Source organism: Ostrea edulis, chromosome 2 (assembly GCF_947568905.1).
Source record: "Ostrea edulis chromosome 2, xbOstEdul1.1, whole genome shotgun sequence".
NCBI classification, from domain to species: Eukaryota; Metazoa; Mollusca; class Bivalvia; order Ostreida; family Ostreidae; genus Ostrea; species Ostrea edulis.
In genome coordinates, this window is record NC_079165.1 from 60,583,516 (window position 1) to 60,655,604 (window position 72,089).

Below are 72,089 nucleotides of genomic sequence, written 5' to 3' on the forward strand. Positions count from 1 at the left end.
CTCGCAAGCATTTACGGTATGAAACAGTCTAACATTATAAGTGACATAACAGAGTTTTACATGGTCATGAATAGTTTAAAAGTTAATTAGATTTTAATTTAAAATACCGATTAGATAGGTATGAAAAGTATGATTGGTTCTATCATGATACAATTAACTAGTTTTACCAACCTCATACGTAATTTCTTTTATAAATGCTTATTGGTTCATTTATTTCAACATATCCAATCAAAATGCGGGATAGATATAAACTAGGTAATCTAAATGCATAAACCAATGCACATTGTAAAGTTTTATTTCTGGCAACTGCATCGGCCCAAAATAATCAGAAGGACCCATTTAGTCGTACCATTCGCGAGTCCTTCGATGTGTACGTCGGTGCAGTGCCGACGCTAATTTCGAACACTGTATGTTAAGCTTGGTTACCAATAAATATGCCAATTTCTAATTATATAGACATTTGATTTGATGAACTGAGATAAAAAAAAAATTAAGCTTTCAATATTTAATGCAAAGACAAAGATCAGATTTCCACTCCAGGGCTTGTAAGACTAGTGAGGGCATAATGTTTCATAAGAAAACATTTTGGCAGTAATGTAGCCCTTCCAAATTTTTTATCAATCAGACATTTCTGGAGGAGGGCTACAATTAAATATTCTTAGAAGTTCTTGTCTTTGCATCATGGTTTCTTGGCTAAAATGAAATTTAAAAAAATGTTTTTCTTAAAAAGTGAAATAAAATAAGATAAAAATAAAATATGAAAATAAAGACAAGGAAATACATCTAGATACAACAGAAGAAATGTGTCGCCCCAGAGCCTCTAGCTGACTTCTTGACCATGACATAAAGATAGAAAGTTTGAACATGTGTAAGATTAGGGATAATTTTGTTGTGTTTAATGATAGGCACAATGACGAACACAAAGGGATACAGGCGTGGAACACGTTACATGTTCAGCAGGCCATTCAAGAAGCATGGAGTCATCCCCCTGTCTACTTATATGGTCAACTACAAAAGAGGAGATATCGTAGATGTCAAGGTAAAACACTATATATTTCATGCCAAGTAAATATTTATCATTGGAGGCATAAGGGATATTTTAATAAACACAGATAGTATATTTTTGCCATTTCTACATCAGTCAACTCTTGTGTGGCAAGTCTGCTTGATATGCACATGGTTGACTTGCTATGCATTTGGTCATGGTTAGAGTTTCATAGACGAATCGATTGTAATTATTTTAAAAAGATGGATAATTTCTATAAATTTTGTCTTATTTCGAATCCTGATATATAATTCTCTAAAGCAATTTTTCAAAAAACTTGGAAATCAGCTAAGTTTTCTCCTATTTGGCTGATGGTTTTATTACAAAGGCTTTAAATTGATTTGGTAATATTTACTGATAGAATTGAAAGTTTATCTGTGAATGAACAAAGAATGCTAATGAGAAACCATACATTTAAAGGGTCATGGAGCTGTACAAAAGGGTATGCCTCACAAGTTTTACCATGGCAAGACTGGAAGAATTTTCAATGTTACAAAGCATGCTGTTGGAGTTGTAATCAACAAGAGAGTAAGGTGAGGTTTTTGAATTGAAATTTACTGACTTTATTTACAGGAAGATGGAAGAAAGCTAATTATTTTTACTTATCTAGCTGTACTATATAACTTGATTTTGGACAGTTTACAATTATGAACTTGTCTTTAAAAATGCAAACTGTTCCAAACGAACCTTTATCATATGAATTTTAAAGAATTTTTGGAATAGGTCTTGAAGATTTCATTATAAATTCTTTTCATAAAATTAAAATAATTTTCATCAACATAGGAAAGGGAAGCAACATCGTTTATAGAGTATCACAAAATAAACTGTCATATGGCATGGCTGAAAAAGGAACTAATTTTTTACAATACAAATTATGCAATTTGATGAATATCAATGAACTAATCCAGTTGTTACAAATTAAATCAAATTATGATTAAAGAAACCCACTGCAATGTTTTCTTGACAGTTCAGTGAACTTTATGATAAGAATTATTCTTGACAAGGATTTGACTTGAGTTTCAACTTACAGGGAACGAATAATCCCCAAGAGAATCAATGTAAGAATTGAGCATGTGAAACACTCCAACTGCCGTCTGGAGTTTTTGAAAAGAGTTGCTTTCAATGAGCAGATGAAGAAGGATGCCAAGGAAGGAGGAGAGAGGAAAAACCTTAAAAGATTCGTGAGTTATTTCCCCCCCCCCCCCCCCCCCCCCCCCATTACACTGGTGTATACTTGTTATGCTGACATGTAACATGTAGTTGTCAGATGTATATTTCTGTCACAATTAATATTGAGAATGTTGAGCTTTAAAGAAAAGGTCAAGTAGACATGATGACTACAGATAGAATGGCAAGGAATGCCTGGGTAATTATAAATAAAATTGTGTACTGTTGAATGAATGCAGTGAAGATCAAGCTTTAGTGCAAGTTGATAAAAAATCTGCTGTAAATTTTGTGTGATAGAACATGCACGTGCACAGACACATACCCACACATCGTTTTGTGTGATCGATTTCACTGTATAGATAAAAATGTAAAATTAGCATGTTAGACTGCATAAAAGTAATTCTTTGGATTTTGAGCCAATTTTCTCAAAAACAGATGAGGGAGGGAGGCAGGCATTTTTTAAATCTCAAACTTGAAGAGTACCAGATGTAATGGCCAAATATACAGGGATTGTTACTGTAACTTTATTATTGATTATCAATGAGTTGCTATCAATTTTTGTTTTTCTGATCAAATCAAAACAGAAACCTTTACATTTCATAGTTTTTCGGGGAATGTCCAATCTCCTAAATAGAATTTTTTTTCGATTTTACACCCTTGAAGAGATCACAAAATGTACAACCATCTGAATATCCTTCTATAGTCTATGGCAATATTATGTTCACTCCATATCAAATAATTATTGACACTACAGACGCTCGAACACTCGATCAACCCACATGGTTTCAAAAAGAAGAAAAAACACCATTGAGAGCTTCAAAAACATTAGTAATAAATATGATAAATGTATGTACAAACATTTGACTGACCATAACTGATTCAATCGGAAGTCACAAGATGCATTTCGAATGCAAATTAGCAGGAAATTAAAAATGAATGCAAATTTTTTCCCCTGGGTATTTAAGCACATTACCAACTTTTTATTTAATTAAAAATTTGATAAAATTGGCAATGCAGCAACCTTAAAACGGATGTGAGTGGGCCAGAGAACTTAATGTCAATTTTATTGTGCCTTATAATAATATTAGTGCTAACAATTTTTTCACATCATTTTGAGGGTGGGGGTAATTTTTTGGTTTTAACTTGAAGGTATTCCACTCTCATTTTGTCAATTGAAGATGAATATAACTCACTTGTTATAATGCATTAAAGGATGAGGGAAGGTTGGTGTTAGATATTGGATTATTCATAGAGAAATCGCTTGCATGGTATTGTGAAGAATGTAGGCCATTCTGCTATTTATATTTTGCCCAAGATAAATTAGCATACTTGAGACAATGCCAAAAGCATCAAAATAGAAAGACCATTTACATTATTCTGTGATAAAGTCAGTGATGAACTCCATTTGCTGTTCACATTCTGAGTTGATATGGAGAATTTTAATTCTGAGACTTTAAAAGCTCTATTTGTAAGATTTAGGTGTGAAGGCATTCCACTCTATTTTACCATTTGAGGATGAATATAACTCACTTGATATAAAGGATGAAAGAAGTTGCCATGTGATATTATATTTACTCTGTTACATGTACAGTAGACTTGAAATTGCTTACAAAAATTTACACAAGAGACATTTAAATAAAGTCATGGACTAAAATTATCTAAGAATCCTTTTCACTCAATTCTTTGAAATATTCCTTAATTGACATTAATTATTGTCAGGTATAGAAAATTTTCTGTGCATTTCTAGTATTGAGATGTACTGTTATCGACACCCACCACCCCCACCCCCCATTAATAGGGAAATCGCTTGTGTATTTGGAAACTGTAGGTCATTCTGATATATATTGCACAAGATACTTTAGCATAAGATAAGTTTATTCCAATTTTGGGCCCAGAGGGCATAACAGCTTATAAAGAAGGAAATTTCAAAAAAGAAAGTTTACAACATTAACTACAGATTACATGAACTGCAAACTACATGTGTATGTAGCATGTTGGGGAATTTAGCATACTTGCTACAATGTCAAAGTCATAAAAATAGAAAGGCCACTAATTTGAGGATACATTATTGGATATCCTATTATTATTACTATATTATTCTGTGATGAAGTCAGTGATGAACTCCATTTGCTGTTCACATTCTGAGTTGATATGGAGAATTTCAATTCTGAGACTTTAAAAGCTCTATTTGTAAGATTTAAAGAGTACTCCTGTGCTGAAATTCAATCTATAAGATTTTTGTTTTTCAGCCTGAACTGCCAAGGAAGAAGCATTTTGTCAGCACGAAGTTCAACAAACCCCAAGTGTTGGAACCAATACCTTATGAATTCATTGCATAAATTAAAGTGTTGACATATTCTGGTGTTTGATGATTTTTGCTCCAGAGTTATAGCCTATAAAGGATTACAAAATGCAGCCTATAAAGGATTACAGAATTATAGCCTATAAAGGATTACAGAGTTATAGCCTATAAAGGATTACAGAATTATAGCCTATAAAGGATTACAAAATGCAGCCTATAAAGGATTACAGAATTATAGCCTATAAAGGATTACAGAGTTATAGCCTATAAAGGATTACAGAGTTATAGCCTATAAAGGATTACAAAATGCAGCCACTGCTAGGACTCCACAAAAGTTGCAAGTGCATTGAAGTGTGATGATTAATTCACAAATTCGGTCACTCTCATGATTCTTAACATGATCTTCATACTGCAGCCAGAGGCTTTCTGGGCTCCCATAAAACTTTAAAGGAGGACAAAATCTGTATTTCAGGGGGGAAAGTTGTTCAGTATAGTTTCACATAATTTGTCTCTGATGTTTGCTGTCAAAGTTTTTCTATATGTGAATCTATGTGTGAATGTAAAGTCTGAGCTGAGTGTTTTCTAGAAGAAAAACTGAAAATAGCAATATCAAAAGTGTCATGTTTGTGATATCAGAAATCCATATTTATGCCGTCTTTTTTTTTTTTTTTTTATCATACGGAGAATAACATTCGAGTTGTATTGGGATTCTTGCACAAAAAGCATGAATGTCAACTCTGATGAGTAAAATAGAATCATCATTTGTAGTCCTATAGGAAGTTGTTATTAATGCCTTGCATCATCAAGTTGACACCCCATAGTAAAATGGTGCACAATGAAAGGAGTTTGTTTTCCTAACTTTAGTATGGTAGGTTTAGTGCCGGTGTGAATAATGTGTTTACAGCTATTTCGTAGTTCTGGATTTGAAATATTTGGGTTGAAATGTGCATTCACTGAAAGATTGGAGGCACATCATTTTTGGTCTGTCTTTGTCTATAACTTGATGGTCATACCATTTAAAATCTGGTATTGTTTAACATCCCTCTCAAGAATATTTCACTCATGGAGACGTCACCATTACAGGTGAAGGGCTGTAAAATTTAGGTTGATGCTCATTGCCTACGGCCTTTGAGCAGAGAGGGATCTTTATCGTGACACGGGACCTTGGTTTTTACGGTCTCATCTGAAGGACCGCCCCATATAGTCAACTCTTGCAACAAACAAGGGGTACTGAGGACCTATTCTAACCCAGATCCCCACGGGACAAGTGAACTATGTACAAGACTGGCTAACTAAGGAATAGCGTTGAGCATTCACCATGAAATTTATTCTTGCATAGCTTGTATTCAAACTGATCCCTTGCAATGGGAATGAAAGAAACTACTAATAAACAGTTTCTCATTTATGTAGGGGGGTGGGGGGACTTCCCTGCTATATATATGGAATACTACACCCCCATTTCTGTATTGGTCCTTTAGAATTGATTAATAGAATTCAATTTAAAGTGAAATTTAAATCTGCATTTAACTCTTCAAATAAATCAATGCTCACATAGTGGAATTGGAGTGTCCCATTCATTTTGAGAAGATCTTTAGAGGACTTAATTCATTCAGAGAGCATGAATTAAGGAGGAATGACACCAGAGAAATTTGATATGGATGATTGAGTAGAAAGTAATCTGATGGCAGAAAAAAATTTGAAACCCCTGCTGGACCCTAACCCGTGATCTACAGATCCGTAGTCAACACATTAACTGTCATATAAACCCAGCCAGGCAGTAAATACAAACATTGCTGATATAAATTTATGTTATTAACTGTCATATAAACCCAACCAGGCAGTAAATACAAACATTGCTGATATTTATAACCAGCTAGGCAGTAAATACAAACATTGCTGATATTTATAACCAGCTAGGCATTAAATACAAACATTGCTGATATTTATATTATTAACTGTCATATAAACCCAGCCAGGCAGTAAATACAAACATTGCTGATATTTATAACCAGCTAGGCAGTAGATACAAACCTTGCTGATATTTATATTTTCATTCATGTTTTAAATGGAAGTGAGATCGACCATTATGACGATGTAGTATACATTCTTAAAAACATCAATGGAGAGCTCTTTAAAAATGGAATAGATTATACATGTGCATCTTGGTTGAAGGTGTAAAAACTGCAGTTATCTGTTTTGGTAAGACTTGGTGTTCTCTTCCATTGAATTGGAAAGCAGCTCTAATCCGAGTGAAGTGCATTCTAATATTCAATCAAAGATATCTCAAATGAATTGAAATAGTTACATTAACTCTAAAAGAAAGACGAAGATATGAACAGTGACCAATCTCATAACTCCCACAAGGTATGCAATATGAGTTGGGCAAACACGGACCCCTGGACATTTTAACAGGTGGGATTTTATACAATTGAGTTGTATGAATGTTGATTGGATTTGCACCACTCTCTTAATTGCACAAAGTTGGAGCTCTCTGGAAAAAGACTAGGGCAGACGAACTGCAGCTAAATAGCACACTTTTCATTTACATGTAATTAACTTGGCAATAATGTGATTGATTAGATCTCCAATGAATGCAAACCAGTTTGGCATTCTGGAATTTTGGTTTACCAGAGTTGCCTGGCATTTTACATTTGGGAGAAAAATTGCTTCACATTCTTACAGTTTCATTAGATATAATTATTATGTAATTTAATGAATGTGATCTCTATTGTGACGTATTGGCCATAGCTAAGGGAACTATAATCTAGCCATTGTCTGATTTACATAAAGACCTCAACAGATTTTATAAATGAATATTTGATAAGTTGACTTTCATGTTCAGAATTGTAACCCTGCCTTTAAGTTTTATTTTGTCTTCAATCTTGAGGCCAAATGATGCAGTAAGTACTTGGTACTTATTCCGTTCTACAGATGTACTCAATGGCTTAAACCAAATTGGTCTAATTTTTTCTCTCCATTTTCCTGCTCGGTTTCCATTCACCCTCTGATGTTTCGGCATTATATGACAATTTTGGAAGATGTGGGGTTGATGACCTGCTAAGCCTGGTTAGCTCAGTTGTTAAATCGACTATTAACATTGCTACACGTAGCCATGCACATGTTCCTTGTTAGAGAAAAAAAAGTTGAAGCACAAATGTCCCACAATTCATGTAAAATTTTAAAATCAAAATTGTGGTGGAATATGAACAACTATACATATTGTGATTATCAATTAATCTTGCAAATTTGAACAAAAGCCGTAGTGGTCTCTGAGGAGTTGTGTCGATAAAGTGTTCCTATGGTGTAGCACATACAAATTCAACTTAGTCCCATAACTCCTGTAAAATTTGTAGAATCAAAATGGTGGAGCAACATGATCAACTACATATGGTGGCTAACAATCTTAAAAAATTTGAACAAAGTCTGTTGAGCGGTTTCTTAGGAGTTGTGTCCACAAATGTATGTCCATCCTCCATTTTTGGTCACACGATTCTTTTCACATGGTTATACTCACTATAGTATATTTTGTTACTTATACTTATGTAATAGTGTGGGTTGTATATAGGTATATAAAGTAAACAACACAACACCAATGGTAGGGTTCTATCAGAGTTTGTATTCTTTTCTAATTAACTCTGAAATATATAACAAGAATATCACATATAATATATATCATGAATTAAAACATATAGTATAAAAATATCAACAAAGAAAACTCATTTGCTCAGCACAGTTTACAACCAAGAGTTATTCCCCTTAATAGTGCTTATAAAGATATATTTGACTATTGATTACTATATGGTATGAAATAATAAATAGATTTATCTTACTCGACTATTGCACTTAATTAATCATAGACTAAATAATCAACTTGATAAGAATATCATAATGCAAAGAATATACAAAAAATGCAATGTCATACCTATGTGTGACACAGAGCCAAATTTCTGGTCAGGTCCAGAATATTCTATATGCTGGTAATAAATCTATATAGAAATAATGAAATATCAAATACTTGTGTGAAACTAATGTTACATTACTTATTCACACAAGGAAATCATAAAAAGTAAAAATAGCTGAATACTACTCGAACACTCTGACATTCACACACAACATATTTAAACTACTACATTTGATTCAATCATGATTTATAGTTTTAATATACATTCATACTGATATACATTTTACTCTTTAGTTGTAATTGATAACTTAAAGATAATGTAGAAATGCATATGATCACTCTTACTCAATTACCATCATAGAAAGTGCATAAAATCTAACTATTCAGCAAATGTATTAATTCAAAGTAAGCACATGTACTTTGAATTATATATGATCATAAAAACTCAAAAGAAAGTCATATTTACTTACAGTCAAATTGTACTAGGAAAATCTTCTGGAAAACACTTCTATATTCTTAGAAGACAATTCAAAATGTGAACAATAGTAAAGAGAGGGAACTTAGACAACCAATGAAATTGGAGAGTTCTATATTCTATAAATATTTACATGGTGCTATTACTGACCATTATGATCTCATAATCTATAAATAACTTTAGAGATATTTGCATATACTATGAAGTTGTACATAAAATAAATTAAAAGTAAAGACAACTTTTGTCATGTACTAATCTTCATAATCTAAATAATGAAATAATATATTTACTTTAGAAAAATATCACCCTGTCACACTTACATATATTGTTATTATATAACTGTACCATACCAATGAGATGTTTCTCAAGGTTTCAATAAAATAAACTAAACAGTGTTCCAATAGTGCATGTAGCATATGTTCAAATTCAACTAAGTCCCATAACTCCTGTAAAAATTGTCAATCAAAATGGTGATACGATATGAACTCTATATGTATATAGTTTATGGGGAGTTTCTTCCACAGTGTTCCTATCGTGCAGCATGTACAAATTCAACGAAGTCTCATAACTCTTGTAAAATTTGTCGAATCAAAATGGCGGTACAGAGAACTCCTTCCTATCCTCACAAACAAGCAACTCCCTGCTACAATCAGAGATCAAGTTTACTCCAGTTGTGTGAGGAGTGTCATGCTCTATGGTTCAGAAACGTGGGCAACATCAGCGAGCACCGTTAAGCGCCTTCAGCGTAACAGAACCATGAAAAGATGGACCTGCCTGAAGAAGACATCCACTTTGAGACTCTTCCATCTAGGCTCAAAATAAGAGACATTGCTGAAGTTCTTCAATAGGGCAGGCTGAGATGGCTTGGTCACATTGAGCGCAGCACAAGCTGTATTTCGCAGGATAGATGCATGAACATTGTAGCACAGCGGGGCCAAGGCAGACCAAAGCTTTCTTGGGATGAACTCGTGAAGCTTGATCGTGTAGCCCCGGACATGGACTCCACCAACCCACTGGATCGCCATGCGTGGAGAGAAGACTTCGCTCTCGACAGACAGACAGGCCCCACTCTTGACATGAGGATTAATACATGGCCTGTATAATCAAAACCAGTTGATGAATGATGAAATGATCAACTACATATTGTGACTAAGAATTTGAACAAATTCCGTTAAGGAGTTGCGTCAGAGTCATGTGGGACGGAAGGACACCGGTATTTCTCTGTCCCCTTCCGTGTTGCAGTGGAGAACAATTAATGTAAGGGTCCTGGGTTCAATCTCTGATCTGAAGATTGTCCTCGGCCCTTTGGTACAATAAATTTCATGTACAACAAACAATAAAAAGTTACATGTATCAAATTTATTGCAAATTAATTGCACATTCATCTATCATTTTTAATACAAATTATACACATAATGGATGCACATCGTGTAGTTGATAATCTCAATTCATTGCAATCTCTTCATTACAAATTTACTGCTATAATAAAACATCACTGTTAAAATAGAGTTTTACATGTATATTGCATAATTTCTAATAATCTGACTACTTTAATTTTTGTTCATTCATTTTTAAAAAAAAAAAAAAAAAAGGTACCATGTGCTGACTAATGCAACTATCATTGACTGCAAAATATGATAGGTCACTAAAAATCTCACTTCCAAAAAAATTCACTGTTTATAGCCATCATCCAACAGTAAATCATTATGCATAATATTGTAAATCATTTACCATAATATTGTAAATAATCTAAACATAGTACAGTATGTACATGCATAAACTAAAACATAAATTAAAAAAAGAATGTAAAAGCGTTTATTACAATGTTAAGATCAGGAAATTATATAGTCTACAACCTATGTTTAAAACCTGTCTAAAATACTGCAGCGGATCTTGTTGAAAGAGTTAAAAAGAGATTGCAGCCCCATTTGCAAGGCAGATTAACCAAAACAAGGATATCAGTAAAACTAATGGATGCTTCCTGAAGTGCATGTAACCAATGGACTTCTTCAAATGATGAATGACTTAATAAAGAGATATTTCTACTTGTAAAGTTATTCGCACAACGATGAATAATTGTTGAAATGAGTTTTTTCATATATTAGGTATATGTTCTGTGTGACCTTGAAAAAATGTCCTTCAGTGACCTTTGCCCAAGAGTCATTTGCACAACGACGAATAACTGTCGAAATATTGTTGGAATGAAGTTTTTTTCCCCATATACATATGGCATATGTTCCGAGTGATCTTGACCTTTGCAAAATGACCTTAAGTGGACTTTGTCAGAAAGTCATTTGCCTATATTACTTATTCATGTGATATATGATCAATGCATGTTCAAAAACTGTTGAAATAAGGAACTTCTATATCAAAAACTATTGAAATATGTTCTGAGTGACCTTTCCCTTTCCAAAATTACCTTGAGAGACCTAGGTCTAAAAGTCCTTGTCTCGAGGAACATTTATAATCAATTATATAAATTTCTGATGAAAGTTCAGGAGAGATGAGCTCAGACGGATGGACAAACATGCCAGCGACTATATATGCTCCCTTGAAATTTTTCAGGGAACATAAAAATTCCTTATTTAGTGCAATTTTAGGGGCAGCAATCTCCCTCCCTTTGAATAGAAAAAGTGTCATCTGTTGAATATTGTAACACCTCCCCAATAAAGCACCTACATGGAGACCTGTTCAATATATAGTGATACATGTACATATCAAAACTTGTCCGTAACAAATCATTTCTGAGGGAAGTGTAAAGCGATGACTTAAAAACACAACTACTTTCCAAAAATACAATATTGAAATCATTGGCAACAGCTTAGTACACCTACAAATTTACCACTGTAACTACTGACGACAGTTTTAATGAGTTGTGTACTTTTGATCCGTCTATCACTGTGCTATCCCATTACTGATCTAGAAGTAAATATCCTAAAATCTATCTGGTGATCATTCAGAACAAGTGACTCTATATTGACAACTTATTATTTGATTCAGTCAACTGTTACAAGCATGATGTGGGAATATACTACATGTAATCTGTCTGCATGCACCTTTTTTAAAAGGAAACAAATGAGACAAATGCATTATCTAAGATGTATTTTGATAGCCATCAATTTCAGTCATTCACTAGTTCAGAGCCATCATGGTGATCCAAAATTCATTTTATTTCATAGTTTATAATGCAGACAAACAATTTAAATACAAGTCTAAATAAATTGTCCATCTGTATAACAATTATTCTCCTTAGAGAAGTGGACAGGCATAGCCTGCATCCATGTACTAGGATGTAGACTTCATCTATCCACTTCTCTACAGAGAATATATATAACAATCACATTAGTATATATATAACAATCACATTTAGTATATATATAACAATCACATTTAGTACTACATAACCATGTGAGGACTATCACTTACACTCCATTACTGACCAAGTAGTAAAATTCCTAAAATCTATCCATCATTACGACGATCACTCAGAAGGTGATGCTCTGAATGCAGGATCATTTACATTCATATAAAGCATGAATATGCCAACTTTGACAAATAATAGCCAAATTTGAGAGTTCAACCCTTCAATTCCACCAATTTGATATCTCATTGAAATGAATGCCATGTTAAAAAAAAATCATGGCACTCAGGAATGCGTAATTTTGCATCAATGTCCTAGAACTTTCTTGGAGAGTTCCCACTAATTCCAATCTTACAGAGCCAGATGTTTACTTCTTGCTTTAGTTAAATTGCTCGGAATCTCCCATTTAGGCAGGAAATATCCCATTCCATATTCCCTTCTCCTCCTGAAACATTTCTGTACCATCACAATTTTTGTGACTCCAACATGAACAAACAGGTTATTGAGTGAGAAGACCATAAAATCATCCTTGTACATTGCCATAGGTCCCATTTGGTGGTCTGTATAGTTTTGGAACATACAAAAGCTGGAAACTGTTGAAGGCATATTTTCTGGAACCAATGTTTTTAAATGTATTTTCTCTTCTCACTCCCTCACTGCAAAAGAAAAGAAAAGAACCATTTACTATAAATGTAGAGTTGGCAACATTCCAGTGAACAGCCTCAAAACGTTCTGTACTGAAGACTTGTGAAAAGATTAAAAGACACTATATTGATATTCTGACCAAGCTTTTATGTACATAACATTTTTGCTTAAAACCTGATAGAGACTACCAAAACAGAAATCATATTCCTCCTACATAATGACATAATTCAAATAAAGGGGCATAACTGATGCAAAATTAGATGAACCTCTACATATGATGTGTGGATTTTCAAAAAGGTCTCAGCAAGTTTGAATTCAATATGTAAAAGCATAAGGGACACATTGTAGAAAACCTGGATAACAGGCAGATAGAGCTGCCCCATAGCATATTCCATCCAAAGAGAGAGGTACATGTATATGAAATTAGTTACTTCACCACTGTAGAAGGTATTTGAGAACAAGAGGTCCTGTGGTTCTGAAGAAGACAAAATTTTCTAAAACCTCTGAATGCATTTTACCTCCTAAAGCAGTCCAGGGCCTGTGTGAACACATGTGATGCCAAGTCGTGTTCCTGCTGGAGTATATACACTTGTTCTAATGTTACACTCATAGAAGTTCTGTCTTTGGCACTTTTACAGCTAGTAATTCTAATACCATGAATTTTTCGGCAAATCTGGAAAGGCAAAGAAATATTAAATTAATATTACCGATTTGTAATCTATTCTTGATAATCTGAGAGGATGAAGGCTGAGAAATATACACATAAAATTCTACCTCTGAAGCCAGTTTCAAGACGTCTGTATTTTTGCTCTTCTTGGTCGTTGTGTTGTAGTGCAGTTTGTTTTTCAGGTCATTAATTGTACCTTGACCTGATTTTCCCTTATCTGAAAAGTTTAAACAGTTTGTTCAAGACTTATATGAAATGGAAGTATTGAAATTTCAGCAATTTAAGAGAATGAACCTTATTCCTTTCTTTGATTGAGATTTCATTAAAACTTTGTTGTTTGATATAATAAACTTTGATAAATCTGTAAGAAATATAAGGATACTGGGACAGGTCTTCATAAGGAGCATGTCAGTTACTATTGAAATGTACTGGAAAATTTCAATGGAAGTTCTCATTGAAGGACAAAAATGTCTTCTCCAGCTACAATGTTTGTCGGGTCTCTTGCAAAGCAGATTTTGCACTATAAAGAATCTGATGCATCTGTGAAAACTGTTTTACATGTTCCAGGGTGTTGAAAAAGTTTGAAAACACTGTAAATTACAAGAAAATGACTGTGTGTTTGCGATTTTGGATTGATTTAAATTCTAGTTTGTGGTTGTGAGTTCAAGGAGCAACACGTCAATTTCTTCCAATGTTACATGATATCAAACATTTTGTCAAAGATAATTCACTGTATTTAAAAAGACGCACCACTCAATGTCATACACTTCTAACATCATCTCACTTATTTATCCACTATATCTCTATAACAAAGATATTCACTGTATTTAAAAAGACGCATCTCTATAACAAAGATATTCACTGTATTTAAAAAGACGCATCTCTATAACAAAGATATTCACTGTATTTAAAAAGACACACCACTCAATGTCATACACTTCTAATATCATCTCACTTCTTTATCCACTATATCTCTATAACAAAGATATTCACTGTATTTAAAAAGACGCATCTCTATAACAAAGATATTCACTGTATTTAAAAAGACGCATCTCTATAACAAAGATATTCACTGTATTTAAAAAGACGCACCAATCAATGTCATACACTTCTAATATCATCTCACTTCTTTATCCACTATATCTCTATAACAAAGATATTCACTGTATTTAAAAAGACGCACCAATCAATGTCATACACTTCTAATATCATCTCACTTATTTATCCACTATATCTCTATAACAAAGATATTCACTGTATTTAAAAAGACGCATCTCTATAACAAAGATATTCACTGTATTTAAAAAGACGCATCTCTATAACAAAGATATTCACTGTATTTAGAAAGACGTACCACTCAATGTCATACACTTCTAACATCATCTCACTTATTTATCCACTATATCTCTATAACATGACTTGTTAGTGTTTTTAATTAGGTTTTTGCTGTTATTTTAGCTCAGTCAGACCCCAGAATCACTGACCGCACAGTGCAGATTTCACATGGGGAGATAGGGCAAAATTCAAAGGAGTGATATCAGGACTTCCACACCCAGTAAAAATATCCTTTCATCCTTAAAATGGCGATGTCATTATACACCATGGAGACATGTAGTCCATCTCCAGCAGCATCCAAAACAATATTTGTCTCAATTGCTGATTTCCCAGCATCATGCACACAAAATTTTATAACAGCCCAATGCTGCAAGACATTGCGTGACGTTGCCATTTTTGGTCATGTTATAAAGTGGTAATGTTTCTGATATAATTCAAATTTTTACAAAATGATGTTTAATTACTGTTGTGACGTGATATTAGGTATGTTTTTTTATGCACCGAAAAATGTTCAGTGCATCAAATACTTTTTAAAAACAAAAATGTGCAAAAATCACCAAGCTCCATGAATTTTAATTTTCATAAGCAGCATAATTCTTAAAAGTTGGAAAACATCAAATATTTGCATATACATCGGAATCTACCAATCTAAGTTCAAATAACAGAATTTGATTGGCCTTGGACATACAATGTGATCTCAAAGGAATTTTTCCATGGACTTTTCGAACAGTTCTTGTTTACTAAAATATACAATATTTACTTTAAAATATACCTACCAATATTTACATTTTAAATAACTCAAACAAAAATTCATTATGCAGGCAAGTTATAGTTAATCAAGAATGACAGTAAATTGCCACAACAACCACTTTTTTAATACAAGCATATCTTTCTGTGCAGAGCAAATAAAATTTTGTTTAAGCTCTTTATCTAAAATAAATGAATGGAAAATTAAATTTGTCTGTAATTAATATTATCATGTTAAGAGATTTGAAATATAGACTAGTACCTAAACTTCCAAGTTTCTGTTCATAGTTGTCTAAATAAGTAAACACCTTAGCCACATTTTCAGCATTGATTCTCTCTTGCAGTGAGGTGTCTCCAATTCTGAAATAAAGCCACAAAATATCAGGCTTTATCATATACTTTCAATATCATCTCTTCTTTTTTCTTTAAAAGTTTGCGGGCATATATCACACGATATGTGCCTGGAAACATTCCAGCCCGCAAACATTACGTCACAATCAATACATCAGCCGGAACTACGCCGTTAATTTTAACATTTTTAGTGTTTTCCATCTTTTACTCTTGTTAAAATTAAATTATTGTTAGTTTCTAAATAAAATTGAAAGTATATAATAAAAAGATTATAGACTTTGCATGGGAAAATATGACGACCTCGATTTTTGTCGCGGACGGACCTCGCTTAAACTCGGTCGTCATATTTTCCCATACAAAGTCTATAACCTATAAATATTAATATAAAGTCGTGCAGTAAAACATAGATATTCAAACACACATACATGTATCATGAATTCACACTTACAACACAGATATTTAAACTTATGTACATGCATCATGAATTCACACTTACAGCACAGATATTCAAATACATGCACAGTGATTTTCATTCCCTGTAGTTTTAAAACATGTTATGAATTCATATAATGATTTACGTTTATTATTACTATTATTTTATTTATTATTGTAAATTTATATAGCACTTTATCAAATCAACACAATTACCCTGAAGCACTTTACATGTAAAACAAACTAAAACAAAGAACAATAAATATATAAAAAGGACAAAATGATATTAAACTGAAATAACTATTAAGAAGAGGAAAAACTATACAATTTAAAAAAAAAAATAACAAATCAAAATTGCTTGTCTCCAGCACTTGGCTATAAGAGTCAGTGTTTTACTGTATGTGCAATGTAAGGCCATATTACTGTAAAGTAGTGATCTGAGATACATGCAGTACCTTCCTGACAGGAACGTGTATATACAGCGAGTCCTTACTTGTCTGCTAACGAGGCCTGTTCATTAATGCCAATGTTGAACAGCACTGGTGTGACAGGAACCTTCCCTCCTCTCTGTAACTTGGTCGGCAATTTGCTGAACATCTCCTCTTCAAGAGGAACATTGACACTGACACAATGTCTGGAAAGAAAAGTTCAGTAACTTGCACCAGTATGTAGAACTTTTATACAGAAGTAAAAACAATACTTAAAAATAGAATTGGTGTAATGAGTGCAGTAAAACTTGCTTTAGTAGTACAAACTTGTTCCAACTGATACTTAGATTAATTCAATTCAAAGAATACATTATAGTTCTAATAACCAGTTAACATTGAATAATCTTCACGACTTCCTTGCGTTATAAAGCAATTTCAAATCAAAACCAGAAAAATCTGTGTCTCTGCTCCATTTGCATGATGATATACATAACAACACAAGACAAAGTGGAATTCAAATCACTTCTTTCACTTTTAGAAATTTACATGTAATGATATAAACAAGTAGTATAGTGTTACAGCCACAGTATGTGTACAAGATGTTTCAGTTTTGAGTACTCTTAAGTAAGTATATAAATCATGACAAGATTTATGATTCAGTTCCAAGTAAAAATGTATTTTCATGTATATTCATCATGGCAGACTCAAGATTCAGTTTGGAGTACTCTCAAGTAAATTTATCTCAACAGACTGATGATTTGCAGATAAAACCCAAGGATACCCCGGTCCACCATGTGAACATGAAAAAAGGCAAAGTATGTGATTGAAAATTAGTTTCAGCATTGTATAAATATTACAAAAGCACCCAGAACAAATCTTGATACCTTGAATTTTTCTCCTAATGGAAAATTTAAACATACTGTACCAAATTTAAGTTCAAAACTGATTTCATAAAATATGGAGCAAGCATACTTCAAAAATAAAAACAAGAAAATCATTTTTAAATTGAATTTCATTGCCAAAAAGGTATTTTGGCTTGATATTGCAAGTGCAATGAACTCTGTGCCCTAATGTACTTGAACCTATTGCACACAGAAAATTGAATATTCTAAACTCTGTCTTGCCATTTGATACCTATGCTGCATTATTGTTAGAGAAAATTTATCTCTGTAATAAAATCAGACATTAGCTACAAAGAACAACCACTAGTATATACAGTTTCAATGTTTTACATTTAAAGTTACATGCTGGTTACCTGTGAAAATCTCCAAAAGCTCCACTCTTGAAATGACTAGAAAAATGCAAAAAAAAAAAAAAAAAAATACTACAAATTGAGAATTTTATATACAAAAAGCTCATTTAAAATCCATATCATATAATTCTTCAGATTTTAACTGCAATTTAAAAAAACAAAGAAGAAAAATAAGTACCCATCCTGGAAAACTGTGGGTGAAGCATCAAGCTCCTCAGTTTTAACAAACTGGAAAGAGACGAACTTCAAATCATCTATTGCTACACAATAATCCTCAATCATACCCATCTCATCACCATGGCAACTGAGTAATCCTTCGAACTGACAAAATAGCCCTATTTCCTGTAACTGCTTAAGGAAATCCTCACTGCTTATAGAAGTGGTTAACTTTGTGACAAAGCCACTTACAAGAGTTGTCAGCTGGAAGGGAAACCAAAGCCATGTTACCATGTGAAACTTGACAATAGTTTAAAACATTTTCAGCATAAAAACAAAGATAAGCAAAGATGAAAATGATTTAACGTACAGCATGAGAGAAGCACACGTCTCTTCTATATCTCACTATGTGCATCAACCTGGAATTGCCTCGGCTTTCCTAAAAATTACAATTTTAATACCATTCCAATAAAATTAATAATCAAGTACACATGTACTGTCATAAAAAATATAATTCTCTGATCTATTCCAATTTTTGAGAGATGCAGTTCTGCAGATAATATGTCTATGAATTATTGTTATGAAAACACTAAACATTCATACCTTTATGTTTAAGAACATAACAATTAATAAAATTTTCTGATAGACAATTTCCAGAAAGCTCTTCATTTTTGAGACGGCAGGACTGATCTCATCAAGCCAACTTGTTCTGTCCAAAGACCCATTTTTATTGAGCACCAAGTCATCAACTAAAGAGATGAGACACATGGCAGCTGCCTCTGTATTCAGTCGAGTCATTTCCTACAGAGAGAGATGAAAGACTAGAAGATACTAGTAAAATATGTATCTACACACAATCATAATTACAAATCTTACAGCAATGATTCGTTTCCTAATCATTTTAAATGTCAGTACATATATGTACTATTAAACATTAAGAAGGACACTGGAATCAATAAAATTCATGGGGGACCCATTTTCACCAAGATTTAACAGTTTCATTGGGATAAACATGTAATTTCAAGGACAATGTCTATGTACATCAGAACATTATATTAAATGGTGATTTTATTGACATGAGGTTTTACATGAACTCCATAAAAATTGAGCTACATAGAAAGTCTTGACTGTACAGGACATGTATGTACATCTAGCAGTCACACACTAAATCACTTATGTCTCATGAAACATTATTCTTTGGATTTAATGGTGAAACACAAAAGCAAACATTCAAACTCTTAAAACAAATTTATTACCATCATGGTAAAATAAGATGTATACAGGTATTAAAAAGGAAACTTTAGAATAAAGAAGAAATAGTTGTACAATGTACAGTGTGTATCAACAATTACCCAGGGTTCAGTACTGGAGCTCTTGACAAAGTCCGTCCCTGACCACTTCCAATTGTTGCCTGGTTTAACGTCTCCATTAGGCACACCGTCATTTGTATTGTCTCCAGAATCGGAATCCGGACTTAACTTCTTTGAACTCCGTGTCATCTCTTCTTTTATTCTGTTGAATTCATCTGCTGTGTTCTGAACTAATGGGGTCTCACATTTCTCAACCAGTTTTCTTACCTAATATCATAATTAACACATAACTGATCCACAATAAAATAATTCAGTTGATTAACAGTCTAAACAGACCCTCAACCTGGTCTTAATTTTAAAATGCGAAAAATAACAGAAACTTTCACATAATTTTTTGCTAGAAGGTGAGATACATAAAGTAAATTATGATTTTAGACAGAAATCATAAACTTGCTGTGTACAATATCACAAATATGAGCATTTTCTGCAATTCCTTTAAAATTACCATAGATCACCAATATTTTAAGATTTTTGCTTAAGAAGTGTGGGTTGCTTAATAATGAAAAAAATTATAATATTAATTATTATATCTCATTGTTCAAAACATACATAAAAGTTGGTTTGGTCAACAGTTTTTATTAAGGAATATGTAAAATTCGGGGAAGGGGGAGATCACAGAAATATTTAAAATTCTGGAACAAATATGTTCTAAAAGATATATCAAATGTGTATAAATCATCGGTATTTAATTTTCATTGGTTGTTATTTAGTAATGTTACATATAACAACAAAACAGGCAAGCTTAGCAAAACAAAACATGCTGGGGTTTCTATCAAGGGAAAGGTACAGTAGTTATCTACCCTTTTCTGTAGAGAATCTGCCATAGCGGTCAATTCCTCCCCTGTTCCATTGACTGCCACTTTACACAGGCTATCACAGTCTTTAGATATGCTCATTTTAAGGTCATATATAGAGTTCACAAGGTCACATGCCACAGAGAGGTTAGTCACTGTGTTGTTCTCTGTCGAGTACGAATCCTGTAGCTGGGACAGCAGACGACTTAAGCCTCCATGTTTATATTTCTGGGCGTAAGCAGTGAAAGCCCCAACAGTGATCATATCATACCAGCCAGCTGTCCATTATAAGAAATGAAAAAATAGTTAAAAATAAAAACAAGTTATCATATTTGCAGTTTGTAAGCTGTTCCGAACTTTGATCTACGTATTCAATTATTATTGTTTCATCTGCTGAACTCCCATGTCATTTTTATGACAAAGCATTGAGAAAACTGAAGGATGATGATGAAACTCTTACTGGTATTCTTCTCCTCATTTATCACAGTCATTCTTTGGAGATGCAAATTCAAGGGAACAAACTCTAGGTCTTTGTCCGCTTTCTTGACACTGGCTTTAAAGCATGGACCTATACAGAATTCATAAGTTTTTAAATACTCATACCGTAAAATTGAGTTGAAAAATGTGTTTATTTTATGTTAACTAAATTAATGCATGTTAACCGTACTTTTACTGAAAAGATGAGACTCCGTAATGTCTACTGTTCAATAATATGGATATCAGAAACAAAGCCAACAGAAATCAACTCAGTTTATTTAATAAATAATTCAAATAGAAGGAACCTATTAAAAATTTCATTTTAATATTTCATGTTTTAAAAACCAAATACTATCTGCAAATAATTGTTTTGACAGACTTAAATATTAATCACTTTGTTCTAGATGTACTAAAAAGCTATTAACCTTTCCAAAGACAATGGATTCAACTGATGTTTATTGGTAGCATTAGCTATTTTCTCAGTTCAATTTCCTTACACTTGCATGAAAAATAAATGAGTTGGTTTTTAAATTTCATCCAACAATGCTCTCCATTTTATGAAAATGAGACTTTTAATGAGTTCTGTATTGAATTTCATATGATATTGTTTTTCTATGTCAATGTTTTTTTGTTTAATTACGTAGCTCTTGAATATGAACATCTACAGCCTAACACTATGCTATTAAAAGGAAGGTATAATTAACAGCTACATAAATGCAGTTAATTTATAAAATTGGTTAGCAGTGGAAGAACGTCACCTTTGAAGGAGTTAAGAAAGGTTTGATGCTGTTGGTACATAGTGATCATGCTCATACAATAGTCTGATCTGTCTTGTAAGGCTCGTAATTGAATGTTTCCCAACATCTATACAAAACAGATAATACACAGTGCACAAACAGGATTATACATCAATTGAAGGTCCTTAATATTGCTATATGTATAACATGTACAGGCATACATGTGTGTGTTTATATACATATGATATCATTTTCTAAGTACAGTGTATATTTCAAAGGAAAGGACTAAAAATTCTATGGGTTAATTCCATTTGTCTAATAAAATCAACAGGTGTGCTTTTGTTCCAAAATTAAGTTTAATTTGTGCAATAATCCAACTGCTTCTCAGATGTTATTCCCAAATTAATCACAATGCTATGCTACCAGAAATATGTTCAAATAATAAACGTATGACAATTTTGCTGCCATTTTTAGTATTTCACAATGTATGGCTATATTCTTGCAGTTTTTCTTCTAGAAAACCTCAAATACTGGCTATGACAAACTTTAAATTAATACTGAACCATATATCTTTCTAGTACATATATGCGATATAAAAAAAATTGTTCATCCCAAACTGTGCATCATGTTTTCTGAATAAAAAACACTCACAAGAATGAGCATTTTAATTAAGGAATAGAAGAAATTGCATCATTTTTTTCATGTTAACTGTGAATATTAGAGAAAAATTATGTGACACTGTTTTGGATGTTTTCTTTCATGAAAAAAGATAAGATTGTGTCTATCTTTAAAGCTTGAAATTTTTCAGTTTTACGGAGACCCAGAAAAGGTTTTATCATACACAGTCCTTTTTTAAATAATTGAAAAACATCACATAGCAGGTACCGTAATCTAAATTTTTCTGTAATTTTCTCAAATCTTGTTCGGTAAAATGATTCTTTGTTTTCTCAAGATTTGTGGAGTAACGATTCTTTGGACTGTTTTGCTAATGAAGGAAAAGAGTTTCTTTGTGCTTATCACCAGTTACTGAAGAGTCTGCTCCAAAACATGTCATCAGTAATGCTACTTGCTCTAAAAAAATCCAAAGATTTTAACTAATAGATCATTAATACTTTGAATGCATGTTATATATGAAAAAAAAACCCATTCTGGTTAATATTCAGAATTACGAGCAAGTACTGTATACAGCCTTATTTTCAATGCAGTTTAATTTTTTGCTATCATCACTCTAAACGACAAAAACCATGAAATGAAAACTGCAGCAAATCTAACCTAGTCATAATATTTACATGTATAAAGGATGGACCAAAATATCTTAAGAATTTAACACAGCAAGAAAATGGAATTAGACATGAGACTATAAAATTCACCAGGAGCAAGTTTAGTACTGTATACAATCTGAAAGCCAACTATACTGATTAGTAAACAGTGACAGCCAACATTCTGAGGAAGGTTACACTGTTACTTTGTAGGGCACACCTTGGTGACTGCTCAGTTTGTTAAGCAAGTCAGTGTATTTGGAGACTATGGAGGCTGATACTGTTATCATGGAGATCTGGTCACTCTCGTATTCCAGCGGGAGCTACAAACAAGGATCAGTTTTACGTCTTGTATCACTGGAGAAAATCTGTGTAGTGATCACAAAATCCTCTAGTCATATCATCAAGTGCTTGCTTGATGCTTTATTAGACAATTACTGAGATAATATGAGATATTCGCTTGCTTCTAATCTTACCCAAGTTATACAATAAATGCTCTACATTAACAAGAATGTCATATACATGTACTTTTTTTTAACATATAGCCTTCGAGTTCAGAGTATATGAAATAAGACTTAATTTTTTTCATTGAATGAAATGCATTAATAGTACAGTTTTTGTGTATGTTACATATAACTGAGTTGTATACATCAAGTATTAAACCCTGCATTGTCTCATTGACATGTCTGAATCATTACAATAGCTGTAATGATCATTTCTCTATAGAATCCGTCACACACACGAAGTACACACCTGACCAATATCCTGCAACTGGGATAAGACATGTTTCTCTTCTTCAATCCACAACTTCCTGTCCAAATATAACAAAGGTAATTACGATATCATAAATAGAGCCCAATATCCACACAGTGAATGAAGGATGAAATAGGTTTAGCACATGCTTTCTAATCTTATAAGAAGGAAATATCATTTAAAACAAAAGAAAAGTTCAAAGATATAAATTAGACTGAACTTGTACCTGGCCTTCTGATTGACTCTTTGTTTACAGTAAAAATAGTAAATGTATCTATTAGGGATGTCAATTTTACTCAGATAGCTTGGTCAAATACTCGGAAGCTTTAGTTGAGTACTCGCTAACAATGATTCTGACGGATATCGACCTTTAATATGATGCAACATGTTTGTAGTCCCTCCACAAAATGTAAGTTCGGTTAACACATAATGTACATTTCACTGTTTTTCCATCATGAGATCTTTTAAAGTATGTCCAAACAGTGGATGTCGGAGGCATGTTTACAGACCGACATCCAAATTCAAATGATTTATTTGAACATGAGCGGTTTGACCCTTACATGATTTTACTCACAAAACAAATTTAAAGTGTTTTGAATTTATGAACATTACTAAAAACGCCATTTTTAACGAGTACTCGACTATGGAAAAAATTTAGTCGATGATCGGTATGACCGAGCGATAGTCGAGCACTCAAGTACTCATTGACATCCCTAGTATCTATCCATGAGTCCAGGTGAACTTACAGAAGTTGCATTGGGATATCAAAAGTGAGTATGCTTTCCCCCATGTACTCGTGAACCAAAAGTTTCACATCACCATTGGTTGTGTCAAATCGGAATGTGCGGGTGATAATATTCTTGTAATGTGGACGAAGGGTATCAACCCGTTTTGAGCGATGTCGTACAATAGCAGGCTTCTTCGGACTTGTGCCAGATTCCGCCTATATAACAAATCATAATCTATCATTTGAAAGTCACATTAATGGTAAAACATCAAGAGGTGGACAGAATAATCTCTCTATACTAAAGGAAAATTGATGAAGAAATCAGCCTTTGCTTGAATGGATTGACTTTTCTGGTTATATGATAAAATGTCAGTATGTGACAGTGATGAAATGTCAGATGTCATTCAAGGTCCCCGGTCTCCATGATGAGACATTAACGAAAAAGAGGTGATGAATTCAATTAGGTCGGTTCGGCACACAGATATTTTAATACCTCCGAGGTGGTCATAATGCTCATTGTTTAGTGTAACAGATGCTATTAAAACAAATCTTTGTGGGATTAATACCAATATGTCTGCAATGGTGTGAATTCTGGTGAAGCTGTTTTATGCTTACTACCATGAAACATTTCATTGCTGATGTCCAATCACTTCTCTTATGGAAAGTAGCTTTAACAGGGTGTTATTACAAGATAAAATTGTCTCAAAACCATAGGTCTATGACTCTAGAACCATTTATCTTTTGTAAGAGACTTGACCTCAAAAGTCAACGTTCCTAATGAGAGAGGTCATTATCCTTATAAGCTTAATCAACACGAATATATCTAAACTCAAGACATATTTCCTTTTCAAAATACTAACACAGACAACACAATATTGACTTATAATAATTTAAAGTTGTATACTGGTAAGTACATTGAACTAACTTCCTTAGTTTACAAGGTGTGCATAATACATCCGTACTTATCACCAATAAACTATGATGCATTTAACTCATTTTGATAAAGCTTAATGTGAATAATTTTGTGTTAATTGATACTCACGTGAGATAGGGATAGATTTGTATCATTGACCCAAGCCATAATGGTCACCGTCCCACAATCTAAAGGATCTGGGCCCCTGTAAAATAAAAGTACATGTTAACATATAGAAATATTTTCCTTATGTAAACAATTCAAACAGTTGAAAGTTTTAATGACAATAAGGAAGATGCTTATAAAATAATTTTTCAATTGATTGGAAAGAAAATAAGTATTAGTAATAATAATAAAGTACCATTTCATTAGAAAAGATATCATTTTCCTGGAGGAAAAATTAACCTACTGAAATAATATTTACCTGATACAAATGAGAAAATCTTACGCTAAAAAAAAATCCATAAATAATAAACAATATGCCCATAGGCACTTAGCTTGCCTGAGCATGCAGGTACATGTTTTAGTCTAAAAATTTAAAACCATTAGTATTCCAGCTATTTCCCTGAGAATCATGGCATCCAAGCTGAATCAAGTGCAGTACATAAAGATGTTTGCATATCAATTTGACACATTGTGTCCTTGTGGCTTTGGGGGAGGAGTTTGAAGAATTTCCATACATGTATATATATATATATATATATATATATATACATGTATGTATTGCTAGTACATGTATGTAAAACCTTTAATGCCAACTGTGGCCCTGCCCTTGGCTTGGGTTCAGGGTGTCTACAGACTTTAATCTACACTACTGTGGCCCTGCCCTTGGCATGGGTTCAGGGTGTCTACAGACTTTAATCTACACTACTGTGGCCCTGCCCTTGGCTTGGGTTCAGGGTGTCTACAGACTTTAATCTACACTACTGTGGCCCTGCCCTTGGCTTGGGTTCAGGGTGTCTACAGACTTTAATCTACACTACTGTGGCCCTGCCCGTGGCTTAATTGGGTTCAGGGTGTCTACAGACTTTAATCTACACTACTGTGGCCCTGCCCGTGGCTTGGGTTCAGGGTGTCTACAGACTTTAATCTACACTACTGTGGCCCTGCCCTTGGCTTGGGTTCAGGGTGTCTACAGACTTTAATCTACACTACTGTGGCCCTGTCCTTGGCTTGGGTTCAGGGTGTCTACAGACTTTAATCTACACTACTGTGGCCCTGCCCTTGGCTTGGGTTCAGGGTGTCTACAGACTTTAATCTACACTGCTTGAGACTACTTGCATGTCAATTTTGAAATACTGTACCCCAGTGTAGTTCTCGAAAACAAAACTTTTAAAGAATTTTCATATATATTCCTAGTATGTAAACCTTTAAACCCCTGTGTGGCCTCAGTCATGGCCAAAGGATCAGAGTGTGAAAAAACTTATAATATATTACAATACGGTGCTTTCATATGAGGTTTTGGCTTTTCTGGTTTTATAGTTTTTGAGAAGATTTTTTTATTCAAAAACATTTTAAATTAAAAATAAATGATTTAAAACATCTTGAATTTTAAAAGAGGTTTGCAACTGAGTTTTGTAGTATTGTCAATTTTTTGGGAAGCATGTTATTGATTTTTACATTGAAGAAGAATTGTGAAATCAAAAAGAACAAGAGGCCCATGGGCCAAATTGATCACCTGGGTCACCTTAGCCCATATTTAAAGATTTTTCTTACATATTCACATGTAAACCTTTGATCTCCATTGTGGCCAACCTACCCCCAGGGGCCATGATTTTTACAAACTTGAATCTGCACTATGTCAGGAAGCTTTCATGTAAATGTAAATTTTTTCTGGCCAAGTGGTTCTTGAGAAGATTTTAAAGATTTTCCCTATATATTTCTATGTAAAACTTTGTCCCCTACAATTGCCTCACCCTACCCCAGGGGCCATCATCGGAACAAACTTGAATCTACTTTATACCAGGAAGCTTTCAGGAAAATCTCCACTCTTATGGCTCAGTGGTTCTTGAGAAGACTTTTATAAGATTTTCCCTATATATTCGCATGTACGATTTTCCCTATATATTCGCACGTACAAATTTAATCCCTTATTGTGGCCCCATGGGTCATGATTTTAACAAACTTAAATCTCTACTTTGTCAAGAAGCTTTTCTGGCCCAGTGGTTCTTGAGAATATTTTTAAATGACCCCTGCACCCTATTTTTGCATTTTTGTGATTATCTCCCCTTTGAAGGGGGCATAGTCCTTTATTTGAAGAAACTTAAAACCCCTTCACCCAAGGATGATTTGTACCAAGTTTGGTTGAAATTGGCCCAGTGGTTCTGGAGAAGAAGTCGAAAGTATGAAAAGTTTACGGAAAGACAGACTACAGGTGATCAGAAAAGCTTACTTCAGCTTTCAGCTCAGGTGAGCTAAAAACTGGGGTCATAGTACTCATTATTGAGCTACAGTGTGTTGAACTTGACCTTTTGGCACTTAAAATCCACACATGATTTATTCCCACAAAATTGATTTGTTAACATAACATATGCAACACAAATTAATCATGATATCAAATATGCACTTATATCTTCTACCAATATAGATATAAAAATGTTTGATGCAAGTAGATTGATTATAAATGACCTTTTTGCACTTCATATACAAAAAAAATTATCAAATGGAATTTGAGGGTTTGAAAGAACATATTAAGGTAGTACTCTACATCGTCATTTTAATGGCTGACTTCCTTTAAAAACATGGATGAAAAAATCGATATCAGCAATATTTGACTTTTCCTTTTCCATTTAAATACCTAGCTGAGTAGCTCAGTAGGTTAGAATACCGACTGCTGAACTGTAGGTCTCGGGTTCGAGTCCAGCAGGGGGTTTTAAATTTTTTTCACAGTACCTTCTACTAAAACTGTATTTTTTGACAAAATAAAGTCAATTTGAAATTTTTCAACTTCAAAATATTGTTCAACATATCCTCCACTTTTCATCTACATCAAATTTCTCTGGTGAAGCATATACCTCCTTAAGAGCATGGGTACCTGTAAAGTGCGAAACGAAACGAAATCGAAACGAAACTAAATCTACCGAAACGAAATCTACCGAAACGAAACGAAACCCACCGAAACGAAACCCACCGAAACGAAACGAAACCTACCGAAACAGATTGTATAATCGAACTCTTTTAATTATAAAAATGGTATCTCAGGCCCCTGTTAAAGTTTACACATATAAATAAAATTTGCCTCCCCTTTGATGTAGGCTTTCGGCTTGACTGATACAAAGTTTTAAAAGTTGGAAAGGGGGGGGGGGGGGGGGGGGGGTAAGCACAAAGCACATAAATACCATGTGCAATTAGCTTCGGATCCATAAATTTCAGAACGGGAGGTTACACTCTCACAGGTCAGAGGTCTGGGGAAACACTAAACGAGGGATGGGGTCGTCGGCGTTGGATCCGCTTTTGGGCATAAATACATGTTTCAGTACTTTTGTTCTAAAGACAATTTGAAATATATGTATACATGTGGATATTGTGTATTTGTATGTGGTATATCAAACGGTGGATTCTGAATATGTCTTCCCGTTCTCTTTGTGATTTCTGCTTAAAATTCCCTTGTTCATAAGCCTTTTCAGTTTACAAAATGCCGACCTCCTCCTAATATTATTGCATTAAAAAAATTCCGTTTTCCGTCCCGTTTTCAATTCCCCGTCTTAGCAACACCCCAAATGTCAATCTCTCACCAGAGGGCGTATTACGCTACGCTACAACGATAACTCTGGGCAGAGATTGCCCAAATGTATAGAGTTTTTCCATTATTGAAAGTACTCGCACCTCAGCAGTTAGAGATAAAATAAGAGCTAGGTTAAGAGCTCTTCCTGCTTTCAATTTTCTCAGACACCAGCTTCTTCAAACAATGTATCTATGCCCAAAGGCGGATCCAACGTCGGCGACCCTACCCCTCGTATAGTGTGTTTCCCCAGATCTCTGAGACTGTAACCCTCGGTTCTGAAATTTATGGATCCGAAACTAATTATACATGTCATTTAATCAACTACGGATATGTACTTTGTGCTTACTCCCCTCCCCCCTTTCCAACTTTTAAAACTTTGTAACAGTCAAGCCGAAAGCCTACATCAAAGGGGAGGCGAATTTTATTTATATGTTGTAACTTTCATAGGGGCCTAGGATACCACTTTTAATTCTTATAATTGAAAGAGTTCGGTTATACAATCTGTTTCGTTTCGTTAGGTTTCATTTCGTTTCGGTGGGTTTCGTTTCGGTGGGTTTCGTTTCGGTAGGTTTCGTTTCGTTTCGGTAGGTTTCGTTTCGGTAGATTTCGTTTCGTTTCGATTTCGTTTCGCACTTTACAGGTACCCTTAAGAACATTGTCAATTTTTAAAATTGCATATAAATCAGTCTTAATTGTCTTAAAATTTAAAATGGAACTAAAGAAAGTGGGGGTTAAGATCAAATTATTTTCATACAAAATTTCGGGTGAATCAATATTATAAGTTTTTAAGAATTGGTGATTTGTTTACTAAAACATATCTATCAAATCAATGAATTTACAACATTTAGATTAGCTCAAAGTCTCGATCTACTACATGTATCATTTTGAAAACTGAAATTCAAGCCTGGGTGTATAATTATTGACGATATGTTGAATGAGACAAAACCTGTAAAATCATGCATATCTTTATGATTAAAGAAAACTTGTTCCAAAATGTAGTCCTTTCTACACCTTTTCAAAATTGGAATCGACATACAAATTTTCAACTGGATAGGTCTATGTAGTAAATATATGCAATGTAATATATTTGGACCAATAGAATATCATTTAACGTCTCTCTCAAGAATTTTTCACTCATATGGAGACGTCACCATTGCAGCAATCTAATTAAAATCAGACTTCTTAGATCCGTGCCGTATACTCTGCATAAGTAGATCTGACATAACCCGATTAGGGGTCATGTTCAGATGAACTTTATGTCAGCCAATCAGCGCCTCGGCTTTGAAATCGTCGGTGTTCACAATTCAAGGAAAATTACTGTGATTGTTTGGTTTGAAAGAATACATATCGCAGCTAGATGCGACGTCACAATGCACCATTTACGTTGACTGGCGTTATATTCCTCGCGTTATTTAAGTAAACCATCTTGAAAACTATTCAAATCGTACCCATCCCTATTCATACATAAATCACAATTCACAATTAATTTGATTTGGGTGTATTTTATTTCGTACGTTCTGTTGTTTGTATGAACGGAATAGATTAGGCATTATTGCGAAAATTTAAAATTCCTTATGTGAGAATATACAATTTTATAGTGTGCAATAAACTTTGTGGGAAAGCGATTACTGCAACTTGTTTACGAATTGCTGGGAACCGCCTGAATAGCCATCATTGTCTGTATTGCACAATCTGACTGGCTGATAGTTCTCATGAATATTCCATGCAAAAGTTCATGTGAACATGACCCCCAATGGGGTTATGTCAGATCCTATTATAGCGAATGTGAGCGTATTCTAGGATCTGATTTTAATTAGATTGCCATTGTAGGTGAAGGGCTGCAAAATTTAGGCCTATGCTTGGCACTAATGGCCTTTGAGCACGGAGGGATCTTTATTGTGCCACATCTGCTGTAACACGGGGCTTCGGTTTTTGCGGTCTCATCTAAAAGACTGCGCCCCATTTAGTTGCCTCTTATGACAAGCAAGGGGTACTGAGGACCTATTCTAACCCAGATCCCCACGGGATCAATAGAATAAGTATTCATCCATTATCAACAGTCTGCAGTTATATTCAGCAGCTAACTTCCTTAAACATTTTTAAAACATCCCACCTTATTTCCACTTGTTCTTGATTATGTCCCCTTGGAAGAAGGGCACTAAATTTTTCAAGCAAACTTGATTGTTTGATCTCTTAATTAACCCAAAAATTAAACATCTTTCACAAAGTCTGGTTCATAGCTCAGTGGTTCTGCATGGAGACAAAGAAGAAAAGTTGATAGCTGACGTGAGACAGATGGTCAGAAAATCTCACTGAGCTAAAACTATAAATAATCATAACTACAATAACAATCATTTAATGAGATCTATATATCTACACAATTCCAAAAAGACACAAGCTACCATGTTCTCTGTTAAAATTTTAAATTGTTGAGAGCATCTATAAGGTCAGCCTATAACCCCCACAATGAAATATTATGGACACAAAAAATTCCATATTTTTAAAAATTGCATATCTCTGTAAAATTGCTTCTGCTGTTATAAATAAATCATCAAGATGTAAATCATCAATGACCCAGCACTTGTCAATTACTGTAATTGCATGTGTTTGTACCCACAAATATGTATTAATCATTCCTTTTTTTATAAATAATTAGAGCCACACAAAATTAATGATATTTGGATATATAGGTAAATGGAGTGCAAAATAGCTATAGACAAAAAAAGATATTCATAAAAAAAACTTGAATTGGTATCAAGAATCAATTTGTATAATTTCAATCATGGTAATAGCCATGAATTTTATGTCCATCATAAACTCTCTCTGAATTAGTTCACAGATACTAATGGAACAGTCTGATCAATTGTGAGTGGTTTCATGTGCCATTGGGTTATTTAGCCACATAAAAGGCAGACCTAATGAATTCTGCTGTTCTAATCTTGACTACTCTTTAGTCTTTCCCACAAATCAAACCTATCTATATCAAAACTAGCACATGCAAAATCACACTTAGAATACATTAAAAAGAGCAAGCAAATGCAAAGAATGCTGTGGTATCCTATTTTCAGTTATCAGTTCATTTTAGCAGTCATTAAATGAAAAGTACTGACACAAGTACCTGGTATTCTAAAATATACATGTATGCCATAGAAATATAATGTGTGAAAATATATCAGGAGAGAACATTCATAGTCATAGCTATTGTGTTCAGATATATTGAATTATATAATAATATACAGTCAAACCTCATTATCTCAAACTCAATGGGATCAAGAAAAAATTTTGAGATATACAATGATTTGAGGGTAAAATACTTGAAGAATAAGTGGTTGGGACTTCTGAATCACTACGACATACTACCGAAGTTCAGCTGTACTGTATACATGATGATTGAATGAGGTATTTCTTCAACTGAAGTATTACATTTCTAACTGTTTTCTCTGTGATAACCCTTTGAAGCTCCGATGTGTTAATTTCCCCATATACACAACTGGATGTAAATTTCTCACTTGCATGCAAATGAATGATGTCAGTGGGCATGACTATGGAAATTAAGATGGAATGACATGTGTATTTCAATTTCTATTAGGAAGTATTTATGAAATATTAATTTTATATTTTCATTTTTATTTCAAATACATGTTTGTGAGGTGACTGACTACAATGTGATTGATTGTATATTGTTTAACGCCCCTCTCAAGAATTTTTCACTCATATAGAGACGCCACTATTGTCGGTGAAGGGCTGCAAAACTTAGGCCTATGCTCGGCGCTTACAGTCATTGAGCAGGGAGGGGTCTTTCTTGTGCCACACCTGCTGTGACACGAGGCCTAGGTTTATATACTGTCCCATCCGAAGGACTGCCCCATTTAATTGCCTCTTATGACAAAAAGGGCTACTGAGGACCTATTCTAACCCGGATCCTCATAATGGCCGGGAAACATTATCAATTAATTTCTTATAATGGCTTTATAGTTAATCACCTCACATACCTAACAAATTATACAGTGGTTCCCTAATTAAATTATAAATTACAAAAATATAATGCCATACTTTTAGCAAAAGCAGGAGATAAATAAGCATGCACATATTCTGAAAAAATTTCTCAAATGGAAATAGTACATGTAATACACATGTATTTAAACATTTTCTATACACTCAAGATTTGAATAACACTGCATTAAGTGCATAAAGTGCATGTGTGTGTGTGTGAAGTGCGTAAAATGGTTACAATAATTTTTATATGCAGATTTAGACCCTGTGAGCATCCTAAATAGTTGGTAGTTAGACTAGTTGGACAGATAATCAATATTCAGACAGTGATGACTCAGAATGAGATTTGTGAGGAGTTAGGCATTAGCTAGGGATCTTCAGACCGACTAGCTCACATTGCATTCACACACCCATCTGTATTGTTATTGTCCACTTCAAAGCTTTGTCATCAGTGAAAAAAAACCACACATGTAAAACTATACCTTTTGGATGAGACTGGAATACCCATGGTAGATATTTCACTTTCACTGTGTTAGATATGAATATAGGTATTTAGAGTATAAAACCAAAACCATATCAAATGTACAGTCACTGACCATGTACACTGTACACCCACTATGTCCCACAATCAATGTACACAATGTATGTCAAGGTAAATGACTTAGTAAATTCTACATGTACACTGTGCACCCACTATGTCCCACAATCAATGACTTAGTAAATTCTACATGTATACTACTCCAAAGCAAAATAATTATCGTTTGTCAAATGGTCTTTTGTATGACCTATAAAAAATAACCTTGCATACTGTGTTTTGGAGATTTAAATGTCACAATGTGAATGCCTGCCATTTTTTACCATTTAAACTTCTTATTGTAAATGAATGCTATTAATAGTTTATATTTTACATGCACCTGTAATGACTATCAATCACAACTACCTCTTAATTCAAAACACAAGTCAATTTTTCTTGGTCTTGAAATCTTCAGAGATATCATTATAATGTAAGTCTTCAGACATCATTATAGTGTAAGTCTTCAGACATCATTATAGTGCAAGTCTTCAGAGACATGATTATAATGTAAGTCTTCAGAGACATCATTATAGTGTAAGTATTCAGCCATTATTATAGTGCAAGTCTTCAGACATCATTATAATGTAAGTCTTCAGACATCATTATAGTGCAAGTCTTCAGAGACATGATTATAGTGTAAGTCTTCAGAGACATGATTATAGTGTAAGTCTTCAGAGACATGATTATAGTGTAAGTCTTCAGAGACATCATTATAGTGTAAGTCTTCAGACATCATTATAGTGTAAGTCTTCAGACATCATTATAGTGTAAGTCTTCAGACATCATTATAGTGTAAGTCTTCAGACATCATTGTAGTGTAAGTCTTCAGACATCATTATAATGTAAGTCTTCAGACATCACTATAGTGTAAGTCTTCAGAGACATCATTATAGTGTAAGTCTTCAGACATCATTATAGTGTAAGTCTTCAGAGACATCATTATAGTGTAAGTCTTCAGAGATATCATTATAATATAAGTCTTCAGACATCATTATAATGTAAGTCTTCAGACATCATTATAGTGCAAGTCTTCAGAGACATCATTATAGTGTAAGTCTTCAGAGATATCATTATAATGTAAGTTTTCAGACATCATTGTAGTGTAAGTCTTCAGACATCATTGTAGTGTAAGTCTTCAGAGACATCATTATAGTGTAAGTCTTCAGAGACATCATTATAATGTAAGTCTTCAGACATCATTATAATGTAAGTCTTCAGACATCATTGTAGTGTAAGTCTTCAGAGACATCATTATAGTGTAAGTCTTCAGAGACATCATTATAATGTAAGTCTTCAGACATCATTATAGTGTAAGTCTTCAGAGACATCATTATAGTGTAAGTCTTCAGACATCATTATAGTGTAAGTCTTCAGAAACATCATTATAGTGTAAGTCTTCAGACATCATTATAGTGTAAGTCTTCAGAGACATCATTATAGTGCAAGTCTTCAGACATCATTATAGTGCAAGTCTTCAGACATCATTATAGTGTAAGTCTTCAGACATCATTATAGTGTAAGTCTTCAGAAACATCATTATAGTGTAAGTCTTCAGACATCATTATAGTGTAAGTCTTCAGAAACATCATTATAGTGTAAGTCTTCAGAAACATCATTATAGTGTAAGTCTTCAGACATCATTATAGTGTAAGTCTTCAGAGACATCATTATAGTGTAAGTCTTCAGACATCATTATAGTGTAAGTCTTCAGAGACATCATTATAGTGTAAGTCTTCAGACATCATTATAATGTAAGTCTTCAGACATCATTATAGTGTAAGTCTTCAGAAACATCATTATAGTGTAAGTCTTCAGACATCATTATAGTGTAAGTCTTCAGACATCATTATAGTGTAAGTCTTCAGAGACATCATTATAGTGTAAGTCTTGAGACATCATTATAGTGTAAGTCTTCAGAGACATCATTATAGTGTAAGTCTTCAGAGACATCATTATAATGTAAGTCTTCAGAGACATCATTATAGTGTAAGTCTTCAGAGACATCATTATAGTGTAAGTCTTCAGAGACATCATTATAGTGTAAGTTTTCAGACATCATTATAGTGTAAGTCTTCAGACATCATTGTAGTGTAAGTCTTCAGACATCATTGTAGTGTAAGTCTTCAGACATCATTATAGTGTAAGTCTTCAGACATCATTATAGTGTAAAATAGTCTGAAATGATGATAACTTATGGCATTATTATTAAGATAAGGCAATGATATTTTCATAATTTATAGCATAACTTTTAACAAAAGCATTGTAAAGCAGGGTTACTTAATGAACACTCATGATGTGGACACTTTAGAACTCCCCTCAAATATCCTTGATTTTTTACATTTAACCTTGAAAATCTACAGGAAATCTTACCTTTATGCAAGGTTTCATTCCTACAAGTTTGATAAAAGTTAGGAAAAAATGACCTTTTTTTCTGATTTCAACATATGTCCCTTCAAGAATTTCCCACTAATGATGAGATGTCCCCAGCATTTAGCCATTAAGGTGAAGAGCCACATAATTTTATATATAACGATATACTAGGTACTTTAGGCCATTTAGCAATGAGGATTCTTTGTTATAAGCCAATGCATATAGTGAATTCAGTTTAATAACAAGGCTTATTTGCTACGTATGTTAACAACTCCGGTCACAAAGTGAGCACTCTACTGACTTGTTAGCAACTGCAGCAGTGAAAATCAAAAGGAACTTGGTTCTCTGTGTAAGATAGCGTAAGTGCAAGTGCTGTTGAAATCAGATTCATTGTACAATTAAATTCTTGTAAGCAAGGAATTGTGGAATCTCCCCTCCACTGACCTTTGACCTCTTAAATTCTATGGCTCTTGGTCCATAAAACATAGACAACTCTCAGTCTCACATTTTCACTATCTGTTCCTTTTATAAGTGTCAGACTTAGCTTATTCAAGTTTTTTTTATGGCCCTGGATCTAGGTCTTTATGTATTGCATACTTACAAGAGTTGTTGAAAATGGATGAAAAAAATATACAAGAACTTTTCCAAACTCTCCCTTGAAACCAATAACCAAAACTCATACTCTCTAAAAATGTTCTCTGACCTTTAAAACATTACCATATTCTTTGACAATCTAGAATATCAATAGGAAATTAGATCTTTGTAAGTACTTATAAAACACACTGCAAGGGGAATATAATACCATTATAGTATGTTGATGGGGTCAATCCATGACTTTTGTGCACCATTGAACCAAGATCCAAATCTACAGAGGATGAAGTCCAAGGTTGATATTGGGTTAATACGATAAAATAATGGATTGACCAATATCAACATGCTACAATTGTTTTATTATTTCTGTAGACCATTTTTCTTCAGATCTATTTTTGGACACATGAGGTTCACAATATCATTGTAGCATGCCATATGATATTTTATAATTAATCATTTCAACCAACAGGTATTTCTGAATCACAATGGAAAATAAGTGCTTGCAGAACTACATGTACATCTGTTTTCCATCTCAAATTATCTGCAGGAGTCTTTAGAGATAATTGTATTTTCCATGGAATAAACTTGGAAAAAACAACTGTCCTTCAGAACTATGGACTTTCCTTAAAGTTCCTCATAGTTCTGCACAGTTGGTACTTTGAATATTGTACAATGTAACTTGCCAAGACCATGTGCAGCTGCGCCCATACATAATGATGCTCTCTGTATGAAGCTTGGGATAAAAAACACATATAATTAGTTAATCAATTCTGGTTATGGCTCTTTTTATGTCTCCAATCAAATCATCATTCGTGAAAGAGCTTCAGAAGGTCACACATCAGGGCAGCAAGAGTTCAGCATTTTTTAAAGAATTACCAAGTCTAGATACCAAACAGCAATATTATAATTCATTGATATACAAATAAACTGGCATCAAATGCTTCATATCTAGGAGGTGTCTGTTAGTTGGGATAAGTAATGGTCATGATAAAAGTAAAATTTGATGTCCTTCGTTAAGGAAGAATGTGATCATTTCCAATATAAATGCAGGATAATAAGTGCATGATTCATTAAAAAATTTACTTTGTTAAACACCACTCTGATTCTACACACATGTACTCTGAAGTTGTTATTAACAATATGCTGGAGTTCCTTATTGACAACATCTTCGTAGTCTTTGGTGACCAGGTCTGCCAACGGTCTGTTGGAATTCCCATGGGCACTTATTGTGTTCCTTTATTAGCTGACCTTATGAGGCAGAATTTATTCAAAAGCTTCTACTCAAGAAGAAAAAAATCTCTTGCTGTGGCCTTCAACTTGACATCAAGAAATATTGATAACAATTATTCTATCAACAATAATCATTTTCATTCATATGTTGATTCGATATGTCAGAGTGAACTCTAAATAAAAGACACCGAAGAGTCTTCCACATTTGCTTCACAATGAGATATTTTATTGAGCATAGATGTTAATGGAAAACTAACAACTCAACTTTATGACAAACGGGATTACTTCAGCTTTTCCATCGTCAACTTCCCATATCTATATACATGTAGCAATATTCCATTATCACCTGCATATGGTGTTTATGTCTCTTAACTGATTCAATACAAAAGAGCTTGTTTTACAGATGATCAGTTTTTAAATTAGATTGTTACAAAGACCATAAAGTTTGCAAAATGCTGACTTTAAAAGAGACTGTTGAAACCCCTGTAACAGTGACTTATTTGTCAGTAGCCTGTCTTGATTTACCAATACAACCTATAATTGGGTCAGATGCTGTCTGACGTGTTTCATACCAATTGAGGGTATTTTTTACATACTGATATTGAATGCGAATTACTTTGTCTACTCAATCAAGGTATAGGGCTCAAGGCGGGTGTGACCGGTCAACAGGGGATGCTTACTCCTCCTAGGCACCTGATCCCACCTCTGGTATATATATGGGAATGCTTACCTGATCCCACCTCTGGTATATATATGGGAATGCTTACCTGATCCCACCTCTGGTAAGTCCAGGGGTCCATATATGCCCTACCCTTGATTTTGTTATTCTTTATAGGAGTTATGAGATTGATCACCATTCCTTATCTTCACTTTTTCGTCATACTGTTTGTCATGGAAAAAATTACAGAAGAAAGTTGATAAATTCTACTTTAAAGTTTGGCATAAGATGTCTAATACATCATATATTGGAAATCAAATGCACCATAATAGATGTACCCAAACAACACAAGTTTTAACTTTCACAGCATTTCAACATTTAAAGAGCAAAGGTTACATAGTTTATCAGATGTATCAAACATGTATGCCTTCTGTATCTCGCTAACATTCAATTGACTAATAGATAAATAAGGCCCAAGTTGCAAAGCAACACAACGAGCTTACTCCAATGATTACACATTTGAGTCAAATTATTGCTCTTCATCAACTAAAAAATGATGAAAATTACCCATAGTGCTCTGGAAAAATGTTGCTGTCACTGCAGAATACTTCATTGACAACCCCGTATATAAAATAAATTGTTTGAAAATACCACAAATGTTTTTAAATTCCAGACAAGCTTTCTCATACTTTCATATGTTTTGTTGTTGTTGATAATTGCTTGGTTTGATAGAAAAAACTTCACAGATAATATGATGTCACAATGCACTGTTTACATGTCTGAAGTTGTGTTGCAAATAATTGAGGGTCTTCACTCATCTCAACATTCACACCATAAAACATATCAGATAAAAGGCCCATAGGCCACAATGTTTTGCCTGACCTTGCTCTTAGAAATAGGAATCTATCATCTATCTTGTAAATTTGAATCTCTTAATCTCATAACTGAAAAAAGTACATATAAACTTTAAAAGGGTTAAATAGATGTTAATTTGAAAATTCTAAACATCATATTGTGAAATTTAGTCATGCTTCATCACACAAATGCAACTTCTAAAAGGATTTTTAGTTAGATTTACAACAACATACCATTCATTCTGAAGGAAGTCTCCAAACTGACAAAAGTTAACAAAACCACCCTGTAAATATTCTAGTATCGACACCATTAAAAGGTGTTTGTTTTTATTCAGGAATATAGGAGTATTATTAACACATATTATATTTGAAATTCTCCCCCCTGTTGCTCGTAAATACATGGAGAGGAAATCCTGTGCTTCAGAAGTAGATGATAAGTCGTGATCAACACAGGAAATCAGTATCTACAGAATCTGGGATGTAATGTAAAGCATGTCAACTTTCAGTAATCGTTGTATCTGAAGATCTGTACTCCGCCAATGACTATCCTAACAAGTGATTTGGATTCAAACGAACCTTTCACTGTAGTAATATTACCATACTTTCTATATCAACCTGGGTAATATTACCATACTTTCTATATCAACCTGTGTAATATTACCATACTTTCTCTATCAACCTGGGTAATATTACCATACTTTCTATATCAACCTGAGTAATATTACCATACTTTGTATATCAGCCTTGGTAGCTCAGTGGATAGATCACCTAACTAGTAATGTAAGGGCCCCAGGTTCAAAACCTGATTGTTCCAATTCTTGAAGGATTTTTTTTCTCATTCTTTGCTACTGTAATCTTACTGTAATACAAAAGAGCTGACTTTACAATTTTAATTGCCACAACCAGGATCTATCACAACATGCAAACTCTAAAACAAACCTAGTAATATACTCCAGAATTTTTTGTAGAAACAAGATAGAAAGCAATGATCTGTAAGTGAAATGTCACGAAAAATTATATATTATTGAGAAACATTGCATAAGTCCTTTATATTCTTTTGAAGTACGCATTGAAAGGCAGCGACTTTATACTTATTGACATGAAAATGCATATATCTCCTTCATTTACTGTGCACTCATTAATTACATGTCCCATCATTTTTCTATTGATGTTAAATCTGACCATTTACAAACTGAACAATGCATGAGGAATGAGAAATTACCTACTACTTTAAGAATATAAAGTGTACTTTATGGCAAAAAGTCAGGGGAGATTTAATTAAACCAGTCTTTCATCTGACATTGTATTCAGCAATGAGCTGAATGTTTTGCCAACTGCAATCCTTTACTAGTAGTTGAGACCAGGAAGATAGATATTAGCATGTATATTTCAACATGCTTGCAATCTATTTCAAATGAATGACGTGGCTGTACATCTCATTCTTTTGTTTTAATACTATTTTAAGTTCTTTTGATGATGAAATTGCATGTCTATCCTGAGTTCATCAGCTTGCCCTGCCGTGTGAACCAACACTAAGACTGCCATACCACACTGTCCACACACAACCAGTACACTATCAACAATCAATACTGCTTAACAGTTTCTGTCTACCCATACAGACTGCTTTGTCAAACTGCTGTGACAGTCGGGGAATACAAAATTCCTATTACAGACTACCACAATGTTCGTTTGTAAAAGCTATTTTACGTCAATTATTATTTGTGTTATTTTTCCCACATGCAACATTATCTAATGCTCCTATGACATACAAATTGATATGATTCACTTTTATAAAAGGAATGCGTGCTAATGGATTACACCCCAAATTCTGCAGTTACAGGAAATCTTTAATTCTGAATGATGGCCATTCTCTAATACACTTGTAAACCATATAAATGTCTCAACTAATCAAACTGACTCTTCTAATCTAACATTAAGAACTGAACTTAAAATGTTACGTCCTTTTGTAGTGTACAGTGAGGCCTTGCTATTATGGATGCCAACAACCCAGATGGTTCACCTTCTGGATGATTTTTTTGTGGGAACCGAATTTTGACGCATGACACGTTGTCAATCAGTTTATACAACAAAATGTCAAAATTCATTGAAAATCATTTCTTTAATCCAGATAGTAATTTTTTTTTAAAAAGGTTGATCTTTGACAATTTTAGCAACGTGTAAATTGCAATAAAAACATAAACCAAGCCGTCTGCTGGAAGCAACTACCCATGTCCCATTAACAACTCTGTAATTAGGTATTTAACTTGTGTCAAGTACACAGGACATGCCATTGGAGACATGTGCATTATATCTGAAACGCATGTAGTGTCAAGCAGTAAACCAATCAATCAATGATTAATAAATTAATAAAAGTGTGCTAAGCTTTGAGTTTATATCGGTCTATTCAAATCCCTAGCAAGCAAATGTGTGAAATAAATTCATGCACATATAAGTGAGAATTACAGAATGGTTTGATTTCTAACAATCTCCATGTACTTCTAGTGACACTGTACAATTGGGACCCGTATAACTGATGCTCATTAATATACCCTACATCATCAGATAGGAAGACAAAATCTGTTGTCAATATCTGACAATGGCTACACAAGAGATTGTTTGGGATTTTTAATACACTTGATAATAGAGAGAAGAAATTTATTTCTCTAATTAAGTACAATGTACGCCAATTCAATTACCCCTGCATAATTTGATATCACTTGGAGTTCTGTTCAGCTATTAGTGCTTGAGATAAGAGGTGTGTGGCTAGATTGAAGTCATAGAAGTTTATGGTTATTTTTGCAGTCTTATGAAAACATGTTAATAATCTTCTTTCCACATCATGTACCTGATTTAATGTGATATGTAGTAGATGTCTCATATACAATGGGACCTCATTGCTCCAGACACTTCTGAGCAAGATTGTCTGGATAGCTGACTCACATCTATCAGATCTCCATATAAGCAAATTATATGTTTACTACAGACATTGATTTCATTAATCAATCAGTAGACAAATCATCTCTATGCAGTAAATCATGATATTTTTAAAGGGACTGGTTCACGATTTTTGAACACAATATTTTTTATTTTTATGTGAAACATTAAGAATATAACTCATTTAATGTTGACAGCCAACATTTTGACCTTCTGAATGCAAAAATAAAAGCAATATTTTAGCCTTTAATCTGTGTTATGTAAACAAGACTCGAGTCTTTTCATGTATACAAACACACCAGTGAAATGTTAATTTTGTAACATAAAGCATCTAAATTTTGCATAGTCACAAATTTTAACTTTTAGATGACACATTTTACCTGAAGAATGCTTGAAATGTGAAAGATATAATAAACTTAGATCGACAACCCTTTCATTTGAAAATTTCGTAAACAAAAACATACCACAATCTTTGTTTACAAAACAAAAAGTGAACTCTCTAAAATGAGTTTCTGTGATAATGTATAACCTTAACTTTTGTGTGAAATCTTTTAAACACATTAGACAAGTAGATTCTGATCATCAAAAGTGAAAAACAAAATTTTGGAGAAAATCGTGAATCAGTTCCTTTAACATTTTACATATATAATTGTTTCAAAGCAATAAAAGTGAGACATGCATATATTTGTACATTTAGAAAAAGTCTCTTTTATCAGAGTAAATTTTTTTTAAAAACATCCTCTAAACCCTTTCTTGAAATATTTTGACAATGTTACCAGTCTTCTTTAGTGGTTTTTATTTATCATAGCAACGTATCGCAAGACTACATACACTAAATTACTATGATGTCACAGTGAGTATTACAATGCGCCAGTTTCGAGATAAGAGATCTTCTGTGTAAGAGGTGCATTTAGTGGAACTTTGAATGCCTAAGTGGGACATAGCGGACCTACAGTCAGTGAGGAAGATGATAAAGTGTATTAAAAGCGGCTTTTCTTTAAATATGTAAGTGTTGGAAATACAAAATACTATCGAAAGAAATATTTTACTAAAGTGGAAACATAAAAACAATGTCATATTTGCAAGTAATATCCTGGATATAGTACTTATGAGTAACAAAATCATGTGATACAATAAGAATTCTGTGTATTTAATTACCTGAATACTCATCATTTACTTAGTTTGTGTATCAGTCAATTTGGGTGATGAAACAGCGTATGAGTAACTTACTGAGTACATTCACTTATGCAGTGATGAATATTTGTTCCACTCCCACAGGTAAACAAATTGTTTTGTGCCTTATTATGTACAAGAGTTATCCAAAAGGAAATAACTCAGACATATCTCAAAACCAGCATATTGAAAAGTAGCATCATAGTTGATATTGCGTGAAAAACATTTGAAAAGGGTAAAAGTCTAATATTAAATGAAATTAAAAATACTTGTACATATATTTATTCATTCTGCTTGTGCTCTTATATATGTTATATTATTTAATTAACATAAAGAGTACATTATGACAAACCTTTTGTACTAATGACTACAAAGGCCTTAAATTCTGTCCCTCTTAAGATGCATTGCAAACCATCAAAATTCATATTTAATATATATAAATGTGTCTCAGAATATTTAATGTTTTCATTTTGGCATAATCAAACTGACAAGACTGATTCTCTTCATAAAGATTTTTCTGATTAGTAGATGTCTTCATGCACACAATGTAACCATAAACTTATCAAACTTACACAAGCCTGAGAGTGGTCTTCATCTCCACATTCATCAGAACATCTTGTAAAGTGAAAATAGCATGGCCCAACTGGGACATCTAAAAACAAATTAACAACTTCCATGAATATGATAATAGAGCAGCGATCAATTCTTCACAGTGTTTTCTTTGTGTCATAGATAAATTCAGATGAAGAGCCTTGTCAATACAGGATCTGTCTGTAACAGTTGTGGATTACATCTATCAGATGAAAAACATTGCATTCTGTAAACTTTTGTTTGACCTTGCAGAACCTAAACTACCTTAAGTTGCTCTAAATGATATTTTGTAAGTACCTAGAGTGGTTTGGTAAATCTATGTAGGATTCAAAATGTCTTAGACAAATTCTTCATGTATAGAACTAATTATAGACCCACAACTGACAACTATTTGTTATTGATAATTGAAAGGCAAGAATTCATGTTTCAGTAAGATGCAAAAGTTTAATGAGTAATGATGCATAATGTTTAATATTATATGTATAAGCTTCCTGGAGCTTGTTTCCTTGTTGATATGACTTACAATAAAGCTTATCTTATCTTAGTGGGTAAGTGGTTTAGTTAGCTTGAAACTCCACTCCAGGAACTGTTGTTGTATCAATTTCAATTATTTATTCTCTCAAAACCAGATCACAGGTACATGAGGTACCAACAAATACATGCATACACAAGAGGCCCACAGGTCTTATCGGTCACCTGAGTACTAGTGAAATAGTATCACTACTCCCAAGGGCTATGAAATCTAGAAAAAAATTCTCGTTCTGAATATCTAAGCTAAATTCTATGTTCAGCAACAGTATAGCAACAACATGTGTTCTAAAACTTCAATACCCTCAAAAGTGCATACACTGATGAGAAGCTTTACATTATATAATAGGTGTATTAACATTAAAACATTAAAAGATATGACTAATTTGGACCCATCCTAGGGTCAAAACCCTGGGTTGTGAAATTCACCATTTTTTGTACATCCTTTTCTGCTATTCCTAAGTATGCATTTAGATTTTATGTACTATCATGATAATTTTGTATGTAAATTCAATAGAACCGAAATCTTTGATTATGATAAAATCTTTTTTAAACTTAAATTTACCAATGACTACAGTTAAAGTTACATACAAAACTATCATAATAGCACATTTTTATAACAAAATAAAATTTTCAGATCTAGAGATAATATTACTTTAATTATGCACCATCAAGCATTCTCAAAATGTCAAACATAGCAAATCAATTCGGGTCGACACATATTATGCCCTTCAAAAAATTTTCTAGGGAGTTCGCATTAATTTGACTAATAAGTGAAGTCAATCAAGGTCATGATGCATAGGGGAGAAGCAAAATATAATTAATGTAAAGGACAGCAAAAAAATTCATCATCAGACTGTATTTAAGCCAAATATACAATAATATCTATATCTCCAATGGTTTTGCCTTCGATATCTTTACAAATTGTTTACAAATTGGCATGACAACCATTTCGTCATGACGAGTTGCAGTTGTGAACAATGCATATATCAATCTTGATAAATATAGTATGTCGAGTTTAAAAGCTGGGAATTCCGATAAAAATGAAAGTAGAATGTAAATTATAAAAAATAATTTTTATTTTTGAAAATGTACATGAGGGTATGAACTGCAACTGTTTACACCAGCATGCTTTTCATGAATCACTGATGCACTTCATGAAGTATGTATACCAGTGTGACGAATCACAGTTCATGCCATCACGTATTTTCAAAAATTAATTAATTTTTTATTTAATGACACACCAGTATTTACTGACATTTGTGTCTCATCAGTATTTTCTATATTGATAGTGTTCTAATATATTTTCAAGTAAACTTTTTCGGAAAGGACAGTCATAGCTAATACTGTCATAACACTTTCATACCTTGGATCCGGAGAGAAGACAAAGGAATAGATTAGAACAATGACAATCCCCAGCCATTAAAATTTTCTTTAACATAATATATAAATCTCCTTGGACTTCACAAAACAGAACTGAAATGTACTCACAGTTCCTGTGAGCCTCTCTTTGACGTGGTACACCATGATCTTCACACGCATGTTGATATCGACCCCTTCCTTGTCCCCAAAGCCTATTGTCTTCAGAAACTGGGGGTCATTGCTGGCCTGGTGAAATGGATGTCATATCAAATACTATTTAAAAAGATATATGAATATGCACACACATGTAAGAGTTTAAATTCAAAATGACATATGGTGAATTCTACTCTTCGTGAACAACGCTTATTTCAAATAATTCACTGGCAGTAATTGTATCAAACAATTTGGGGCGTGGAGGGTGTCAGTGGTATGTAAATATTACAAAGTTTATAGATTTTTGTAGAATTTGATTTGCATATTTGTATTTCAGGAAGTATTTTATATTAAATAAATCTGAAAGTCTGAGTATGCATATTTTTAAATATATTTGTTGCATATAATACATGTGCACAGTAAGTTTGTTTGTGAAGTAGTTGTATTCACCTCCACAACTTCCGTGTTGCTGTGCTGAATCCAGGTCTGTTGTGGTGGGACAATTGTACTGAGGACGATAAAAGGATTGGGGGCCTGTCCATTGATGTCATTAGGCAAATCCTTGCAGGCTAAAGTATATATACAATGTACAATTATATGATAAAATACAATGTACAATAAAGATATGCAATCAATTTCATCTAAGTCATGAAAGACTTACACAAGCAAATTTCCAGGGCAGGATCATCATTAGCATTGCCTAAATATAAATAAAACATATTTGAAAATGAAAATTGAAAACCTACAGTTCTGCCAACAAATATCACACAACTAGAGCGAGATTAATATAAGCCTTTTGGCTTGTTTCTCAATCTATTTCATGTATAAGACATTGTTTGTAAACATTATTATCGAATTATTTATGAATAAATATTGTTTAAACTAACTATAGCAGCATTACCCTAAATCTAAATTTCTATTGACAAACACCATGATGGCATCTAATACCTGACTGGGTTTCAAACTCCATGCCAAACTCTGTGGGAGGTGGCTGAGTGATGGGGTCTCTCCCTGTCTTGGCCTGGATCTGTTCCCTCAGACTCTGTAGCTGCATCTTCAGACATTCGTAGCTGGCTGTGTGGATTTTCTGGATCCAGTCATCCCTCTCTTCCTCAGACGGGGCCTGGAACTTGTAGGTATACTCCTCTCCTTCATAAACTGAAAATCAGAAATCAAACTTCAAACACTGACATTTAACAGCAAATACTACAATTGATCCCCATTTAAGAGATTACCTAACAGAAATCCAAAGTCGACAGACTCCAGGTCTAATTCCACAGCGCATCTTTCTATAACCAGGACTCCTAGTGGTAGTTCACTCGACTTCAAAATACATGTAAAAATGTGAAAGAAATGTTCTTAAGTGTCCATACAAGCTATACACATATTTTTAATTTTCATATGTACTGCAGTTTCATAAATTTTTGAGGGCATCAAAATTTTGTTGATAAAAAAAAATTTTGAGGATAGCTAGCTTCTCTACATTCTTCCATTATGAGCAAAAATTGCTGTGTTTTGATCATTTGATTTCATGGTCAGGCACAACCCCCAAAATGAAGAGAATTTTTTTATATTAAAACTGATGAACCCACAGTACATATCAATCCATTGTTTTATCTGAAAATCATCTATGGAATCATTAGATTTCAAAGGGCTCAAATGTTGTGGATTTCATGGGAAAATCAAGCCACAATGAAATACAATCTATCTAATGCACAAAAATCATATCCATGAAATTACATCCCAAGGGAACTGTAAAACATGGACACTCAATAAAAATAGGCTCCCATGAATTTAAACAATTCTACAGTAATTGTTAAATACATACAACTCATAAATGAATCAAAATATCAATCTTGATGGATACCAGTATTGGTCAGAGGTGATGAAATTCCTACAGCAAGGATATAAATTAATGATATGTGTTCAATAAATGCTATATATATGCAAAGATACATGTATATATATCCTCAGTGTTAAAATGTGTCATAAAGGGATTTGAATTCATAGCAATATGAACAGCTAAACTAATTGAATATGATGTTCTTGACATGGCATTGACCCAAGATACTCTGTTGAATCTGTGGTAGCTTGTTATTGCTGAAATATTTACCACTAGGATGACTATACACTCGCCAGAGTCCATCAAATTACTCCTGAATCAATAGCATTTATCAGTAAATTCAATTCTGTTGCAAAATGTGTTAGTAGATTATATATATAATGTGTATTGGAATAAAATTCATGGAAACTTTTTGTCTGTAGATATATAGAATTAATCTGACTTCCAGAAAAAGCAAACTTATTTGGCTGAGGTAACCTATGACCTTGTATCACAAATGCTACAATATTAAGATGATCTTATTATCAGGATATTAAATACCTGTAGTTTATGAAAATGTGAGTTAGGATCTTACCACAGATCTGTCTTTATCTTTGAAATAAAACAGAAGGTTTCCTTTCAACCTCAGATATCGTTTTTGATATTCTAGAGGGGGAAAAAAATAAACACATTTAGATTAATGACAATTCTGTTCCATTCCATCAATGGGTTGAGAGCATGAAGAGTCTCACTTCTAATCAGAATTAATGACTCACACAAATATACATGTATTACAATTCTAAAGCACATTTGTTGACATGAATCAATAAATTCATGTTTCTCTAAGGATATCATCCATATAAAAAGCGCTGTCAGAGTGCAATATTCATTGCTTCTGTAATTATATAAATCGTGCATTGTATTTGGAGCACAGTTTGCACTTAAATTAACAATGAAATTAGCAACATGATCATCTGACACAAATTAAAGTTTTAAAGAAAATGATAATACCAATTAACTGTGTGGTAATACACCACCTTTTTCCATTATTATCATGTTTTTTGGTTTTCCTTCTATTTTCTTATAAATTACATTTTAATCTTTTATCACTACATGCAAATCTATACTTTGATAATTGCATCAAAATTTATATATAATACATTATATTCATGTAGTGACCTTGTACCTCTTCAGAAGGTTTAGCTAGGTTCTGCCTACTGCCTAATCCTATTATATACAACATAATAAAATACACTTAAAAATTAATACACAATAAATGTAAATTCATAATATACATATTACCTTCCCCTTTTTTGAACAATCCATCCAGCTTATCCTTCATAAGCAGAGGCCCTTCCTTGTCAAACACCCCACTGTGAGCAAGGCTGACCAGTTCCTTATTGTTGAACCTCATGTCAGCAAATTCAAAAGGAAGTTTCAAAAGATCAGGAATCTACATGTTGACCATCATCATCTGTAATATTGTTCAGCAATACGAAATTCTGATAATGAGAAGCCATTTACCGGTAATTAGTTAAATTGCTGTAAAGTTAAAATGACAAGACACCTTTTGATAGAGGCTGTCAAACAGATATCGTTGATTGGTCTAAAATAGTCCCCCCATCCACCCCCACTAAACTTTGACAATCAAAATACTAATGAGAGACATGATAGATGAATTTCCAAATCTGGGCCTTAACATGACAGCTACTTATGACTAGATTTCCAGTGTGGGTGTTCTGATCAGCATATATCTGAATTAGGGCCAAGTATTGACAGAAATGTTTAGATTGCAATATTTATGGCATTACTTAAAAAAGCAGAGTAAAATACACTTTATCTAGAGAATATAGTAAAATACACTTTATCTAGAGAATATAGTAAAATACACTTTATCTAGAGAATATAGTAAAATACACTTTATCTAAAGAATAAAGTAAAATACACTTTATCAATAGAGAATATAGTGAAATACACTTTATCTAGAGAATATAGTAAAATACACTTTATCTAAAGAATAAAGTAAAATACACTTTATCAATAGAGAATATAGTGAAATACACTTTATCTAGAGAATATAGTAAAATACACTTTATCTAGAGAATATTTAAGGAATGACTTTAATTCTGGGGCAAGTTATTTGAGTATAACCTGGTTTGGGTCAGTTTACGCTTTATAATCTGCAAAGCGGATTATAAAAAAGCGTAAACTGACCCAAACCAGGTTATACTCGTATAACTTGCCCCAATTTAATATCTTTGTTTTAATCTATTATTCGACCATACATACAGAGAAAGATGTTTTACAACAGTGATTTGCGTACAAGTAGATGCTAATATTGACAACAAGAAACCAATATCTGTATCAAACCGAAGAAACTTATGTTGACTTTCTATTCTATAGAAGGCTGAAAACAGTGCTGCGAAGTAAATTTAAAGAGAGAATAAAAAATAGTTCCGGCTCTGGTTGTCAAGGGGGTGTGTCCCCATACCAAACCAGGTTATACAAAAATAACCTGCGTTCCTCAATTGGAATTTGACCAATTAGGAACAAGGATACAATAAGAATTAAATTATAATATAACTATAACAGTAAAATACACTTCATCTGGAGAATAATGAATACAACAAGTTTTTTTTCTTCACTTATTGATGGAAGCTGGCTTTTCCTCATAGCATCTGGTTTAATCTTGCTTAAACATTTTCCGGGGTCCACGCAACTAATAAAATACAAGTATGACTACTTCTAACATAGATAAAATTTACTGATCATTTTACCAATAAGTTTTTAACATTAATTTGCAGTATGTTACAAATACATATTAGGTTACCAGGTATTACTGCACTGATTGCTTGCTGAGTTGGCAATATATCAGAAATAATTATGCATTAGAATATATCACCTGTGTACAAATCATTATCAATCTTCAATCAGATTTTACTCATACTGGTTAAAAAAAATATTAAGGGACTTGTGAACCCATCAGAGAGCTTGTTGCGGATTGGTCAAGTTCCATAGGGAGAGGCCAGTCGGAGGTTTTAGAACTTAAATTGTGTCTGATCCCTTTGTAATCAACTACAATGAAATACGTTTCAACTTCACTTCTAAATGATGCTTAATTGACCATGAACAACATAGGATAAAGGCTGCTTTTGGTCCCAGAATTTTACAATTTTGGAAAATTTTATGACAAAATGTTTTCCACACGTAAAATCGTATTTAGTATTTATGAATTATTTTTCTTTTCAGAATTCATATTCCATAACATTACTTTAACCCATTCCGTGAGTAAACCCACGGAGGCTTTTTCAGTATATTGCTGATATTGAGATGCCAGGGCTCGAAATTAACATATGCCCATCAGTCTGTGACTGGTTAAAAGTCTGGCGGACTGATATACATTTGTTTTAGTCAGTCTGATGGGACTGGTTAATTTTCTAAAGCATCATTTTGGAAAATATACTTATGAAATTTTATACACACATTTGGCATTCTTCAATCTGTAAATATTAGACGAATCTGGTTCGTAAATATAAATCCCACATTTAAATGTTACAATATTGTCTGAGGTATATTGAGTTAAATTTCATTTTAATAACATTAACGAAATATGTTTAATTATTTCTGGAAAACTGTTGGACTGGTAAATTTTTCTGCGGACTGGTTGAAATTATACCCCATCAGTCCGACTGGACTGGTGACATAAAAAGTTAGCTTCAAGCCCTGGATGCACGCAAATAGACTGACATATTGTATCTTTTTGAATTATTTAATTCTTTTATCCAAAAAGAATAATGACATGGTTCAACAGGACTGTAACCAGTGTTATGTAGCAAATCACAAAAATCAACAGGACTGTAACCAATGTTATGTAGCAAATCACAAAAATCTACAGGACTGTAACCAATGTTATGTAGCAAATCACAAAAATCAACAGGACTGTAACCAGTGTTATGTAGCAAATCAGAAAAATCAACAGGGCTGTAACCAATGTTATGTAGCAAATCACAAAAATCAACAGGACTGTAACCAGTGTTATGTAGCAAATCACAAAAATCAACAGGACTGTAACCAATGTTATGTAGCAAATCACAAAAATCTACAGGACTGTAACCAATGTTATGTAGCAAATCACAAAAATCAACAGGACTGTAACCAGTGTTATGTAGCAAATCAGAAAAATCAACAGGGCTGTAACCAATGTTATGTAGCAAATCACAAAAATCAACAGGGCTGTAACCAATGTTATGTAGCAAATCACAAAAATCCTAAGCTTATTATCACTATAGTCTATTTTTCACAATAAATATTTCACCTTTAAGGCATTCAGATCTGATGCATATATTTTCTGGTTCTCTTTTTATAAAGTACTACACAGACTGATTAACTTCTTTTCATGTTTGGTGATCAATGATTAATCAAAATTCAAATTATAAAAAGTCACATACACTGAACTTCCCCTCTTTGAGATTATTACTTTTTGATATATGATCTAAAGAAAATTATTTTTACCTTGTTTTTGCTCATTTACTGATATGAGTCAACCTCCTCATAAGTGTAACCTTGAGAAATATTTATATTCATAGTTTATTGCAGCAATGATTAGACTATAACTGTAACACATTTCACACAGTTCCAATCTTGTGTAGCGATAGTAGCTACATGTAGATGAGTGGATCAATGGATCTAATTTTAATTAGATTGACACAGTTCAGGAGTTAGTTGATACATTTTATAAACCAGTTACAACATTAGCAAGGCATCAGTTTTTCAATTTGTTTACATTTCCATCCACAGAATCTTTTCTTCTTTTAGAAAAATATAAAATAAAATTGAAAACATTAAGCTTTTTTTTTATTATATTTCTGCTATCCAAACAAAAATTGATAGTGCCTAAATAAAGTTAAATGGAACTCTTTTTATGAGAAATGTTGGACTCAATATCTACCACTAGGCATGATATAATATTTATATATGCATATCCTGATTAGCGATTGACGCATATTAAGTGAATTTGCAGTAATATTCAATTCTTACTTAATTTTATTATCTGTTTACTGGTTTTATTTTTAATTTTATTCTCACTGACCAACCCTAAATTTCTTCTAGATGATCTGTAAACCAACAAAATAAAGAACATGTGGCCTAATATAAAACATTAATTGTCAAACATTAGTGACACAAAGTAAGCAGAACAGATTTTTAATGCTAAACAAAGAGTAAAAAATAATTGCAATACCATTTAAAATTGAAGTTCTTGAAGAAATTGAGTGATATTCAAACTAATCGAAAACAATAAAGTGTGCATCTGAAATTTTGCAGACTCTCTTATCATATCAGATCAACTAAGTGTGATGTGCACTTAATAATTTCCGTGTTGGCAATTATCAGAGCTCCAGATAAGGTGCGTATCAGCGTAAATACTCATTAAATTTTACCAAATACGCATTAAAGTTTAAAATCAGGCGTACAATTACGCATTCGCGAATGTAAATATGCTTTACACTCCTAAAGTAATGCGTAGAGGTAACTCAAAAACAACTGTATTTAAGCCTAATTATTATACTTCTTTCTTAAATAAACAGATCGAAAGCACATAAAAACTTATATATATTATCAATCGTAAATGATTGATTGTTGCTACAGACAAGGCACAGAAAATGGTAACGGACAAACGATATATATTTCTTCTGTTAAACTTACTAAGTTTTTACTGAAAGGTCGCTAACTATTTGAAAGTATTTGCAAGAATGGGAGTCACACATTTATTTACCGACTTCCGTCACACATGCACTTAATTGTTTTACAAAGATGGAGGAAACCCAATTCTTGATTAACGGTACAAGGTGAGGGGAATTTGACAGTAATTTGCAATGAGAACAAAGTGCAAAAATATATATGGGCATGGTCCTAAATATCTATTAACAAGTATTTAAAATCGGCCCGAGAATGCCACCTCCAGCTGGAGGCGGCGAATTTCCAGTTTACATAATGGCGCCAGTTCTGACGTTTTCCTGGCACGGTAAATATCAAAATCATAAAAAGCCAGGAAAACGTCAGCTATTTCGGACTAATATGGGCAGAGTTAGCTTCGTCTAAATTTTTTAAAATGCTATAGAAAGTCACGAAAACTTTAGACTTTCAAACTGATATTTTTGGTTTAAAATGCTTTTAGTTTCTCGGTTATAGTATATAGTAACAGTTTAATTTACAATATGACAAATAGTTTTGTTGTTTGTTTGGTGTTTATGATTTTTTTTTCAATACTGTACAATCACAGGGGATTCTTATCCATTTTGTTCTCAATCTATATATGTTACATGTATATATTTATATAGAGATTGAGAACAAAATGAATAAGAAGCACCTGTGGTACAATAAATGATTGTATACTTATGGGTAAAAATCCTAGTATGTAGTTCTTTTTATTTTAAACTCTTCATTGTCATTGGGATTTTGAAATTTATTGTTGGGGTATTTAATTTTGATATGCCAGATACTTGATCACATAATATCTGATTATATTTAAACTAAGTGATCAAATTCTGTATTGGTGGCAAATAGCAAAGATAATCAGTAAATTAACAAGTCAAAATACTCTTTTGACTTTTTCTGAAAAGCAAAATACTCATTAGTTTGAAAATCAGGGGGTAAATACTCATTGTGGTAAAACATTATCTGGAGCTCTGAATTATCAGAACCACAGCAACTATGATATTTCATATCTGTTTTTTTAACTTTCTGTTGTCTAAAACAATTTTATCACATCCAGCATGCAAGTTCTTCTGTTTCAGATATCCCTGCATCAAATAACTGAATGGGAGTTGCGATCTGGTTTTTATAAAGGGTGGCTACCACTTTGCAACTAATACTACACGTATTTTGTCCATATTCAAGGAAGTATATCTCATATATCACACTTGAAAAACTGTCCTTATTGGAAAGTGGAGGACACATATAATGATATTTTGAAATCATAAAACTTTTAAATTTAATTTAATTTAAATCTTAGTGAAAATAAAAAAGAAAGCTTGCAAGAAAGTCCTGAGGAAAAATTCAAACCCCTGACAAGATTATAGCTCATTATCTACAGGCAGTAATATTAAGTACTTCTTCATCGTGTACCGTGCATCTGCAGGGCTCAAAAATCATTATTGCACAATGGGTGAAAGGGTTAAACAGGTTGGGAACACTTCCCCTATAGCGAGATATTCTTGCTAAAACGCGATTATCCCTCTCTAGCGAGAATAAATATATCCCGTATAACTGAGAAAAACACCCGCGGAGTACATCTTTTTGCGATTCACGTGAAAAGAAGAAAAAGTGCTAAAATGTCTGATACTTCTGCAAATATATGAATGAAAACAAAAACACTCACGATGTGTATTGGATTTCAGACTGCTTCCCTCTTACGCAGCAACTTTGATATGCAATTTCATGACTATGTTGTCAATTTCATAGAAACAATTCACATCATGTTGAGTGCGTGGCGCACTTATTCAGCGTTGCACGGGATTTGCCATTATTTTCAATGCAGATGCCAAAACACCTGTTTATGGTAATGTTTACTTCTCGCTAATGAGGGATAATCGCGTTTTAGCGAGAATATCACGCTACAGGGGAAGTGTTCCCAACCTGTTAAAAGGTAATGAAAGGCCCAACTAAAGGACAAGAACTATGTTAATTGTTTTTCATTTTCCCTTCTATAGTTCAAAAGCGACTGTTATGACGACGTTTTATTCACCCTTCACAGTTTAAACATGAGGTCGTGAGACGGATATTTAGAGAAGTTTTACTTTCGACTTCGAGGTCAAAATCCACACCTTGGCTGACGTCTCTAACTCTAAAGAACAAATAGAAATCGCAATAAAAAGAATATACAAAATTCTAACTGACCATATCCGTTCAGGAATAACTGTCACAAGTTTCTCTGAATGACCGTATCCACAGAATCTTATCTTAGAAAGAAAATGTTGTCATTTTTGTGATCGGCTGATTTACTTCCGGTTAAACGAATTAGATAACTCGACCATATCATACTCATGGGAATATTTAGTAATTTGTACAGAATTATTTCGGTTTTCACAGTTGCTCTCTTTCTTCCTTTGAGGAACCTTACAGTGCAGAAGGATAATTCGTACCCTCAAGTACATTGCACATTTAAGAGTTCCAAACATGGATGAGAAATACATAATTCTGATTAGCTGTATTTTAATGAATGAAAAATGTATGTAATATTGCAATATACTTTTCACTAAAATTACATTATTTACATATCGATATTATTTCACTGAAAGTAAATAAGCCACAAGCTACATTAAAACTACTGATAGGTATAGGAATTCATATGTACAAATATATAATAATTATTAATTCACAATATTTTTGATGCAAAATGCTTTCTACAAATTTTGATTATTTTATTGTCATGATTGTATAACATGTCTTCTATGAATCTAAAGTTATAGATATATAGCGGAACATGTTCTAAACTTAGACAGGATATATTTACTTCAGAAGATAATAACCTCCAAAATACGTCCAGTGTTTACCCATAATTGTCAATACACACTAATTACGCTGTTCAGCTGATAAAATTGGAGGAGTTTGTTTTAGTTTAAACTTTATTTCATTTGAATATGTCAATATATATATATATATATATATATATATATATATATATATATACACACACACACACACACACACACAATAAATAATATACACACAGGATTCGGAAACAAGTTGTAGCAACTTATGCTCTTGTTGCATGACAAACATGAAAATGAAAAAGTAAAGAAAAATGAAAGAAAAAAACTTTAACAAGTAAATAAATAAATATTTGAAGAGATGTAATACCATAAGTTCAGAAACATATTCACAATATAAATATACAGATGCATAACATTTTGTTTAGAAATGTTCGTAATTGTTCAATCTAAGGCTATATTTAGTAAAAGTTTGATTATCTACCCAAGAATTAAACCAAAGAGCAGAAATGATACGAGCATTTGATTTAAGGTAAACATATATACTCTGTACACACAGCACAACAGGAAAATTTTCTGCTCACATGCTATTCTGAATGACGGGACATTCTTTGTGTAAGACACGATATACATATGTATCAAGATCTGCAAAACTGCTCTGCTTGGAAAAAAAGGTCGATCCTAACTGTTCTCAGAAAGCTACAATTCTACAGCTAAGGAGAGTGCTGAGACTGAAAGAAAAGGTAGATTGTACGCGTGAACTTAGATGGCGAGTAGCAAAATTTAGGCAGCAACATGACGTTCGGAACGTTTCTATAATGAAAGGTGAAGATAACGAACAGTGATCAATCTCATAATTCCCATAAGCAATACAATAAAGATAGTCGGGCAAACACGAACCCCTGGACACACCAGAAGTGGGATCAGGTGCCTAGGAGGAGTAAGCATCGCCTGTCGACCATCACACCCGCGGTGAGCCTTATATCTTGATCAGGTAAACGGAGTTATCCGTAGTCAAAATCAGTGTGCCACGAACGGTCTAACTCGGTATGAAACACATCAGACAGCATTTGACCCAATGATAGGTTGTATTGGCAAACTAGATCGTTATAACGACCATAGAATTTGCGAAATGCTAATTTTAAACGAGACTGTTGACACCCCTGTACCATCAACTTGTTTGTCAGTAGCTTGCCTCAATTGAAAAACTGATAATCCGCAGAACGAGCTCTTACGTATGGAATCAGTTGAGAGATATAAACACCATATACAGGTGATGATGGAATATTGCTACATAAATATGGTAATTGACGATGGAGAAGCTGAAATCATCCCGTTTGTTATAAAGTTGAGTTGTTAGTTTGCCGTTAATATCTACTTTCAATAAAATATCTAAGTATGAGGCAGAAGTGGGCGACTCTGTGGTGTCTGTTATTTCGAGCTCGCAGGGATATATAATATGTTGATTTCTTTCTTATAGATATATATATATACAAACCAAAAGTTTTGGTCCTCGACAGAACAAAGCACGTAATAGGTTTGTCATTGACTGTCTATACGGAAATATATCGTGTTGTTAAGTCAATACCTATAGATGGCTCGGCTTCACCTTGTCTTCTCTGAACTTCAACAACAACTCTTATTTCCGTAGACAGTTAGCAACAAACCTGATAAATAACAATATCAGAAAAGCCCAACAATATTTGTTTTCTAAAAAGAATGCAGACTTTTTTTTTTAAAAGACTTAATGGTGGAGTGTTTTAGAAATGTTACATTGATGAAGTACATGCAAGTCTGGTACCCTGTGATAAATATGCTTTGGATACATTGAATAATATGGTATACATTAAAATATTGGTTGTCTAATTAACTTGTTATCACTACATTGTAAGTGTATATGCATTTCATTCATCGCAAAACATTTGGACAGGGAATATAACAATGCATATACAACCAAAACTATTGCTACTCGCCATGTACAATGCAAGGTTAGATTACTCTAATAAACACTGTAAAGTAAATGTACAATACAAGGTTATAGATTGCACTAATAAACACTGTACAGTAAATGTACAATACAAGGTTATAGATTGCACTAATAAACACTGTAAAGTAAATGTACAATACAAGGTTATAGATTACTCTAATAAACACTGTACAGTAAATGTACAATACAAGGTTATAGATTGCACTAATAAACACTGTAAAGTAAATGTACAATACAAGGTTATAGATTACTCTAATAAATACTGTAAAGTAAATGTACAATACAAGGTTATAGATTACTCTAATAAACACTATACAGTAAATGTACAATACAAGGTTATAGATTACTCTAATAAACACTATACAGTAAATGTACAATACAAGGTTATAGATTACTCTAATAAACACTGTAAAGTAAATGTACAATACAAGGTTATAGATTACTCTAATAAACACTGTAAAGTAAATGTACAATACAAGGTTATAGATTACTCTAATAAACACTGTAAAGTAAATGTACAATACAAGGTTATAGATTACTCTAATAAACACTGTAAAGTAAATGTACAATACAAGGTTATAGATTACTCTAATAAACACTGTACAGTAAATGTACAATACAAGGTTATAGATGACACTAATAAATACTGTAAAGTAAATGTACAATACAAGGTTATAAATTACTCTAATAAATACTGTAAAGTAATTGTACAATACAAGGTTATAGATTACTCTAATAAACACTCTAAAGTAAATGTACAATACAAGGTTATAGATTACTCTAATAAACACTGTACAATAAATGTACAATATAAGGTTATAGATTAACACTGTAAAGTAAATGTACAATACAAGGTTATAGATTACTCTAATAAATACTGTAAAGTAAATGTACAATACAAGGTTATAGATTACACTAATAAACACTGTAAAGTAAATGTACAATACAAGGTTATAGATTACACTAATAAACACTGTAAAGTAAATGTACAATACAAGGTTATAGATTACACTAATAAACACTGTACAGTAAATGTACAATACAAGGTTATAGATTACTCTAATAAACACTGTAAAGTAAATGTACAATACAAGGTTATAGATTACTCTAATAAACACTGTAAAGTAAATGTACAATACAAGGTTATAGATTACTCTAATAAACACTGTAAAGTAAATGTACAATACAAGGTTATAGATTACTCTAATAAACACTATACAGTAAATGTACAATACAAGGTTATAGATTACTCTAATAAACACTATACAGTAAATGTACAATACAAGGTTATAGATTACTCTAATAAACACTGTAAAGTAAATGTACAATACAAGGTTATAGATTACTCTAATAAACACTGTAAAGTAAATGTACAATACAAGGTTATAGATTACTCTAATAAACACTGTAAAGTAAATGTACAATACAAGGTTATAGATTACTCTAATAAACACTGTAAAGTAAATGTACAATACAAGGTTATAGATTACTCTAATAAACACTGTACAGTAAATGTACAATACAAGGTTATAGATGACACTAATAAATACTGTAAAGTAAATGTACAATACAAGGTTATAAATTACTCTAATAAATACTGTAAAGTAATTGTACAATACAAGGTTATAGATTACTCTAATAAACACTCTAAAGTAAATGTACAATACAAGGTTATAGATTACTCTAATAAACACTGTACAATAAATGTACAATATAAGGTTATAGATTAACACTGTAAAGTAAATGTACAATACAAGGTTATAGATTACTCTAATAAATACTGTAAAGTAAATGTACAATACAAGGTTATAGATTACTCTCATAAACGCTATACAGTAAATGTACAATACAAGGTTATAGATTACTCTAATAAACACTGTAAAGTAAATGTACAATACAAGGTTATAGATTACTCTAATAAATACTGTAAAGTAAATGTACAATACAAGGTTATAGATTACTCTAATAAACACTGTAAAGTAAATGTACAATACAAGGTTATAGATTACTCTAATAAACACTATACAGTAAATGTACAATACAAGGTTATAGATTACTCTAATAAACACTGTAAAGTAAATGTACAATACAAGGTTATAGATTACTCTAATAAATACTGTAAAGTAAATGTACAATACAAGGTTATAGATTACTCTAATAAACACTATACAGTAAATGTACAATACAAGGTTATAGATTACTCTAATAAACACTGTAAAGTAAATGTACAATACAAGGTTATAGATTACTCTAATAAATACTGTAAAGTAAATGTACAATACAAGGTTATAGATTACTCTAATAAACACTATACAGTAAATGTACAATACAAGGTTATAGATTACTCTAATAAACACTGTAAAGTAAATGTACAATACAAGGTTATAGATTACTCTAATAAATACTGTAAAGTAAATGTACAATACAAGGTTATAGATTACTCTAATAAACACTGTAAAGTAAATGTACAATACAAGGTTATAGATTACTCTAATAAACACTGTAAAGTAAATGTACAATACAAGGTTATAGATTACTCTAATAAATACTGTAAAGTAAATGTATAATACAAGGTTATAGATTACTCTAATAAACACTATACAGTAAATGTACAATACAAGGTTATAGATTACTCTAATAAACACTATACAGTAAATGTACAATACAAGGTTATAGATTACTCTAATAAACACTATACAGTAAATGTACAATACAAGGTTATAGATTACTCTAATAAATACTGTAAAGTAAATGTACAATACAAGGTTATAGATTACTCTAATAAACACTGTAAAGTAAATGTACAATACAAGGTTATAGATTACTCTAATAAACACTGCAAAGTAAATGTACAATACAAGATTATAGATTACTCTAATAAACACTATACAGTAAATGTACAATACAAGGTTATAGATTACTCTAATAAACACTGTACAGTAAATGTACAATACAAGGTTATAAATTACTCTAATAAATACTGTACAAGAAATGTACAATACAAGGTTATAGATTACTCTAATAAACACTGTAAAGTAAATGTACAATACAGGGTTATAGATTACTCTAATAAATACTGTAAAGTACATTCCATCTCTCTTTTGAAGTAATCATTTAAATCATGCATAAAGCTTATCAAAAGTACACGGATCCAAATTATTCTTCACCTTATTATGCTTTTTGGAAACCTAATGCACTGGACATAGCACAATGGACGCTACAAACCTCACTATTGATATTTCACACAAGTGTATGGAATGGGCGTGATTTTTGCTTCAAGATAAAACTGTTGTTGTAAGTATCAATTTCCATTGCGACAAACTGTTCAAACAGAGCAATTTAACACAAAATGGATAGCGTTTCTCTGGATTGATAACACCTAACTCGGTGTTTTCTTTTCATAATTACGGTAAAATCAACCATATTATGGTCACTTAAGTTAAAATTGGTATTTCGAACGGCATGTTGCGGATGAAGAATTAATCTAGTGGTGGTGGGGGTAGTTTGGTTATTGGATGCAATTTATCATTATTTTTGATAGGTCCTTCTATTCATTATTCAATCATGCTTTATTATAATTCATCAATTATAGTATACTATATAGAAAATGTACAGCGATGAATCCTTTGAATAGAGATGGTCATTAGTTATATTATACTTGAGTTTGCATAATAAACTAATCATGAGTATACCGAGCGCTCTGCAGCATGTACTGGTCAGCGGTAGGCAAATAAGACACGTACAATTCCTTATCAATAAATACATTAAAGCTCACGTTAATTCTCAATATCATTCTCGATTATTATTATTTTTCTCGGTGATTGGATGGGCAGAAGAAACACTATATAGTCCATTTTCTCATGTTATTACATGTGTTTCCTACAGAGAGTATTTTGTGTGAATATTTAAAAATAGTGAAAAGATGTCGAGGTTGATAAATTTCTATTTTCTAATTATAAAATCTAGAAGTTGGATTTTCTATTTCTAAAAATAAAGCTCCAAAAATCATTGAATGATATGGAATAAATGACAAAAATTTGAAATATAGGTAGGTTTTAGAATGTTACCGAGATGGGTCAAATTTTCTCCTTTAAAATCAAATAAAACTGAGTTTAGATTTCAACAGTATTTTATTCATGCATATATATATAGAGAATACATACATAAATAGGATTAGACAGCAGGCGCAATATAAGCCCTTTCCATAGGTCAAAGGTCAGTTATGACAAAATAAAATTGATATAGTACATGAAAATATAACAAAATGATTGAAGAAAAAGAAATTTACAAATAAGAGAAAATAATAAACAATTATAAAAAGGGAGGATATGACTATGTGCCGGTTAAGTTAAGAATATAACAATTAATATATACAATATTTTGAATTGAGAAGTACATGTATGTTTAGCTGTACAGTGAAGTACTGAGTGAGTACATATTTACATACATTTTACACAAGCATATCAAATACTGAATCTTCGACTTTTTTCAATGAAGGAATGAACTGTATCAAATATTTTTGAATTAGTACTAAAAGATTCGCCATTGACACCATTTAACAATATTTCAACTGTAACAGGGATATTAATAATTGAACTTAAGTTATTCAAGAGCATTTCTCTTTGTGCATTGTAATATGGACATTCCATGAAGAAATGGTAACTATCCTCATATGGATAACCACAAAGATTACAAGATGGATTACTAATAAGACAATGATTAAAGAGATGCGCATTAAGATTGCTAGCCTGATTGCGAAGTTGGCAATGTATGATATTTACTCTACGTTTACCATAATTATATAATTTAATATATGTATTTCTTGCGGGTTTTTTAAGTTTGTTTTTTAAAGATGTAATGGAAGGTGATTTTGTTATGTCTTCAGGAAGATTATTCCATAGTTTTATATATTTAAACATATTTATTGAGAAACTCAACAGGATTGGGCAACTTTTAGTTATATTATTGCTGGTACAAAACTATTCATATATGATGATGTTCTAACCTGAGGAGCAGTATAAGTCCTACAGGCCCTAAGGTTATAATTATGATGTGATGATTCACATAACTCTAACATCTCTACAAGATAGTCTGGGGTATATCCATTTATAAGTGTATAGAGAAGAATAAGCCTATGATTTCTTCTTCTGATTTCTAAAGGTTCCCATCCAAGTTCAGTATAGAGTTTACTTCTTGAAGAATTATATCTCATTCCTGTAATTATCCGTGCTGCTTCAATTTGTACATCTTCTAGTAATTTTGAATCTTGCACGCTACAACCACTATGAGTCTATCATATTAGATTTTTTTTACGAATTAAATACATGTGCATGTATATGGCCAAAGGTCATAATGGTCAAAGGTCTTAGAATGTTTGTTCCGATATATCTCATTAAAGTTGTTCGATGCAAGGTAAGTGCCCTATGAAGCGTCAGTACCACTAAAGAATCAGGGATTCACAATATCTGATCTCATTCATCAATACAGGTAGGGCTGCCACCAATGATGTATGCGGTAAACCTATGAAAACATATCCCTATCTCCCCCTAACAAATCGACATCAAGCGATGGTATTGCAATTTTAACAGGAATAGATAATCTATAGAATAAACATATACATTTTTTATAGTGTATAATGTATGTTTGTTCAGTAATATATGGTATACGTTAAGCCAAGAACAGGAGAGAGCTATAGATGAGGATTGCGAGAGGCGCATGCAACTCCGAAAAAAGTTAATTATTCATCAGACCGAGAAAAATTAAATAAAATCAATATTGTAACTTTAAAAGTACAAGTCATTCGAATGCAGGATGATTAACAAACATCGCACGATATATTCCCATTGATTTCAGAGCCCGATCAGAGATGGAACTATACGCAGCTTCATTTACAACTTGCCATCGCCAGCATTCCGCTTTTATCCTCCCTTCCGACACAAACGTCTGCTTTGAATTACCACATCGAGGCTTCTCGTCCTTTCCCCATGTCCGGATAATTATTCCTTGTCCAATATAACTTGATGACGTCAATTAGCCGCAGACGACAACGCTGTTCGTTGACAGGTCATTAATTAAAATCATTTTTCATCTGGAACCTATACGCACTTGCCATCACATGGATACCGGGGTATATAAGATTTGGAGAAAGCAAAAAAAAATCTACTTTTCTAAACTGTATCCAGTGTCTCAGCTGAAAATTCTCTATCATGTTAGAATTAGATTTGGAATATCTTGCATACTGTAAATCATTTTTCTTTATAAAAAAAAGAAGACTTTATTTGTACGATTTTACTTAGCTTGTCTGATTTTTCAAGGAGACACAATTTTTGTTCAATTTGTCATATATACAGTATTACTACTTTTATGTATATTGTACACGCATAATATGCAGAGTGTATACAAACTTACTCATGAGGACATCATTTTGCGTCAAGACAACCTTGCAATGTTTCAAGTGAAAATAAAGTCATCCCGAATAAAAAGCGATAAGCAAGAAAGATATTTTTTCCAAGATGATAATGTGTAAAACCAAAAAAGGATATTTAATATTATCACTTATTATTTATGGAATCCTGTTGCTGCATGCGCTCCATTCGCCGCTATGCCTGGTACGACACGATGGTGATAGTACGATGGTATGATGGCGATAGTACGATGGTATGATGGCGATAGTATGATGGTATGATGGCGATAGTACGATGGTATGATGGCGATAGTATGATGGTATGATGGCGATGGTACGCTGGTATGATGGTACAATGCTACCATCGTCATCATACCATCGTCCTCCTTAGCATGTGTGTTTACGCATGTGTGAACGACTTAATGCGCATTCGTTCACAAGAGGAAGTGTGATATGAAATCTCCATTTTGGTGTATGAAATAGTACTTTTCTGAATATTGATATTATGGGTTTATTTCTTATGTGTATTGACATCCAGAATATTGTCAGTTGTCACCAAGCTTTAGAAACGTTAGCCTATATAATATTTTGGCTCTTCTACAAATAGCTTCATTAAAGGCAGCATGTTTATATAACATGCGTTTCGAGAATTTTTACTTAAAGAGATACAGAAAAGTCCTAATCCCAAATCTATCAGCATGTATATATATATATATATATATATATATATATATATATATATATATATATATATATATATTTCTAATCGATATTTTGTGCATGATACAGAGAACGTGCGTAACATATAGGTCTCTTTAACTGTACAAAAAGTAACATGGATTTTCTAAATTTATATCGATCTCTTATATCTAACATATTCTATATATATTGCCCCTATAATACGTGTAATTACGAAAACCGATTAGGATCACTTAAAAAACGGGGGGGGGGGGATTAAAGGCGTAATAATGCGAATCAAAGGCGTTTTAACGCATGATTATGCATGGCTAATTACACATATCCAAGAGGGTCATGGTACGATGACGCTGGTACCGGTAGCATCGTGCCACCGCCATCACAATATCGCGGCGATGGTACGATGGAACCATGACAGCAATGAGATTCCATACTTATTGAATGAAATTAAAGAAAATTGCAATGACTTAAAACAGATTATCATAATCCAGACTCATAGGAAGCACATTAAAACTCATAATCAAAATATGACGATATTGACCTGCATGTCCAATATTCAATGTCCTCCAGTCAATATTAATATCACAGCTAGCTAGCTTCTAATGGAATAAAGCACGTTTTGCTTCACGGTTGCTTTCCATATCGCTACACTGCCCATCAATTACAGGACCCTTACTAGACTGCTTCTTTATTTATAACGTAAGATTTTTAGAATAGAGCTCCCTCTTTTTTTTCCCGGAAACGTCAATTGAAATACAAATATCAGAAATACAGAAAATTATACAATATATGTATATGTTCGTACACTTTCATTTTTTACTATATGTTTTTTTTTTAGAAATTAAAATTTTAAGAAAAAATATATTGTGATTATATTTCATGGAACATTACATGTATCTTCTTATTCTTGAAAGCTTCAATAAAAATGAATAACCACCAAAGGTATTGTTTTCTTGCAAATAATATGACACGTTAAAGAGAATCATTGTAGAGATCACGTTCAAAAAGTGTTTGTTTATGGTAAAATAACAGTTTTAGCGAGCATATGTTGATGTATATCTTCCAAATAAATATTAAATTGAGTGTGTGTATTTCAGTACCCATACCATGAATATTTATGATTAGGATTCCCGTATCATCATTGTATAATGCAAACATTGGACAACTTTCTGTTAAAAGAAAACCATGGCTTTAATATGTCATACTTGTGAAACGGAAATACAAGCATGCTATTTTACTCAGACCATTTGAAAAATATTGCAAATGGAGTTCATGAATATTAATGGACACGCGATTCAAACAGAACTAAAATAGTATTGATGATTCTTTCTGGATCAAACATCAAGGCCATATATACCATGCTTTTTCTCTGTTTCACGTTGTACCACCTACGCCAGCCAGAAATAGATAGCAAACATGATATATAAGTTGCAAAAAAAAACCAAACAAAATAAAAACACAAAAAAACAAAGAATGGTATAACAGGAGAATATCGTGAGTTTAAGTGTAAATGTTTGCACACAGACCTGCTGTCATGCATGGATACACGCGCATGTCACGACATGGGAATAAAACACACTAAAAGAGGAATAATTTAGAGTTGTTTTTTTTTAAATTACAGAGATAAAATTGGCACAAAATACAACACGTGGGTGCTTGACAGTTGTATTCCTGGACTAAGAAACCTACCTGCGGACGTGAAGCTGAAGAATAGCATACCATGGCCTATATTTGAATAGGTGATGTCAAAAATTTAGATTTTTAAAAAAATTGATAAATTGAAGTAAGCACTGTAGACATCATTCCCTGAAAATGTTATATTGTTACGTTATATGTTGTTTACATTGATATGTCATTAAACATAAAAACAACAACAACATATAAACATGTCTGACGTCAATTTATTTCTTCAAATAACGTAACGTCAAAACCACTCCTCGAGAACAGGACAGGGCTAGTCATGTGCAGTTAAGTCTGACAAGATGTCCGATAAAGATGTCTCTGCCTCTCCTCTGTAAGACCACCTGGGGTTATATGGATTGGTAAATCAATCACTGTTGAAACATCAGAAAAGGGACTTTTGCGCCCCCCAACCCTAAAATTTTCAAATTTAAGACAAATCGTGGTCTCTTGTTTAGAAAAATGTAAACGATAAAAGAAGTAATAATTTCTTCCACTCTCGGAGAAATAAATGACAAAACCTCTTGATTTATTGAATTACTTTTATTGGGTGAACGTAAAATTCTTTCCCCATAAATCCTTAAAATATGCGTCATTTTATTAATTTCACCTTATTAAAAATGAAAGAATATAATAAGAATGACTACATAAGAGACATATTTCAAGCCCTATAAAATTTGGGAGGTTCCAGGGGGCGTCGCCCCTGGACCCACTGGGGGCCTCAAGGCGGGCCCCAGACACCCTACCTCATAAAGTTACGCCCCCCAACCGCCATTTAACGAGTCACTTTTTAATATCTCGTGATTTTCTATTTTTTAGATAATACAGCTACCTTTCATGCTCCATTTTGTTTCTATTTTGTGATCAAATAATAATTAAGAGTGTACAAATTGCATATACTCTTGTGTACTTTGGAAACATATACGCTATGTCCTTGAAGTGCTCTAAATCGTACAGATAAATAGTCTTTCCAATTTCTCAGGACCTAAACATCTTCTGAGAAGCAGACAGCTTTGTTGAACGTAGATGACAGCTCATATCTCTTTTTGCGTCACAGTCTGTTCTGTGGAACTTCTTTATCTGGCCGATACCAGCGTCCACCAGACATCTTTGCTTAGATTGGGGGGAAAATAAATACTGGTGCACGAATACAGCTACTTGTAAATATTACTAAAAACAAAATTATGTCTGTGCTCATTCCTTTATCCGTATAAATAAGAATTTTACCTTGTTTGACCGGGTATTTGTTAAATTATAATCAAAAATAATCCTCACGTCACAATGGATGTCAAACCAATTTACAGAAAATATATTAAAATGTTTATAAGTTATCTATCACTAATGATTTGGCACTTTTTACCGTCTAGGTATAGAAATAGTGACTAAATTTTCCACTCAAATGAGGACACATGGGAGTCCTCATATGAACGGAAAATGTAGTCACTGTTTTTATTTTGGGATTTTCATACCTAGACGGTAACCAATGCAAAATGGATAGTGATAGAGAGTTAGTTTAACAGTCAAATCACTTAACAAAGCGAACAGCAGTGCCACCTAAGTGCAGAACCGGCGGAAGCTGACTGAAATTTCCAGACTTGAATTATGTAGGACTGCTCCGAGATTCTGTGAAGTTATCCAGCCGAGCCGAATCTCAGTCGGGATTAGTGGTATCATTTGATCGTAATTAATACTAAAACTGCGCTTCAAAGTATTGGAGATCATGCTTTATTTTGCAACCTTTGATCTATCTTTAAGAAATACATCTGTAATGGACTCTATAGCTTGGTTTCAAAAGTAAATAAACTTACTTAACCTTTCAGAAGTTTTTCTCCTCTTTTTTCACGCGCATTTCCCCCCTACTGTGTAATGCAGTCACATCAATGTCGTGCAGCCCTGGTGATTCATTCGATTTGATTCCAATCAAGAACATTTTGAAATATCATTTTAAAAAAGGAAGTAGTCTCTAAAATGTAAACTAAACACAGTGCCTTGTGGGATGAAATTACCCATTCTTGGCATATTTTGGAAATTTCCATAGATGTCTTTGTCACCCTTTGTCCAGATGCATCCAAAAGTATACTAAAATCTAAAGGGGCAGACAAAGTATTGACAGTTTTAATGCTTTCGGAACTCAGTTTTTAGAATGACATTCCAGTGTTTATTGACCTAAACAAAGAAAGACCCCTTCCTGATAATTAAGTTTATATCTTAAAACATGTAACAAATAAATGCTATACAATGGAGAGATAGAAAGTAAGCTACAAGTACTCCATAAAAATAAACAACACACGACTGAAACATTCATCGCCATGGTTCACACTTTTTAGGAACATATCCCCGTGTTTTCTGTCCTCGTGTGAAGTGTATCTTACTATCTCTTTTGAAACTTATTAGTTTTGGAACCAATGTTTGCAGAGAAGAAAATGTTTCAATAGATAAGCACTTTTGCATCAAAAGCAAAAAAAATAAAAGTCCCGAAAAAATCGTTTATTTTTGATAACACATCTCAGGATCACCAGCATTTCTCTATCAATATCATATTTCAAAAAGTTGTGTATACAATCGCCATCACAACCAAGTAAGCATGAAACGATGTCACTGTTACACGTCAGATGGGTCTATACAATATGCATGATAGTCCTTTATCAGATTCTCAATAACGCGTTTTTAATTTTGCACTCACTGACTCCTGTCCTTCCCTGGAGCCTCAATTGTCCATGTTAAAACTTGTCACTGCCATGAACAACCTTTCTAAAAATTCATTGATTTAGATCCTAACCTAACCCTGGGAATACCATGACTGTGTAGAGTGTCTGCTACTTGGATTTAATGCATTCTTATTGTGACGTAGACTCGTAGAGCCTAATTAAACTCCTTCTAAAATAGATAAATCACCCTTTCTGTTCTTAGGCATAATTTATGTGCAAACAGAGCGCTCCTCTGAAGCAATGGATTACCTCACTTCAATTATGAAAAAAAAATCAAACACAATAATTATTATCATTGAAACCAAAATTAGCATTCAAATACCGTAACAGAATACTTATGTGGATAGCTAGAACAGTAATAAATATGAATTTTATAAATTGTTATATTCAGTCGTTAACCCCCCCCCCCCCTCTGCTGCCTGTTGAGAACCGTCAGTGTTTCCTATAGTAAATAGTATTACTCGCTGCCTGTTGAGAACCGTCAGTGTTTCCTAAATTAAATAGTATTACTCGCTGCCTGTTGAGAACCGTCAGTGTTTCCTATAGTAAATAGTGTTACTCGCTGTCAGTGTTTCCTATAGTAAATAGTGTTACTCGCTGTCAGTGTTTCCTATAGGAAATAGTATTACTCGCTGTCAGTGTTTCCTATAGTAAATAGTATTACTCGCTGTCAGTGTTTCCTATAGTAAATAGTATTACTCGCTGTCAGTGTTTCCTATAGTAAATAGTATTACTCGCTGTCAGTGTTTCCTATAGTAAATAGTGTTACTCGCTGTCAGTGTTTCCTATAGTAAATAGTATTACTCGCTGCCTGTGTTTCCTATAGTAAATAGTATTACTCGCTGCCTGTGTTTCCTATAGTAAATAGTATTACTCGCTGTCAGTGTTTCCTATAGTAAATAGTATTACTCTCTGTCAGTGTTTCCTATAGTAAATAGTATTACTCGCTGCCTGTGTTTCCTATAGTAAATAGTATTACTCGCTGCCTGTGTTTCCTATAGTAAATAGTATTACTCGCTACCTGTGTTTCCTATAGTAAATAGTATTACTCGCTGCCTGTGTTTCCTATAGTAAATAGTATTACTCGCTGTCAGTGTTTCCTATAGTAAATAGTATTACTCGCTGTCAGTGTTTCCTATAGTAAATAGTATTACTCGCTGCCTGTGTTTCCTATAGTAAATAGTATTACTCGCTGTCAGTGTTTCCTATAGTAAATAGTATTACTCGCTGTCAGTGTTTCCTATAGTAAATAGTATTACTCGCTGCTTGTGTTTCCTATAGTAAATAGTATTACTCGCTGTCAGTGTTTCCTATAGTAAATAGTATTACTCGCTGTCAGTGTTTCCTATAGTAAATAGTATTACTCGCTGTCAGTGTTTCCTATAGTAAATAGTGTTACTCGCTGTCAGTGTTTCCTATAGTAAATAGTATTACTCGCTGTCAGTGTTTCCTATAGTAAATAGTATTACTCGCTGCCAGTGTTTCCTATAGTAAATAGTATTACTCGCTGCCAGTGTTTCCTATAGTAAATAGTATTACTCGCTTTCAGTGTTTCCTATAGTAAATAGTATTACTCGCTGTCAGTGTTTCCTATAGTAAATAGTATTACTCGCTGTCAGTGTTTCCTATAGTAAATAGTATTACTCGCTGTCAGTGTTTCCTATAGTAAATAGTATTACTCGCTGCCTGTGTTTCCTATAGTAAATAGTATTACTCGCTGCCTGTTGAGAACCGTCAGTGTTTCCTATAGTAAATAGTATTACTCGCTGCCTGTTGAGAACCGTCAGTGTTTCCTATAGTAAATAGTATTACTCGCTGCCAGTGTTTCCTATAGTAAATAGTATTACTCGCTTTCAGTGTTTCCTATAGTAAATAGTATTACTCGCTGTCAGTGTTTCCTATAGTAAATAGTATTACTCGCTGCCTGTGTTTCCTATAGTAAATAGTATTACTCGCTGTCAGTGTTTCCTATAGTAAATAGTATTACTCGCTGTCAGTGTTTCCTATAGTAAATAGTATTACTCGCTGCTTGTGTTTCCTATAGTAAATAGTATTACTCGCTGTCAGTGTTTCCTATAGTAAATAGTATTACTCGCTGTCAGTGTTTCCTATAGTAAATAGTATTACTCGCTGCCTGTTGAGAACCGTCAGTGTTTCCTATAGTAAATAGTATTACTCGCTGCCAGTGTTTCCTATAGTAAATAGTATTACTCGCTTTCAGTGTTTCCTATAGTAAATAGTATTACTCGCTGTCAGTGTTTCCTATAGTAAATAG

General features: G+C 33.0%; 2 protein-coding genes across 3 annotated transcripts in view; one reads left to right on the forward strand and one right to left on the reverse strand.

Annotated features, from left to right (window-relative positions):
- Positions 1-4,569, forward strand: part of LOC125678246 (60S ribosomal protein L21-like) — a 5,958-nt gene extending 1,389 nt beyond the window's left edge. Inside the window, exons 2-5 of the mRNA XM_048916528.2 lie at positions 906-1,039; positions 1,466-1,578; positions 2,076-2,226; positions 4,462-4,569. Of these exons, the coding sequence (XP_048772485.1) occupies positions 911-1,039; positions 1,466-1,578; positions 2,076-2,226; positions 4,462-4,551 (483 nt within the window). The 5' untranslated portion in view covers positions 906-910 and the 3' untranslated portion in view covers positions 4,552-4,569. The remainder of the gene's footprint in view (positions 1-905; positions 1,040-1,465; positions 1,579-2,075; positions 2,227-4,461) is intronic.
- A 5,665-nt stretch (positions 4,570-10,234) lies between these two features.
- Positions 10,235-55,864, reverse strand: LOC125678244 (inositol polyphosphate-4-phosphatase type I A-like). Of its 2 annotated transcripts, none has more exons than XM_048916524.2 (25): positions 55,748-55,864; positions 49,154-49,325; positions 48,447-48,517; positions 47,265-47,352; positions 46,978-47,187; positions 46,691-46,729; positions 46,480-46,598; positions 46,006-46,122; positions 43,968-44,047; positions 25,424-25,499; positions 24,401-24,597; positions 23,655-23,712; positions 21,664-21,769; positions 20,889-20,996; positions 20,435-20,706; positions 19,617-19,841; positions 18,868-19,065; positions 18,635-18,703; positions 18,287-18,528; positions 18,112-18,147; positions 16,922-17,062; positions 15,908-16,005; positions 13,671-13,780; positions 13,415-13,569; positions 10,235-12,907 (listed from the first exon to the last, which is right to left on the reverse strand). In XM_048916524.2, exons 2-25 carry the CDS (start codon positions 49,263-49,265, stop codon positions 12,775-12,777), a joined length of 3,060 nt encoding a protein of 1,019 aa, XP_048772481.2. In that variant the 5' UTR covers positions 49,266-49,325; positions 55,748-55,864; the 3' UTR covers positions 10,235-12,774. The 2 variants fall into 2 exon arrangements, with proteins under 2 accessions (XP_048772481.2, XP_048772482.2); XM_048916525.2 differs by lacking the exon at positions 21,664-21,769 and adding an exon at positions 23,122-23,224 and having other exon boundaries at positions 55,748-55,856.
- Positions 55,865-72,089: the final 16,225 nt, after the last annotated feature.

Bases quoted from the DNA above. Each gene is read 5' to 3' on its own strand.
- LOC125678244 (XM_048916524.2), bottom strand. From the start codon at position 49,265: ATGAGGTTCAACAATAAGGAACTGGTCAGCCTTGCTCACAGTGGGGTG. The intron at 20,707-20,888 runs GTAAGAGTTTCA...TATAATGGACAG, and splicing joins AAATGAGGAGAAGAATACCA to CTGGCTGGTATGATATGATC. The intron at 16,006-16,921 runs GTAAGGACTCGC...GCTTTATTTCAG, and splicing joins CAGGCCTCGTTAGCAGACAA to AATTGGAGACACCTCACTGC.